A 64,649-nucleotide genomic window follows, 5' to 3' on the forward strand; every position below is an offset into this window, starting at 1 on the left:
TGATGTTTGGACTTCTAGTCCAACATTTGGTGCATTGGCCGGGAAATGAGTTGCTTCTGGACCCATTCCAGGCCCAGTTGGAGGTAAGAATCGAGTGCTCTTATTGTCTTTGTCTGTCTGTCTGCTTTGTTTGTTTCTGTGATTATTGTAGTCTGTGTTTGTTGGTATTCTGAGAAATTGTCCCTACATAGGGCCAGTATCTGAAGGGGCTAAGAGTGACCAGGTCACTCCTCCAGTTCCGAGGAGGCACGGCTTTTTGCCGCTCACCTCCATCTGAATCTGGAGTGCGTGGCAGCTTCTGATTTTGAGTTTTGTTTTGGCTTTTCGTGTCTTGTTTTGGTATATCTGTTTGTAATCAATTCTAAATCTGGTACCAATGGGGCAGTAAGTAACCATCTCTCTGACCCTATCTCTAACTTTAGAGAGAAGCTGCAGACTGAGCTGTGGAAATCCGAAAGAAACGCTGCCAAGTGGGTCTGCTTCCTGGAATGGCCCACTTTTGAAGTGGGCTTGCCACAGGGCAAGACGTTTTAATCCTGCCAGCCTGAACCCTTATGGCTAACCGGACCAAGTTCCCTATAGTGTCACCTGGGAGAGCTTGTCAGAGAACCCCCCTACTCTGGGTCAAACCATTTTGTTACAGAGCACGGTGCAGGCACCAAGGCTGTCTTCCCTTTGACTTTGATAACAGCAGTCTGCCCCTCCCCCGTCCTCTTTTCCCCTGTAGGAGGAACACATGCCAGCGGGAACCTGGCAGTAAGCCTGGGAACCAGCAGTAGGCTGTTTCTCTGGGGTCAGATACCCTATTAGAAAGCACAAGTCCCGTAAAGAGCCTGGACCTCTTCATTTTGGCAGCCAGGACTGGTTATGACAGCAGATAGAGAGATTGCAAGTAACCCTGTGGTTTTTGGTATTCAGGAGCAACAGGTAGAGTAAGCTAGCATCAGAAGGGCCTCCCAGCCCTGATAACATCTCCCTTCTAGGGATGCTCTGTTCCAGTCATCAGGTGCTGTGTCCAGGGTAAAGCTTCTGGCTTAAAAAATTGGGGAAAGTTAAGCTGAGTCACTTTGAAAGAATGTGCTTATAGAAAAACTACAGATTGTTGGTTTCTATATTTCTTACTATGTAGTATGTACCAGAAAAAAAATGAATTCCCAGCTCTGTTAGATGGATACAGGACTACACTGTCTTCAAGAACTATTGCTGTAAAAGCACTGGCCAGAGCCAGGGCCATGTAAACAGCCCAGCTGAGCTTCTAAGCCGCCCATGTTTAGATATGAATGTAACACTTGACCTGCTACACAATGCTTGTGATGAGGTGGGGGCCAGAGTTGCCCCACATGGTGAAGATCAACTGAAGCCTCTCACCCCCACTACAGCGACAACGGTGGTGTTGCTAAGTGATGAGGTTGAGTTAAAAATGGCCCTTTTTGACTCTTTATAATGTTTATGGCTATTTAAAAAACATGATAATTCTCATTTTATTGTTGATATAAAAGAGTACATTTGGGGTTGTTTTCAGAGTCTGTCTATGACAATTCAAGGTAGCTGTATCAGTTTGCATTTTTTACCAACAATGGAGGATTTTATCCCACATTCTCTTAAGCATAAATTGTCAAACAATATTTTTAATCTTGGTCATTTTTACAGGGATAAGATAAAATCTCAGAGTTATTTGATTTGTATTTTCCTGATAATTAAGGATGTTATATTTAAGCAAATTTTAAATATCTTTCCGTCATTTTAAGTTCATCTGTTGAGAGTTTACAGTTCAGGTATGTAACATAATTTTATTGGATTATCTGTTCTTATGAGGACTAAGTTTCTAAGTTCCTTATATGTTTTTATGTTCTGTTGATTATATCCTTTGCTATACAAAAAAGCTTCTCAGTTCTGGAGATCTCAATTTATTGATTGTTTCTCTCAATGTCTATGCCACTGAGGCTGTGTTTAAAAATGTATTTGAAGCTTTTTTTCTTCTATGAGGTTCAATATTGTTGGTTTTATATTAAGGTCTTTAATTTGTTTGGATTTCAGTTGTGTGCATAGAGATAAACATGGATCTATTTTCATTCTTCTATATGATGATGTCTAATAAATTCTTAAAGGGAGAAACTGACAGTCAAAATGCCAGGCTCATGGCAAATCTCAGGGGGGCTGCAAAGCACCCCACTAATTCGGCCAAGGTAAAAGAGGTTCTCCAGGGGCCAGTTAAAATCTGTGTTCCTTAAATGTTTAATGGAGGTTTATAGGCATTTTACCCAACCTCTGAAGGTCAGCAGGCAGCGGTAGCCATGGCCTTCATAGGACTGTGAACATCAGATATAAGGAAAAAGTTACAGCAGGTAGATCGGTTGCAAGATGATAGCTTGTAGAATTTGGGGAAACAAAGAAACTGTTAAACGAGAGACAGAGAAAGTGAAGCGAAAGAGAGAGAGGTGGGAGGTGAAAGAAAGAGAAAGGTAGGAGGCAGAGAAAAAAAAAACCAGAGGGATCATAGACAAGAAAGAAATTTAACTAGGAAAAAGAAGACAGGACTCAGACAGATAAGGAGCCTGGGCAACAGAAGATCAAAAACAAATGAAGACAGACAGAGGCAGCCCTTGGACAAAGGCCAATGTGCTTATGGCAAGAAAAAGGACATTAGATACCTCTATAGATTTTCTAAGGGACACAGGAACTGAGCGCTCTGTGCTAAAACAACCACTGAAAAAAATTAAAGAATACAAACTGGACGCCTTACAAGCTATGAATTTGGGAAAAGGACAAATAAAATGACTCGTTCCTCCCTGGTCACCCCTGAATGTATGATCAAAAGCCTTTTGTTGACCAAATGAGGGACTTTCGCTTTCCCTGCTGTGCTCAGTTTTACAGGAGATGCAGGCTGCTTGTCTGCCTCTGCCTCCACCAGGCCCTCCTTGCCAGGATGACCACCTCCCCCTACCATCACCATCGGAGAAATCCTCACCTCCTACCAACTGCCTTGGTGCTTGCCCTAAAGCCTGCATGAGCCCTGGCTGCTCACCCTGCAATCTTGCTCCCCTCACGCATGTCAGACTGCACAATGCTACCACAGGTGCCCTCCTGCACCAGGCTGCTGCTCCTGTGCCCTGCTCACGTCGATGGACTTATGGATCCTCAGAAAGGGACAGGCGGCAGGCAGAACGGGCAGGCCGAGCTGTGCCAGGCAGAGCCGGAAATGATGGCAAAGCTTGCCTGCGGCACAAGGCTGGGGGTCCGAGCAGAGCAGGTATACAAGGCTGAAGGTAAGCGGAAGGCGAGGGCAGCAGTGGTGGACAGGAAGCAAATGATCTGGGCCAGTAGCCTCCCTGAAGGGATGTCGGCCCGCCCAGTAAGCTGAACTTGTGGCTTTGATATAAGTTCTACAGATGGCAGAGGGAACGTCTACACTGACAGCAGGTATGGTTTTGCCACCACCAGATACACGGAACAATATACTGACAAAGAGGACTGTTGACATCTGTGGAAATTCTGAGCCTCCTCGAGGCCACACAGTTGCCATCATACATTGACCATGACTGAGACAGCCAATGTAATGGCTAAGAAGATCATAAAAGAAATCTTTCCAAGGTTTGGGATGCCCAAGGTAATCGTGTCCAATAATAGACCTGCCTTTGTTGCCCAGGTAAGTCAGGGCGTGGCCAAGAAATTGGGGAACTTACCAACCCCAAAGCTCAGGTCAGATAGATAGGATAAATAAAATTCTAAAAGAAAATTTTTACAAATTGACAAAATTGGTCCTAGAGACCAGCAAAAATGAATGGACAGACCTGCCTCCCTCTGTCCTGTTCTGGGTTCAAAACACCTCAGGGCGATTTAAACTCACTCCTTATGAGATCCTATATGAGGGCTGCCACCGCTCACTACGACAGATGAGATACATAATCCTGATGCTCTTCTTCCCAGACTGTTATCTCCCCACCTAAAGGCCCTCCTGATTCTCCAAACCCAGGTGTGGAAGCTTCCGGCTGCTGCCTGCCAGCCCGAACACCCAGAGATTTCACATCCGTTGGTGATTCCCTATACATCCAGAGACATCAGTCCCAGAGCCTTAAACCTCCCAGCAAGGGCCCTATACCATGCTCCTTATGACACCCACCGCTCTCAAAGTAGACAACATTACAACCTGGATCCAAGCATCTCAAGTGAAGCCGGCATCTCCAGAGGACGACTCAGGACCCTCCAGATAACAGCTTCAGCACACCCAAAGCTAAAAAAGGACTCTTAAAAAAAAAAAAAAAAAAAAACAAAAGAACTCTCCAGGACTCTTACCCTGCATGTAGACATTGTGACTGATATATTTGTCTGGGGGGGGGGGGGCATGTGAGCAAACTTGACAAGGTTGGAGGGGCTGAACTAGCCCCCTCCTGTAGGGGCCCTAAGCACCACACCAAGCTTTAAGGCCCCACCATTTTCCCAGCTCCCTCCCCAAAAACCCCAGCTAGACAATATTAACACCTATGTAACCAGATTTTTCCCAGTACCAGGACTGCAGAAAATACCAACTCCTGACATTCATTCGTGAATGACTCAGTATTACCCAAGTTTTAGTACTGACCCACCAATATCAGGCTCTCAAGAGAGACCTCAGAAAATCCCAAATTTGGGATTTGGCAAAACAAGAGGAGGGAACGAAAGAATCTAACTGCATTTGTAAGCCCCCTCAACCCTAAGACATTTTCCTAAAACCTTACATTCACTTTCTCTTGGAAACAGGACAGTCGCCCACACACACACATGCTGGACTGCTCATCCTCCCGTGTGCTTGTGAATAATCTTCAACCATAACTCCATTCTGGGAATTGAGGCAAAGACAACCCACAGATGATCTCTCAGTTCCTGATGTATTGATTTAGTCACTGAAACAAGGTCAGGATGGCCCACAGATGGTTCCCTTATCTCACCTGACCAGGCAGCAATTCTCCTGCCCTGGAATAGACCAATCACTGCTAGTAACCCTTTGAATAAGCCAATCCAATAAGTTGGAAAACAACCTTCAGGTCCCCCCCCCTTGTATCTGTGGCTTTTTGCTTTCTTAAAAGATGGACTGTAACAGCTATTGGATGTCCTTCATATCCCGAACCTGAAGGCCCCTGTCATGACAGAATAAAAATCCTCTTGCTTTTGCATTAATTGTGGTTATATGAGTGGTATCTGGAGCAACTCCTTCTGATGTTTGGACTTCTAGTTCAACAATTGTATTTGTGTAGTTCATTTAAAAATGTAATGTATAATTAAGAAATATAGGTTAATAAGTAGTCATCTATAATAGTCAAGACTGTAGTCATGTTAGTAAGGTTTTCTAGATAGATAGAGATATATTTTAGTTAGTTGGGTATTCTTTAAATCTTTTAGAGACCTTCAATATATGGCATTTAAATGTTTTAAAAATTTAGGACTTTTCATGAGAGTGAGACACATCTGCTCCTGGCAGCACCAATCTACTTCAAGAGGAAGATGGGCATCGAAGAGGCTCCTTATGGAGTTTGTTAGATGAACTGGACATGCAGAATCTACAGAGAAATGACTGCCTAAAGGTGAGATGATACTTTACGGTTCCTGTGTCATAAAAGAGTCTGCAAGACATTCTTCAGGATATAGAAGAAAGTGACTGGCAAACTGCCAATAAAGGCAGACCTGTCTTTGAAATTTCCTGCTTCATGGAAAAGTCTGCTGGATAATTTGGGACAGCAGGCTAAAGATGGATGCCCCAACGGTACAGAGGAACTTTGGGTGACTGTCCGGGCAGTGAAATGTCTCTGTCAATTCTAGAGTTTTGGAAGTTGCTTACAATGCACTTCCTTTTACTTAGGTAATATCATATCCTTCTGGAGTGTTTGATAGAGTTGAAGAATTTATAGTTATAGTTTTCCTTAGTTAATATAAAAGATAAAGAATATATAAATATTGTAACTGAAATTCTTTCTTGATACTTGTTATATGTAATTTTACTATGTTAAATTCAAAACCTTCCTTTTTATTTAAACGGAAAAGAGTAGGTGATTTGTGAGTCTCCCCTGTGTGCTATGATTACCATTAATGAATAAAGAAAACTGCCTTGGCCTGTTGATAGGACAGAACTTAGGTAGGCAGTGAGAACTGGACTGAATGCTGGGAGAAAGAAAGGCGGAGTTAGAGGAGTTGCCATGGTGCCGCTGGAGATAGACACACTAAAACTTTCCTGATAGGCCACGACTTTGTGGTGATGCACAGATTAATGGAAATGGGTTAAATTAAGATGTAAGAGTTAGTCAATAAGAAGCTAGAACTAATGGGCCAAGCGGTGATTTAATTAATACAGTTCTTTGTGGTTATTTGGGGCTAAAGTCCCAAAGAAATCACACAGAGGTCTACATTAACTATAAACAGATTGGCCCATTAGTTCAGGCTTCCTATTAATCTTATAACATCTATTAGCCCATTATTCTTATCTGTGCTAGCCACATGGCTCAGTACTTTTTCAGTGAGACAGTCACATCCTGCTTCTTCTGTGGTGGGGTCAGGACTGCCAACCAATCTGTCTTCTTCTCAGAATTCTCTTGTTCTCATTGACCCACCTCTAGTTCTTGTCTGGTTGTCCTGCCTCTATTTCCTGTCTGGTTGTCCCGCCTATACTTCCTGCCTGGCTACTGAACATTCAGCATTTATTTAAAATATAATTGACAGAATATAGACAATTGTCCCATGCCATGGCATCACGCTTGGCAGCTGCATGGGGGCTTCACAAAAGCAAGCAGCTGCAGCTAAGAGCAGTTAGCTATAGGGGTTCACACATGAACACCCTACATTAACTACGACATACTGATCTTGGGTTTACAGAATAGGCTTGAGTAATTTTTCACGAGATTCTCCAATCAAGGAGATTAAATTCCAGTTAAACTTGAAATAGCCTCAGTGAGAAAACAAGATGGAGAAATTGGAGGAGGTAGACAGAGTGGCACGCGCCAACAATCCCAGCATTCCAGAGACTAAAATAAGAGAATCATGAGTTCAAAGGCTCAAGAATTGCTTATTATTTGGGATAGTGATATGATTTTAATAAACATGTTTATCACTGCTAAAATTACTTATGTAAATAAGCTATATAATAATTTATGAAATTTTGAAACAACAAACTCTAAGGTGTTCTGTGTATAAACAGGAACCTAACATAATTTGTTTCTCAAAAAAAATTTCCTCATTCATCCAAAAGAAAGGAAAGAATTAAACTGAATTTCCTTTCAATAGTTAATAGCTAAGACAATACTCTGTTGGGAGCTGTGTGGTCTGGGTTTGGATCAGCATATGAACGAGTGCTTGTTCAATGGGTTTCTTCAAGGCAAGACCCTGGGACACCGCACAGTACGGCTGGGTCCCTGTGGACTGCACATCCTTTTCTCTCTAATATTAGTGACTCTCTTGGCGGTTTATACTTTCACTATATCAGTCATGCATAGGACAGATGTGATCGATCCTGGAAACCCCATTTCTTTGCTCCAACATTTTCTCCTAAAATTCTGTGGGAACTGATGGTTCTCAGGTTCCTCATAGAGAGGCTTAGGCATGCAGGACCATTTATTAGGCCAAGGGAACAGTTAGAAAAAGACAATCTACTGGATGCAAGCACCTTATGGGAAAGCACCGTATTTCGGTAAATATACTTTGTTAAGCTTTGAATTATATTGTAGTTCTTGAAAATGTGTGCCTGTGTCCTTTGATGTGTACCTATTGCCTTTTAGCCTTGTAAGGACAAGATGTGTCTGCTCAATATTTGGCCAAACTAACAAAATCCTGATCATTGTTTCCTGGCTGAAAGTATTTTGATGGAAAATATGGAAAATTTATTTGGATTTTTTTCTGGAGGTGAATCATGGAGGGTGGGAAAACATGTTTGTTTTTGAAAAATAAATAAAGATAGCGTGAGCTTTCAGGGCCGGCCACTTGTGTGAAACTTGGTAGTTGGACATTTCATTTCTTTGTGCTGACGCCCCTTCCCTGTCTCAGGACCTGACCAGGCTGAGGCTGGACCACAGCAGTACTAAGATCCTACAAGAAGAAACACACATCTGTTATCAGGTATTGATAAGGAACTGCTGAGGTCACTACAGATGCCAAATCTGCAGTGGCTAACATGTCTCATACAGAATAGTATCTACTTGTAGATTACTTAGAATGTGCACTACAGCATTGATGTTGTCTTAGGGATTGAGGAGTACTGTGCAGAGACGACATGAAAGGTTCACATGGATGAATCTTCAGTCAGTGGGATCCACAAGATAGAGCCAACACAGACTAAGACCATTGTTTATGCTTTCAAAACCATGTATTTTTTGTGGTGTGGTGTGTGTGTGTGTGTGTGTGTGTGTGTGTGTGTGTACAGGTCCTCAGGTCCTCAAGGAGATCAGAAGAAAGCTCTGGGTCTCTTGGAGCTGGAGTTACACTCAGCTGTGAGCTGCATGGTTCGGGCCCTGGGAACCAAACTTAGTACCTATAAGAGCAGTATGTGCTGAGTCATCTTCCAGCCCCTGTTGATGTTTGTTTAAACATTAGGTAATCATTTATTTTTTAATCAGCCATTTAGCAAATTATTACTGAGCTCCAGGACTGCAACGGTGACTCAGCCTTTCTCTCAGAGCTGCAGCTCCTGTCACCTGAGACTGAGCCACGGAGAGATCAGCTTTTGCCACACCTTAAGCTTTCTGCCCAATAACTCCCCTCCCAGACTAACAAGGCCTGTAGTTAAAAAAATGGGGGGGGGGGAAGAACCTCTACATTTATATAAAAGATAAACACACACACACACAGAGTGGAGGCTATTCCCAGGAGACACCTGCCTTAGAGATGTTAAATAAAACTTAAATAAAAATCACAGTTTTGCTGGGATCATCCTCTCTTCACCACCCAAATGTTTGTGGAAGAAAGTCTGGAGTTGCTGCCACGCATGGACCTGGGCCATGGCATGAGGCTTAGGCTGCCCTCCAAAGGTGATATTAGTACCCACCAGGACGTGCATGCCAGCCTTGCACAGGGGGAAGTAAGGGGGCTCAATATAGTGCCCCGCTTCTGGGTAGCAGATGATCTGAGGCTTCTCCTTGCCATGGGCCTGTAAGCGTTTGGAGATCTCATTGGCATAGAACTCGCTCTTCCAGTTGTGGTCATCCTGACCCACAAGGAACAGGAAGGTGGTGTCAGACCTTTCCACAGGGATGATGCTCTTCGTCTCTACCAAAGGGCTTTGAAGCCCATCCACAACATCCAAGAGACCATCTTTGGTTACTTTGAATCGATCTCTCAAAAAAGATAGAGGAGGGATAGTCTCATTCTTATAGTTTATGGTGTTCCCAACAGCGGCCACAGAGCCATTGATGAAGACAGCAGCCTTGATGCCCTTCAGGAAGGAGGCCATAGCAAGGCCAAGTTCACTCCCTTTGGAAATCCCAAGCATCCCAATTCCTGGACCTTTTACCTGAGAAAGACACAGACAGAAAAGAAGGAGACTGAACTTACACAACAGTAGAACAGCGGTTGGCACCCACTCCTGGACATCATGTGGCCCTGAGCCCAACTGTGACTTTACCATCCTTTGTGACTTTGGTAGGATCGTTGGGCATCTGGGAAGCTCAGAGTCTACATGCTTCTCCAGTGAGAAATCAGATGTCAAGCGTTGCTTGGGATTATTAAATAGCTGTTTTGTTGTTTGCCTGATATTTTTGTGTGTATAAAATCATATTCAGGTGTATATAAACAAAACAGATTCAACATAAGGTGCTTTGGAAGCTTCTGGATCCCTATTAATTTCTCTCTGTATTTATGTTCTGGCTCTTAAGCAGTGATGGGTACTGAAGTGTCTACAACGTCACAATTGCTAGACCGATCTAGACAATCAACAGCAGATAATGTTTGAGTCTTCAGAATGAGGCTTGTCCCCTTTATTTCGTTACAACCGTTCCCTGTCTGTTCTGCGACTTCACAGCCACGGACCTTTGCAGTTGCTTTCCCGTTTCCCTAGCTCTCCATTCCTGTCTCCACGCTGTCCATGTTCATGTGTAGACATGGCCTTGTCTCCTCTGCCTGTCCACACTGTGTCTACACTCCCTAGTCATTGCCGACTGGATGGATATAAACTTATCAGCATATTCCAAGAGCTTCTCAAGTCCGAGTCATTTAATGCTCATAACAACCCTGAAGGCTGGACACAAAATCACAGACATAAGAAACCATGACATGGCTAAGGTGATAAACACTCGTGATTTGTCTTGACTACCTCAGTTTCAGTGGGAAATGGATATTTCTGGCGGTAACCCTCTCCCCTTGGCAATCTGAGATGATGGGTCACCCTATGAGAGATGGTACAAACGTCTTTGTATCAATTTTTTCATGTCCCCTGAGATCATCCAGGTTAAATATACTTTGCTCTGTGGATTTGGACAAGACTAAATATTGCTTGTTATAAAGGTTCAAGCTATTGGGTTACAAATCCATCTTTGACTCAAGGAGGCATTTAGGACCCCAAATTTAAAATAGAAATACCCTAATAGCAAACCTGAGGGTGACTGAGCAGGTAGTTCACGGCTTCCTCAAAGTACTCCAGGTGAAAGATATCCGTGCCCTTGGGGAGGTCATCGTAGTTATAATAAGCCAGGGCCATGACAGCAAAACCCTTCCCAGCCAAAAGACTTGCTCGATACTCCAGAAGGCCACCTCCAACTCCAAAAAGGTCTATGATCCCAGGAAAGGGTCCATTTCCTTAAAAACAAAAACAATAACAACCCTTCTTTGCAGATTTAGTTTCCAAATGTCTTGATATCTTTTTTATTTTAGTTTATTTTGTTTTTTCAAGACAGGGTTTCTCTGTAGCTTGGGGCCTCGCTCGAAGACCAGGCTTGCCTCTAACTCACAGAGATCCACCTGCTTCTACCTCCAGAGTACAGAGATTAAAGGCATGCTCCACCACTGCCTGGCCTGAGCTGTTTTCTTAGACGCCACAAACACACTCAATGATTTGAGCCACACAGTACCCTGGAGGTGGAACTGCCACAATCAAAGGGCATTCTGGCAGTTTTCCAAAGTGGAGTTGAACTCAGTGGCTTGCGGTGGTTCACAGATACAGATATGGGTTCACCAAACAAGGTCAGAATCCAGTTTGACAGGGATGGTGGGCAATCTCAGGGGACTGTCAGGCAATGGGGTGAATGAGGACAGCCTAACCGATGACAAGCTGTCAGAAGTATACACAAGGGAGAAGAGGGATTTTTCACAATGGTGGTGAACCTTGGAAGGAAGCATTCCATGGTCCTCAGGAAAATCTGAACTTTAAAACCAGAGTTCTGATTGGGAGGGAATCACAATTAGCCATGAGGCCGGTGATAATAACCTCCCACCAAAGAGTCCTTTCATTATGGAAAACTTTGAGTTCTTGAATTTTTGCTTATTATTACTTAAATATGTAAAGAAGTAAACACATTAAAGCATGTTAAAGATTTTACCTAAGGAACCACTTTCTCTATTTTCAACATCACTTCCAAGCCACTTGAACTTGCAAAACTAAGTTTTAATTGTTGTATACGAAGTGCCATGTCCTTATCCTCAGACCTGCCATTTCTGTCCACATTTCAAAGGGATGAGAAACGATTGACCAAATCCCCTAGAGCAGCTCTCTGTGAGTTGCTGAACTGAAGTCCCTCTCAAAACTGTGGCCTTTTCACTCTAGGAAAGAGTTACCTCAGCATCACCCAAGAAACAAAGCTCCATGGCCCTGTACCTTCATGCTTTCTGATTCCAGACTCGGAGTAGAACTCAAGTTTTGCAAGTTAGAAAGTTCGCCAGTGCTTGCGCTGGCCAACCTTGTCTGAAAGACGGTTCCAGAGCAGCCAGTGCCAAACATGAACCGGTGCTCAACCACCCGCGGGTATTATTATCACAGAGATTTCCAGTTCATGGGTCTCTGCTTGCCTAAAATAACTTGAGATGCTGCTCCTGAGGTGACCTTCAGTTCAGAACTCACCCCAGCCACAGAGCCAAGTCAAAAAGGCTTTTCTGGGGGCCACTGATCTCTAAGGGCCCCGTGGAGAGTGTGAAAAGAAGGGACCCAGACAATGCACCTCTGAAGCATTCCTGGCTCCTGGAGGGAGGGTTGCTCACCTGGAGGCAGGAAGAGCGTGGCGCGCACACGGCCCTCGCGCACGGGCACGCGCCGCACCCCGGGAGCCATGAAGTGACGCTCGTGCACCGCCCGCGCCAGCAGCCGCCCGCCGTCGGGCTCGTGGCCGTCCAGCACCTCCAGCTCCACCACGAAGGGCGTCTGCACGTCGCGCTTGATCAGGCGCCAGAAAGGCCGATCGGGCTCCATGGCCCAGAGCAGCCCCATGGGCTCGAGCCCCGCGAAGCTGCCGCCCAGCGCGGGCTCACGCGCCAAGTCCAGCTCGCCGTGGGGGTCCGCGCGGTAGCGCGCGTGGGAGCGGAAGAGCGCGCCTTTCTCGTCGTGCAGGGCGGCGCGCAGGGTGACGGGCTGCTCAGGGGCCAGTCCGCGCACGGCTATGTTCACTGGCTGGTCGCAGAGGCAACCGCCCGCAGGCTCCAGGATAATTATAGGAGACATCGGTTCTGGGCGGTAAATTCGTGTGTTTTTTCAGATTCTGTCTTCTCCCTGGTGCTTCAAGCCTTTCAGGACCTGCTGTTACAGCTTTAAACCCTTGGGGTTCTTTAATGGCATCCTCTGTGCCATGCCCCCTACCGGTGTTAGATACTAAGGTGCGGGAAATGAGTAATGATTAATCTTGTTTTACACCCTGATATGAGCTGAAATAATGTATAAAAGATAGACTGAAACATATATCGTTCCAAAAATCTGAATTGTGTCAAAGCATTCCAGGAAACTGTAATTCTAGTAATCCATGAGAAACAGGACCTCAACCCTTCCTCTTCTTTATGCCCTCACCAAGCCTTTTCCAGACTCAGCCTTTCTCTACATTTTGCGGAACCTGGTCTGTAGAAATCAGACCTTCTGGGGTTGACTGATTCTGCTCCTTAATTACCTTCCAGGTAGTGGGGTGGGGCGGTGATGATGATGGTGGTAGGGTTTTTTATTAATTTAAATTTTCATACCAGTTCCAGTTCCCCCTCCCTTGCCTTCTCCCCCATCTCCAGCTTCTCCCCTTTTCACCCCCCATCCACTCCTCAGAGTGGGTAGAGCCTTCCTTGGGAAATCAGCAAAGATAAGGTGGGACCAAACCCCTCCTCCCTGCATCAAGTCTGAGCAAAGTATCCCACCATAGGGAATGGTCTCCAAAAAGCCAGCTCATGTACCTGGAAGAGGTCCTGGTGCCACTGCCAGGGCCTCGCCCCCAAAAGATCAAGTCACGGGTGGTGGTTGTTTCCAGAGTGTTCCACCTGGCTCAAGTTGACCTTGATCTTGCTGCGTTATTGAGAACTCCTGATCCTCCTGCCTCCACCTTCCAAATGCTGGCAACACAGGTCTGGGCCACAGCTCTGCACTCTTCCAGTTCCCTATCAAGATATGTAATTAATTGTCCTTAATGGATACGTTTTCTCAGGATGTTTCAACGGGCGTCCTAACACCAAGCAGGGAATTGGTGTTTTCCAACTCAGCTGAATGTCAGTTTGAGGCTGTATCAGAGTTCAGCAAGAAGACAGTTGAAGCAAAGAGGAATATTTAAGAGGGTTTTGTAAATGAACTTATTACAAAAGCATGAGCAATTGCTATGCAGAAACAGAGACCAAAGTTAAAAGGTTCGAGTCTAAGTTGTGAAGTTGGGAAGAGAGAGATAAAAGGGCTTGTAGCTGGCTATGAGACCGCTAAGCTGGGCCAGCGTTGGCAGGCATACTGGCTCCCCCTACACTCCTTCCCTGGGGTCACACAGCAAGGCATTGTCACCCCCTGGTATGTGCTGCTTCTAGTGCAGTTAGCTGTAGCCTGACTAAATTCTACGGGTGGCTTCTTTAAAAAAAAAAAAAAAAATGACATATTGCAGTCTGTCCCGACTCTGAGCTAAATAGGAGGTGACCAAGGGGAACACTGCTTGTGTGGTGGTAGCCATGGTAACTGTTGAGTCTCGGTAAACAGTAAAGGAAAAGGCCCACGGTAAATCTATGAGCTGACCACATAACCTAGAAACAAAGAGAGCATGGGTTAAGTGGCTAGCCTACCCCACACCAAGGTCTAAGACCTGCAAGACCTTGCAAGGAACAATACTGACCAGCAGACAGACAAGGTCAAGAGCTAATAATGTAGAAGCCAGAGATGGACAGAGAAGGGCTTCAACCACCCCCGACTAGGCAAGAAGTGCATGAACAGCTTATGATTATTGTACAACTTGGCCCCGGGTCTGAGAGTTTGCTCTAAATGGTAGCTGCTGTCACATGGAGGAACTTGACTTGCAAAGAGCTTTCCTGGTTAGTATATCTCCAACACGGAGGCAGAAATATATAGAGCTGGGCAGAACGCAGAAAGCCACCTTCTCCCGTCCTTGCCTGTGACTTTCCATGCCGTGAAGACACATATGGCTGCTTGCACCTGAGAGAAAAGCAGCTGAGGAGGTGACCCAGGTCTTGCCCTTCATAGCACCTTCTCAGGGGAGCGCTGGTTCTAGGAGCTGCAGGAAAGGTAAGTGTTGTGCAGGTATCACCTATACCTTTCCACAGAGAGACGTGAGAGGAATTGGCCTCCCACAAATTCTAGTCCACCAATTCCAGGTACCCAGTGAAATAGCTGGACTACACAGATGACAGACAGGCTGTCTCCCGAATTAACCCCGAGCAGGAATTTCTGGGTCCCTAACTAGGGCCAGGGCTTCATGAATAGACAGAATAGGTTTTCTCATGTAGAACAGCATTTCTCTGGCTATTTCTGGTCAGGACACTCCCAGAGGGCTTCTCTCTGTCTCTGCAAGTCACCATGACTAAGCGACACTGGGTTCTGAACTCTCAGTGTGGGAAAGGCTGAGCTGCCGAATCTGGCATCTGGGTCCGAACTCATGCCGCCAAGAGAGAGAAACTTCATTGTCTGAACTGGGGTTGAGACATTTATTTCCCGCTTTCCTGCTAGGTACACATGAGGAAAAGCACTGGAGAACTGAAATTTCTTGAAGCACTAGGGGAGAGGTCAGCTCCTAGCTGCCAAGTGGGGCAAAGTGCTGGCCACATATAAAAGAGGTGTGGTTAGAAATGTCAATCAAAGGCAGCAGATCGAAAGGGACCAGGCAGCGTTGTTCAGAATAGTTCCTACGGAAGACTGCACTAAATGTAAAATTCAGTCATGTGTGTGAAAATTCCAATCATGGAATTGAAACTTAGGAGGCATTCTGCCTTCCCACAGACCCAGAGCCAAACTACCTAGGAATGAGACCTCTGAAGCCAGGAGCTAAAATCACCTTTCTCCCTTTCACCCTGTACTAATGAGCTGAGTAGCTCAGGTGGGTTTGTCATAGGCATGCGAAGCTGACTATACTTAAAGCTAAGCTGTATTTCAGTAGATAGAGGATGAGCTAGACCACCCCAAGCTGTCTACCTTGAAGCCTCCTCTTCAAAACATAGAGACAGAATAAAAGTCGGCCAGCTCTAAAAGTAAACTACCACAGAGGATCTGAACTTTTAATTTCGAAAACGTTTTACAGTTTCACAATTTCAAACCCAGCAGAGATGTTTATACAGAACACCACTGCAGGACGTGTGGCAGACCAGAGCTGCCCGTGGCACGGCAGCAGAGTGAGAGGAGGGGCAAATCTCCCTCAAGGGCATGCTCCCTGTGGTGTCACTTCTTCCTCTGTCAGGCTCCTGCCCTCTGAAGGTTGCATCACCTCCCAGTAGTGCCACAGACTTGAAACTAAGTCTTTAGCACATGGCCTTTGGAGGACATTTGAGAACTGAACACAATAGGAAGGTTAATTGATTGAAATGGAAGGCACAGTTTTCAAAATGACCACTGCCACTGTGTGTGTGCAAAGTCTTGTCATCCTGGTGACAGCCTGGTGTCCACCTCTCTTGACTCCTCAAAACGCTAATCTTTAAGTCGCCTACTTGAGTACTTGCAAAGACCTTTCCCCTAATTGCAGCTGATAACTCAAGTTGAGAAATTAAATGTTTCCTGGACCCTTGATCCCTTTTATAACTTTATGGGTTGGCCAATAAGCATGGCCACAGAGCCGGGGCATGGAGCTGTTGTTTAAACAGAACACAGGTGTGGCGGTGCGTGCCTTTAGGCCCAGCCCTGAGTCTGCAGAGGCCAACCCGGTCTACACAGTAAGTTTCAGGACAGCCAGGACTAATAAAGAGACTTGTCTGAGAGAGACAGAGACAGTCGGAGGTCAGTTAGTGAAGAGCGAAACGCAGGAAAACGCTTCAGAACAAAAACAGACTTCATGACTGCCTATCAAAACCGTTGCAATTCTTTTCTCTTTATAAAAGTGTATCAAATTTATTTCAACATTTAGTTTCATTTTTAGTAAGACTATTTGACAATTACTGTAACTTAAAAATCATTGTCAGAGGTACAGGAAACATTAATAAACAGTTTAATAGTGCAGTAATTAAAGTTACTGGGCCATGCATTTAGGAAAGTTTAATAGTCTCTGGAGTCTGCTTTACCACTGAACCACTGCAATTGTTTTTTACTAGGAGAAGAAAAGTTTATTGAGAAAACCTGGCTCCAGTGGTGTTGTGTGGGCACACCTTTAATCCCAGCACTCAGGATCTATATACTAAGTCCCAGGCTGGCCAGGGCTGCATCGTCTCAAGATTAGGAATGAGAGGAGGAGGAAGAAAGGAGGAGGAAAGGAAGAGGCGAAGGGGAGAAGGAGGCCAGGAGACCCAAGAGAAGACTACCTGGCTCCAGTCTAACTCTTTCTGCTTCCTGATCTACCACGAAGTGAGAAGTCCTTAATGCTGTTGTTTTTTGTTTGTTTTCAAGATAGGGTTTCTCTGTGTCTCCCTGGCTCTCCTGGAATGCATTTTGTAGACCAGGCTGTCTTCAGACTCACAGAGATCCACCTGCCTCTGCCTCCTGAGCGCTGGGACTAAAGGCGTGCGCCACCACCTCCTGCGGAGTGAGAAGTCACAGCTGCTGCTGCCATGAACACCGTGAATTCCCGAATAGACCCTTTCCAAATTGTTCTACAGGTGTGTCGTCACCCCAAGGCAAAAGCAACTCACGTGCGCATAAAATGCACATAACCCTGTCTGCCCAATGGAGAGGTCCAGGGAGATGGCCTGCCACCTGAGTTCAACCCCCAAAGCCCACATGGTTGAAGGACAGAGCTGACTCCACAAGTTATTTTCTGACACACACACACACACACACACACACTCTCACTCACACTCAATGTAATGGAAAAATGCACTTGTAAATAAACGTGTGCTAACAGTTATAAGACTGTCTTCATTTTGGCTGCTCAACAAAGGTCTACTTAATTTGTGTAAACTAGAATTGATTCGGGTTACTTTCCAAAATTCATTTACATGAGTGCCCCTTTATTCATAAGCCAGTTAGAACAGAATTCCTTTGGGGATTTTACCATGTGGACACATGCACACAAACACATATTCCAAAAGATACATAGCTTTTATTTTAAAATTCTAGTCACTAGAGGAAGGGCCAATGAGTTGGCTCAGTGAGTAAAAGCACTAAGTATACAATCCTAACAACAGAATCCATGATAGGAGAGAACGGAATCCCAAATGCTGTCCTCTGACCACACACAGACATGCACACACATATTAAATTTATGAGTTCATTAAAGAGAATCTAATGCACTGTGTTTCTTACAAAACAAGACAAATGAGCATCTAAAATAATCTCCTGAAGGCTGTGGACCAATTTTTAAGTTAAATAATCTCCATAGTAATTTAGTTCTAATAAAGTTTCTTTTCCTGTAGTTATTACCTTTTTCCAGTCTCAAGTTTAGGGCATAACTCTTAGATGTTTACCTGTTAGCCTGAATGGGACAAAATCACAAGGCTTCAAGTGACCTTGAATAGAAAAACAAAAATTTCTGCTTGTTTCTTTGCTAGTTTAGTCAACATGAATGAGAAGCATTTTCAGAAATGTTATTTGGAAAATTGTTTAAAGACTCTCTCTACTCTATTGGGATGGCAAAATAATCAGATTTTGTGTTTTTGTTTTTTATGTGTGTGTGGTGTCTTTTGCTCTTCAGGTCTTTGAGGGGCCCACCACCCAGCTCCCAAATAAATCACAGCGGAGACTTAATCTTAGTTATGAATGCTCCGCCTTAGCTTGGCTTGTTTCTTGCCAGCTTTTCTTATCTTCAATTAACACATCCACCTTTTCCCTCTGGGCTTTGTCCTTTTCTTCTGTGTATCTTACTTTCCTTCTTACTCTATGGCTGGTCCCTGATGTCCTTCTCTCCTTGCTCTCGTGCTCTTTTTTTTTCTCCCAGATTTCTCTTCCTGTTTATTCTCTCTGCCTGCCAGCCCCACCTATCCTTGCCCCTGCCTCGCTATGGGCCGTTCTGCTCTTTCTTAGACCATCAGGTGTTTTAGACAGGCACAGTAACACAGCTTCACAGAGTTAAACAAATGCAGCATAAACAAAAGTCACACACCTGAAAATAACATTCCCCAACATGTGTGTGAGAGTGTGGCATATGCACACATGTAAATTCAGGTACATAAGCCTATGCATGCACACGGACAAGACTAGGCTAGCTGGTGGCCTCCTCCATCACTCTTCACATATTCCTTTGAAGCGCCGTCTCTCTTTGAATCTGACACTTGCCTTTTCTTGGCTAGGCCAGAAGCTAGCAAGCCGGTGATCCTCCTGTCGCTTCCCCTCCTAGACCTGGGTTACAAGAGCGGGCAGGGTGCGTGGACTGTTATGTGAGTCCTCAGATCTGAACTCTGGCCATTGCGATTGTTTAGAAAGCACCGTATACCTGCTGAGCCATCTCTCCAGCCTCACTAGGCAAAGTTTATTCTGTAGAGAGAGTAATCGCCCACTGGAATTATCAATCCAATATAGAAAGCATAAGCTGAAAAGATTTCTTTTTCATTCGTTGCTATGCTCATGGCTAAAATTTCTTTAACAAAGGGTGGGTTGATAAAATAAAAGCATGCAGAGCTATTTACTCTATGATGGCAAGGGGCAAAACTCACTGATCGAGCACTAACCCATTGCGACCGTGGCCCGGAGTTTGAGCTGCAGTTCCTTCCCCCAGTAAGGTGTATTAGTACCTGTGTGTGCACATACCTCTTCCTCTCTCCCTCCCTCTGTGTGTGTGGGGGGGGGGGCACGGCACATGTGCACACATGAGGAAGTCAGAAGTTAATATCAGAGTTAGTTTCTCCTCCCACTGTAGGTCTCCAGGATCCTCAGGTCTTTGGGTTTGCACCCAAACATTTTTTGCCTACTGAGCCATCTTGCCAGTCTAGAAAAGGTTTTCTGACATGAGAGTTTTCAGAAATGAAGACACACAAAAACTTACATATTTTCATGCCCAGAGTGCACAGAAATGCAGGATTACCTTTGAACAAAGCAGACAGGATCTAATGAGCAACCAAACAGGAGCCTTTGAATAATTTGCCTTATCTCTGAACCTTCAAATATAAGGACATTCCTAAGGAATGGTAAATAACACATTAAAAAAACAAAACAAAAAAACCAACACCAAGAAACCACAATATCTAATCTTTAATACTTTATATTAAAAAATACAGTCTGTTTCTTTTAAATTTAACCTATAACAAGTTCTTAGGACAAGGGCAGACAGCGGTCAGATTCGTTGCCAAAATATCACAAGAATGTTCTCTTCTGCAGCCTCTTGAGTTGTCGCTACACACACACCGTTCTTAGTGCACAGGCTTCCAGGCTCCTGCTAGGATGACCCATCCAGCTCTTCTGGAAGTGTTCAACCTCTTTCCTAGTCTAAATTTCCAAAGTCCTTCTGTTAGTTATTCATGCCAACTCAGGCAGCTGGCGTGGCCTTCTCTGCAGTGCTCAGAGACCCCGTGTAAGCCCTGCTCTGGAGACCTCTGGCCAGCGGGCTCCATCCATGGACCACACTGCAGGCTGGGCCTGATCACTTGAGGCATGAGTGGCCAGCTCCCACCCAGGAGCTCCAATGGCTGGGTCCTGAGGAGCTCCATCAGCCAGGTCTCCCCTTGCCCACTTCTCTAATGGCTGTAACAGCTGTTCTCAGCCCGGCAAGGCAGGAGAGTGACCAGGCCCCTCTGCACAGGAAAAAAAAATGCCCAAATCAGGTCATATAATTCCTCTAATCCCAGACCACCTAGAAAGTTCTGCTCCCCACCCCACCCCACCCCACCCCAAGAAACCCTATATAAACTCCTTTTCAGTTCTCTGCTGCTTCTCACCAAGCAGAGGCAGCCACTCTGCTGGGGTTTCCCCTCCCAGTAAATCTCTTGTGCGAGGTTTGTTTGCGGTGTGACTTTGCGGTAATCCTTGGCTTTTGACCGCCAGGAAACCTTTCCCTTGGGAGCTGTGACACTTCCACTGGGGAAGCCTTTCCCCTCGGGGCTGTAATACTTACACCTTCCACACTCCCAAACCAAAACAAACCTGCAAACGTCTGTCACAGAAAAGCCCTTATGTCCCTGTGAGACAGAGGTTGTCTGTGTCTCTCCAGATGTCACATATCAAATGTCTCTCCAAAGGTCTATGCATCTCCAGATGTCCAGACTTCAAAACAGAACAACTTACCGCTCAGTCTGAGTTGCAGATGTGCATTGTCTTACTTTGCTTTGATTCCAATTTGCAAATTTTTGGTGGTCATAGTCTGGCCTCCTGGGGACCTATCAAGTCAACTTTGGTCTTGTTCCCTCAGAGCTATCCTCCAAATTGTGTCACTAAATTGTGACACACTAAATTTGTGTGTCACACTAAAATGTGTGACCACTAAATTGTGTCAGTCATGGCCATGGGCTCCCCAGACTTCCAAGCCCCCTAGGGCCTCTCCCATTTTACAGACTCCCCAGGCAGAATCTGTCCCAGATTCCAGCCCTGAGTCTGAGGTCTCCCAGGGATCTCAGTAGGACCTCCAGATGATGTGGGAGAAACTGGACTTAGACGCAATTCAAATTTAGATTAGATGAATTTATTCTTCTGCTAGCAGAAAGGCAACAGCCTTAGAGCCAATGCAGCATGCCACATGGAAGGGGGCTTAAGGTGGGGTTTCTAAGGCAGACACCAGAAAGGTGCACATTCCAGCTGTCCATGGAACCCACAGCTGGGCAGGAACAGTGTTTTACTCCCCTCCGTTGTTTGCTTTCCCATTATAAAGTCATAAAAAGACAATTTCACCCCTTTCTCAGGTGATAAGCTGGAAGCAACGGCAGCTGTTAATACCTTGCAGCCCATTATCCTATTCTTAACTCATCTGCAGGCCCCTTGGATTGCTAGGCATTCCAGAGCAAAGCTCAATATCCCATAAAGAATGGGAACCTGTGTAAAATAATACTCTAGTCTGAGCACTCTACTGGCTGGGATAGAGCAGTTCATTTCTGGGCAGGCAAAAACACAGTGCCATCAGGTTAGGGCCGACTGTCACACCCCATTGATGTAGGTGTGTCTTCTATCTATCTGATGATTTCATTGGTTAATTAATAAAGAAACTGCTTCGCCTGATAGGTCAGAACATAGGTGGGTGGAGTAGACAGAACAGGATGCTGGGAGTGAGGCAGATGCCTCTCCTCTCTGAGACAGATGCCATGGAGCCAGCAGCCAGGTCAGATGTGCTGAATCTTTTCCGGTAAGCCACCACCTCATGGTGCTACACAGATTATTAGAAATGGGTTAATCAAGATGTGAAAGTTAGCCAGTATGAGGCTAGAGATAATGGGCCAGGCAGTGTTTAAATGAATACTATTTGTGTGTTGTTATTTCCGGGGTTAAGCTAGCCATGCAGGAGCTGGGCGGGATGAAAAGCAGGCCTGCCTGCCTCATTTCTACAGCCCATGATATTAGAGTTTAACATATTTGTGATACTAAACCAGGCCCATTATGTTTGAAGTAGAGTACGCCAGTCATGCAAACAATAAGTTGTACAAAAGAGAATATAAGGTAGCCTGTTATGAAATATTATTTTAACTCAACAAAGATGTGTTAGTTTGTTTATGCTGCAGAATATGCTGTGGAGCCGGGCAGTGGTGGCGCACGCCTTTAATCCCAGCACTCGGGAGGCAGAGGCAGGCGGATCTCTGTGAGTTCGAGACCAGCCTGGTCTACAAGAGCTAGTTCCAGGACAGGCTCTAAAGCTGCAGAGAAACCCTGTCTCGAAAAAAAAAAAAGAATATGCTGTGGAATAACCCTTCTATACATATATTCTGTATGAATATATGTTGCTATGATTAGTTTAATAAACAAACTGGCCAATAGCAGAAGAAGATAAAGTTAGGAGGGAAAGCCGAATTTATAGGGGCCGTATTCCTACATTGTATGGCAGTCAGAATTCTGAGCAACCTGGCAAGGCACAATTTGCACCTGCCACACAGAAGGTGTCACCTAGACCTTTGATAGTGAGACAACCTGATGCCAGCCAAAGCAAGTGGTCAGGATATGCTAATGTCACTCTGCTCCTTTTTTGTAATTTGGGAGGTCATCTGGGGAAGAAGTGTTAATTCGGTCTACGTGACAAAGCAGGCATACAGAGCAGGCATAGATAGGAAGACGGGACAAAATGGGCATAGAAAGGTGTGGATGTGTCCACAGTCATTCTCCCGGCTACCTAGGAGACAGAATGCTAATGATTTCCCCCTCAGTTTATGTTTTGGTATAAAAGCTGTTTGGAGAATAAACATGGGTGGATTTTTCAGGATGTGAAGGCAGGATTTCATGAGGGATCCCTGAAAACTCCCTCCCGATAAAGTCATGTGAGCTGTGTCTCAATTATTCCCACACCTCTACACTGGTTCAAGAAATAATTTATGTCAGGGCTGGACCTCGACACGAATTGAGAATGATGGAATGAGGAAGGATGGAGTCAGAGGAGTCTCCAAGCAGACGCAGAGGGAGTAGGAGATGAACATGCCATGTTAATAAAGGTACTGCCACGTGGCAGAGCATAAATAAAAAATATGGGTTAACTTAAATGTAAGAGCTAGTTAGTAATGAGCCTGAGCTATTGATCGAGCATTCGTAATTCATATTGAGTTTCCATGTTGGTTATTTGGGAGCAGGTGCTCGGAACAGGAAAACTCTGCCTACAGACATATGTGCACATGCTCACACGTATACATGCCTCACTTGTTTAACCTCCACAAGCAGAGGCTTGTTAGTAAGCAAGTAACTAAAGAGGGAACACGGAGCCTCAGGACGCCAAGATTTTATTAATATAAACTGGAAGCAGTTTATATTAACAGTTATAAGTCTGGAAGACAGTTATAAGTCTAGAAGCAGCTCAGCATCTGTCCCTCAAGAGCAGCATGGCACCCTGCAGTGTAGAATGGTGGCAGCAAGTACCACAGATCAAGACTGGGCCAAGGACTCCTCTCCAACTCCTTTCTCCAAACTCCTCTATGGGGCATTTGCAGCTATGATGTCATCAGGTTCTAAATCAGATGTGGGGAAATGACACTGCCCATCCAAGGGGATTATTCCCGCCTTCCCTCAACCTCAGGACTGTGCAGCACTGTACACACATACTGGAAGAGACAGTATCTGTGAGTTTGATGCCAAAGACACTGAGCCCCGTTAGGAACACAGTAACCCTCTCCAGGATAAATACAAAGAAAATGGTCCCTACTACATCACAATTACCGTAGGCCTGTACTTCTTCATTGACTGGTGGCCAGACTTCTAGGCCATAGTTTGCTCCTGACACACAAGAGGTGGTCACCTCCCTAATAAAGGGCCAGGATATGCTAATGTTGTTCTGCTCCTCTTTGTAATTTGGAGAACACCTGGGATAGAGAAACTAATTCAGGCCTACTTGACAGAGCTGGCATACAGAGCAGGAAGATAGAAAGCCCTGACAGAGCAGGTATAGGCAGATGTGTGGACATGACCACAGCCATTTACCTGGTTACCTAGGAAACAGAATGCTAATGAATGTCCCCCTCAGTTTATGTTTTTGCATAAAAGGCTGTTAGGAGAATAAACACAAAGAAAATTTCAGGATGTGAACTCAGGACTTCATGAGGGATCACTGAGAATTTCCCTCCCGATAAATCCATGTGAGTTGTGTCTTTAATCCCACGCCTTCCCTCTGGTCTGGAGAAATAATTTAGGGTCTGGGGTCTGGCCTGGCACTGGATCTTGACATAATGGCGGCCAGACACAGACTGATCGGTGAACCCCCAAAAAAATGTCAGAGAAGTGACCAGATGTACGGAGGAAAATGTGAGGAACCTGTGAGAAAAAAATTGTACCACAGGTGGATACATGAGTAATGAGCACTCAGAAATAGAGAAGAGAATTTAAAGAAGGATAGGGTAGTGGGAAAATTAAATTGGGAGTAAAAAAAAATTGTAAATAATAAGGGATAAGGAAACAGCATTCAAATATATGTTGATAGCTGAAGGAAATTAAAGTGGAACAGAAACAAAGGCAGAGATATTTAGAATCTGTAAGCGTGATAGACGGGGAGATACAGCTTTTATCGCTTGCTAAACAGGTAGGAAAAGTGAAGGAAGTACAGCATTTGGCCCAAGAATCACCTAGGTTACAGCTGAGATTGAGGCACAGGCGCAGGAGTCAGCTGGTCTTTTTCCTAGCTGATCGTTGCTGTTATTCGCACAACTGTATTTTGCTAATGTTATAGCTAAAGATCCCTTAAAGGATGTTATACTGAATTTTACAGATGGCTTTCCCAATGGAAGGACTGCATGTATGGTTAATAATGAAAAGGGATTGTGGAGCGTGCCATGGCTCCTTGAAACAACTTAAGAGGATGAAAGTTGCAGACAGGTCTGCTGCACACAGATCTGGCACAGTGGCACCAAGCCTTGCAATGAATTATGAAAAGACACAGCCTATAATAATTTGGGGTCGAGGATGTGTTTGCTTTTTCACAGAAAGAAAATAAAGCTGGATGAGATGACTGCATAGACAGTAGTGGCAGACCTGATGGCATCGTAGCTGCAAACGCCCCATTGAGGAGTTTGGAGGAAGTCAAACAGGGCAGGAACCTGGAGGCAGAAGCTGTTGCAGGGGCCATGGAGGGGTGCTGCTTACTGGCTGGCTGAACCTGCTTTCTTATAGAACCCAGGACCACTAGCCCAGGGGTTGCACCACTCACAAAGGGCTGGGCCCTCCCCTCTGGGTACTAAGAAAATGCCCTACAGCTGGATCTAATGGGGCATTCTCAATTGTGGTTCCCTCCTTCTAGATGATTCTAGCTTGTGTCAGGCTGACATAAAACTAGCCAGGGCAGTCACTGCCTTTAAAACTGAACTACGAGCCAAGGCATTAACTGAAGAGGGGAATGGATGCTATGCGCCGCGATGCATGCCTCTAGTTCCAGTTCTCAGGAGGCAAAAGCTGGACAATCTCTATGAGTTTGAGGCCAGCTTCCTCTACATAGCAAGTTCCAGGCCAGCCAGAGCCACATAAAAAGGTCCTGTCTCAAAAAAACAACAAAACAAAACAAAAAAATAACAAAAAACAAAAAACAATACAATACAATGATACAAAACAATCACCACAACCACCACCAAAATCCTAAACTTAGGAGAAAGCATTCATTTTAATAAGGGGTTGCTTTTTTTAAAAAAAACTTTATTCATTGTATCACATGCATCTGAATCTTTCACAAGCACATGTTATGTTAGTAAAATACTGCATTGACTAAAAACTTATTCAGTAAAGTGACCTATAAACCACGAATGCCCCAAACATGAATTTAATGTTATCCGGCAGAAAACTGATCCACATGAAGTTACTGAACATCAAAGTGTGACCTTGAACCTACCATGTTTACTAACAGACGAATGCACTACAATCTAGAGGAAGCTCTGCTCTGGGTACTGTCCAGGTGTCTGCCAAAGAAGGCCAGAATCTGCTTCCACGTATCTATTTGGGCTTTGGAGTGAGCTCTGACCTCCCCTCCCCAGTGAACAGCTCTGTTCACTATTTTGTGCAGAGAAGCTGGGCACATGGGGAAGTAAGGAGGCTCAATGTAATGGCCAGCCCCAGGGTAGGAGATTACCTGCGGCCTCTCCTTTCTGCGAGCCTGCAGCCGTTCAGAGGCTATCTGAGCGTACAGCTCGCTCCTCCAGCAATGATCATCCTGCCCAGCGATGAAGAGGATTGGCCCCTTGGCCTGCTCTATCGGGATCATACCGGGGTTCTCACAGCCTCCCACAGGATCGTTCCGTATATCCACAATGTCCAGAATTCCAGAGAAAGCCACCTTCGCTCTCCTCAGGTCATGGCCCAGTGGTGGTATTGTGGTCTGCTGGTAGTGTATGTGTCTGTTTCCGCTGAATGCAGAGCCATTGATGGAAACTGTGGCTGAGACATTCTTCAAGAACGAAGCCATGGTGAGGCAAATATCAGCTCCCAGAGAAAGACCCAGAAGCCCAATGTCTGGGCCCTTTACCTAGAAAAAAAAAAAAAAAGATTTAAGAGTCAGAAATGTGTCTAGTTAAGTGTGATGAAAATGTCAAGGATCGCAGCACTGTAAGTGGAGGCAGGAGCATCGGGAGTCCGAAGTCAGTCAGCTACATAGAGGGTTCAAGACCTGAGGGGATGACTTGGAGGGTAGAGATTCTTCCAATTGATCCTCGTTCTACCTGAGTGCTGTGGAACGTGCACACCCCACAAAAGTTACTGAAAAAGAACTTACCAAACACCCTAAAAGGCAACTAGAAAGGCTGGAGAGATGGCTCAGCGGTCAAGAGTACTGGTTGTTCTTCCAGAAGATTTTGGTCTGATTCCCAGCACCCACACAGCAGCTAACAACCATCTGTGACTCCAGTTCCAGGGGATCCATTGCCCCCTCCCGGCCTCTGTGATCACCACACGTATGTGGTGACACACACAAATGCAGGCAATACACCCACATGCAAAAAATAAAAACAAAGTTTTTACTGCACCTGGAAAAGCTGCTAGCTCCCTCCACTCTCTACATCAGTTCACAGGGAACCTCTTTTTCTTTTTAAAATTCTATTCCTTTCTAAGAAAGAATTTTGTTGTATGTCCAGGCTGTTAAATTCTCAATCCTCCTGCCTCAGTCTCCTGAGTGCTAGGAATACAGTAGGTGCTACCATGAGGGCACAAGTGCCTTTCTAAATATTGAATATCTGCTGAACCCAAGGCAAACAAACCTACACAGTCACATTGAAGAATTGGCTATAAATGCTGAGACATGGGAGCCTGTCAGGTTCAAGACCTCATTCACAGTGAGCCTGAACCAAGCCTTTATTTGGCTCTGTATTGAGTCGTGGACGAAGCAATGACACTCTGGCCCAAGATCTGAATCTTCTGTCCAACTAATACTGGAAAACAATTAATTTCATGGACTTCAAAGTCCACCTAGAAGTTCTTAACCTCTGAAAAAGGTGGGCAAGTTGGGACTAAATTTGAGAGGGAAATGAAAGGTTATAACAATGAGAAGCCTAATCTTCATGACAAGAGGGATTTTACTATGGGACTGAAATTTCCCATGATTCTTATGAAGAATTCCACACCAGGAAGCTATGTGACGGAGAAAGGGGAAATGCTAGATGCTCAAAGTCAAGGAAGTCTCCCAAAGAAACTTCGACCATGAACAAAGATCAGAGAGTCTTCGGCACCCCTGAAGCAGGCGACCACTTCTGCAGATATGCCCAGGGAGCCTGGCTAAACAGAGGGCAAGAGGAGAACCTTGGGGTGTTGGAGCATGTAGCACACTGCTTCCTCGAAGTAGTCCACTTCCACGATGTTGAAATCCTTAGGGAGATCTTCAAAGTCATAAAAAGCCAGAGCCAGTGTAGCAAATCCATGGCTAGCCATAAGGCTGGCTCGGTATTCCAACAGGCCCCCGCCAACACCGTAGACATCGATGATCCCTGGAAAGGGTCCTTCTCCTACAGAGGGGGAAATGGCAGGGCAAAATCATCGCACTGTGCAGAGAATTTGTTTCTCTTTTAAAGAATCTAAGTTGTTTTTAGTTGGTTTCTGTGGATCCATTAAAACAGATTCCTGTGTCACTACTACAACACACACAAGAGCTTTATTAGAGGTAGAAAAATCTAAGTAGTTTCATGGATGACTTCATCCTCTTATGGATTCCAAACTGTGGCCCAAGAACCACAAGATAGTTAGTTATGAGTGTGGCCCAACACAAAATCATAAATTTCCACGGAACACTGAAAGGTGTGGTTTGTGTGTGTGTGTTTTGTTTGTAAATCAGTTGCACAGTTCTGGAGGATTAATGCTATAAATAACACCTTTCCAGAGGCTCATTCTGTGATAAGCTATCTGCACACTTCTACAAATCAGTTGTTGTTGGAGTGGAAAGTGGTAAGCCTTTGGGTAAAGAATATGTATTGGAAGGAAGACTGGCAAGGTTTAGACCGTCCACTCCTAGAGCTCTGTTGGAGGGCTGCAGAGAACCGGAAGTGGGGGGCCAGAGAGATGGCACAGTGGTTGTGAGAGCTCCCTGTGCCTGCAGAGGACTGGAGTTCATTTCCCAGGGCCCAGAACTGGGGATCTGACGCCCTCTTCTGACCACCCATGAGCATAGCACACATAAAGCATACACAGGAGTGTAATGTCCTGTGCCATTAGAGAGAGAGAGAGAGAGAGAGAGAGAGAGAGAGAGAGAGAGAGAGAGAGAGAGAGAGAGAGAGAGAGAGAGAGACAGGAGAGAGAGAGAGACAGGAGAGAGAGAGAGAGAGAGAGACAGAGAGAGAGAGAGAGAGAGAGAGAGAGAGAGAGAGAGAGAGGCTACTGACAAAAAAAAGAGCTGATTCTTGGAAGGAAGGCACTGAAGTTTGAAGTGTGATCTGCTGTGGAACTAGACAAGAAGAAGTGACTGATTGGATCAAGGACAAGAGAGAAAGGCAATGTAGCAGTCTCCTTCCTTGTCTATTATTTTTTCTACTAACCATGCTGCCTGGGGAGATCTGTGGGATAGTGAACTGTATCAAATCCGGCCGCCGCTGGAGACACAGGCTTGGCGCTCGCGCCCCTCTACACCCGACTCACCTACCTGGAGGCAGGAAGAGCGTGGCGCGCACACGGCCCTCGCGCACGGGCACGCGCCGCACCCCGGGAGCCATGAAGTGACGCTCGTGCACCGCCCGCGCCAGCAGCCGCCCGCCGTCGGGCTCGTGGCCGTCCAGCACCTCCAGCTCCACCACGAAGGGCGTCTGCACGTCGCGCTTGATCAGGCGCCAGAAAGGCCGATCGGGCTCCATTGCCCAGAGCAGCCCCATGGGCTCGAGCCCCGCGAAGCTGCCGCCCAGCGCGGGCGCGCGCGCCAAGTCCAGCTCGCCGTGGGGGTCGGCGCGGTAACGGGCGTGTGAGCGGAAGAGCGCGCCTCTCTCGTCGCGCAGGGCGGCGCGCAGTGTGACGGGCTGCTCGGGGGCCAGGCCGCGCACGGAGATGCTCAGCGGCTCGTCCCAGCAGCTGCGCCCCGCGGGCTCCAGGCTCAGCGTCGCCGCCATGGGGAGCTTGGAGCTGAGCCTGGGGAAGCAACACGGGAGTCCGGAGCCGGCCTGGCCTCCTGAGGAGCCGACCTGGTCGGTCTCTAGGACCCAGACAAGGGAGGGACAGGAACAAAGGTCTGTCAGCAGTTTGGGTCACAGGGAGGCCAGAGGATTCTGCTTTTCGCCACTCCCACGTGGTGTTGTGAAAATGACTGGGGGTGACACTAAGTGAATGAATCAAGGCAAAGTCCGGTCCTTCCGTGGATTCAGCAGCTTTCTAAAATATAAAACAAAACCAACAGCAAGAACTTTGTAATAAATTATAACTTTATACCATTTCAGTCTTAAGATACTGAGCTTGCAAAAATCCTCCGTGGATACTCCAGCCCCAGGAAACAAAGTATGCAAACTGAGAAAGGCGGCTGTATCAGTTAGGGTTCTCTAAATGAGTAGAACGGAAGGGATGGACACACACAAGAGCGCGGACACACGGGGGATTTATTAGAGTGACTTACGGGCTGTGTTCTAAGTAGTCCAGCACTGGCTGTCTCCCATGGGAAGGATCTGATAGTTGTTCAGTCCGTAAGACTGGATGTCTCAGCCGTCCCCGTCTGGTGCTGGAGTCCCAGGGAAGCTCTAGAGAGCGGCCATTTCAGTCCAGGTAGAATCCTGAAGAAGTTGGTTCTAACTCCAGGGAAGGAACGGCACAGGGACAGGATAGACCAGCTTGTCACTAAGAGTGAGGACAAGCAGCCAAAAAGCAAAAGCTCCCTGCTCCCATGTCCTTTTATGTGGGCTGCCACCAGAAGGTGTGGCCCAGATTTAGGGTGAGTCTTCTAACCCCAAAAGATCTGGATTTAGGATGCGTCTCCCACCTCAAATATTACAATCAAGAAAAATCCCTCACAGGTGTGCCCCGTTGCTTGGGGTTTTGTTGATTCCAGATACAGTCACGTTGACAGCCAAGATTAGTCCAACAGCTGCTTTCTCTCTCCTTGCCCTAATGCCCAGATACAAGAACACACAAATGGCTCTCGTTCAGGAGGGAGAAGCCACTGAGGAGATTGCCTGGGCCCACCTTTGCTAAGGGATACTATTAAGAGTGACTTGGGAGATCTAGGGACCAAGCAGGTGTCAAGGGAGCCATAGGAAGTTCTCTGAAATCAAGTTGGCTTCTTCCAAAGTCCAGTGATCTGATAAAATGGCGCAGCTTAATATTCAGATGGTTGGGGCTGAGAGATGGCTCAGTGGTTAAGAGCTCTCTGCCTGTTCTTCCAAAGGTCCTGAGTTCAATTCCCAGCAACCACATGGTGGCTCACAGCCATTTATAATGAGATCTGGTGGCCTCTTCTGGCCTGCTGCAGGCAGAACACTCTACATAATAAATAAATAAATAAATAAATAAATAAATAAATAAATAAATAAATAAATAAATAAAATTTAAAAATATTCAGATGGTTGATGAGTCTACAGAGCTAGTTCCAGGCCAGGTTCTAAAAAAGCTGCAGAGAAACCCTGTCTCGAAAAACCAAAAAATAAAATAAAATAAAATAAAATAAAAAAAGAGAGTAAATGTTACATGGACCATTGATTACTTATGCAATTTTACTGGATAGCCATAAACATTGCTACACAGCGTGACCACGGATCTGTATTATAATCAGAACAAAGCAGTGACATAAGATGTTCTATTCGCTGGATTATATATCTTGTCTATGTGTCTCCGTGTCTACAAAATCCTATAATCTAGGGTCATAAAAATACCCATATTCCTCAAGCACAGGAACAGAACGTCTAATCTGTAATATCACGTCCAAGGGCTTGGAGTGTGAATCAACAGTAGAACCCAAGCTAGCAAGTACAAAGCTCTGGGTTCTGTCCCCAGGACTACAAATTAGTAATGAACATAATGAATGTCTTTGAAACTATTGATGGAGCAGCCTGATTCCATAGTAGGGTAAAAAGCCATTTTGTTAAAAGGTTAAAATACGCTGTTTCTATTTGCTACAAAATTCAAGTTTGAGGCACTGGGACTCTACCCTGAGGAGATAAGGAATCCTGACCAGGAACTTGACACTTTCTGCCAAGATGATCTGTCGAATAACCGAATTGGCTATGTGCTTCTGTAAAATTTGCTTGCAAAATCTTTATGTTACAAAATCCCCAGTTTATTCTTGTTCCCTAGAAAAGGAGGCCTGTACTCTCAAATCCCACTTCGGAGAGTCAGTCCTATGCATGGTAAATAAAACTTGCTTAATTGGTTTTGATTTGGGTGGTAGTTCCTGTTCTCTCTCAGTAGGATCAGCACTATACCACACCCAAGTTCTGAAAGACCCTCTGCTCTCGGCTTCAGAATGGCCCCTGTGTCCTGCTTTTCTTCTGAACTGCTTCATTAAAATAGGATAATTGCATATTCCCTGTGATTTCTGAGTATTTAATATTTTCCTTAAAAGTTGAAACACTTCAAAGGTAAAATTCAAAGAGCCCATCCGCACCCTCACATAGTTCTAGGAATACACAGGGCTTTGTGAGTTCCTCGACAGCTGGCCTGTCCCTTGCCATGATCCACGTCTTGATCTTCAACATGTCTGTTCCCGCTACCCATGATGCCCTAATGCAACTTCTCCCCTTTCTCTTGCAGTAGTGAAAAGGAATGCTGCTATCGTCTGGGAGAAACGTCACCCAGTAGCAAGTGTCCGCGTGAATAAAAGTCTGAGAGATTCAAATGTTTGCTTTGGCTACCAAGCAGGATTGAAATGTGGATTCATGTATGAATACATTACACGACAAGATCAGGTTCTTAGGGGAAATGGAGAGATAAATTATATGAGATAATTTGAAACAATTATTCTTACCCACACAGACTAATAGCAAAGGAAGGGTCAGGGATCAAGGAGATTCGAATGGAAAGTTGCTGGACAGGTATTCTTAGCAAGTTATTATTGTTGGTGATAGTAGCGTTTATTCTGGAATTATTGTGTCTGTGTTTACAGAGGCCTCAAAGTTCTATCCAACTCTTAGGCTAGTATCAGACTGTTATGTGTGAGAGTCCTTTCTTTGTGACCCCCAGTTCTGTGTAAACATACATTTTGTTTTGCTAGAATTAACAAAAGCAACTCTACCTGGGTCCGGAGCATTTCCACATTCCCCTGTTGACCGAGCTCTTTTTATGAAAACCCCAGTGATCAGCCGTGTGGTTGTTTGTCAGGGTTTGACTGCCTCTCGTGGGCAGGATGGACCTCTCTGGCTCACTCTGTTCTCAGGTCAGGTGAAGTGACCGGTGACTGACGGTAAATGTAAAAACCTATACAGCTTCATTAGGAGCAAAACGCTTTAGGAATGGTTCTACAGCCAAATTGATCTGGGTCAATTTGCAAGCAGTGGTCAATTGAAAATAGCTTCTTTTCTTTTTTCTCTTTTTGAGACAGGGTTTCTTTGTGTAGCTCTGACGGTCCTGTAACTTGCACTATAGACCAGGCTGGCCTCAAACTCAGAGATCCGCCTGCCTCTGCCTCCTGAGTGCTTGAATTAAAGGCGTGCGCCACCACTGCCCAGTTGATCTGGGTCTCTTTGTAAATTCAACTTTGTCTGTTCTTTAGGTAATACCATCTCCATGGTTTGAATAAGGCCTTCCCCCTAGGCTTCTATGTATTTGCACTCTTGTTCCCTGGTTGGTGGCACTGTTTGGGGGAAGTCTAGTGTGTGTAACCTTGCTGGAAGAATTATATCACTGGGAGGTCCTTGAGGTTTCAAACCTTGTACCATTCCTAGGGTCTTTCTGCTTCATGCTCGTAGTTCAAAATGTGAGGTCTCAGCATTCAGTTGCTGCCACTGTGCCTGTCTCTTGCTGCCATGATGGACCCTTCCTCTTCTAGCACTATAAGCCCACGAACCCCTTCCTTCTGTAAGACGCCTTGGTCATGACGTTTTTGTCCAACAACAGAAAGTAACTGCTACACTCTCTAGCGCTGGACCAGTGTTATTTCCTGTGTTCACAGGCTTTTAGTAGACATGAACAAAGCCAAGAAGAGCACACCAAATCTGCCTTTTTACTTGAGAACTTAGTGTGAAGGCTAAAGACCAAGTAAAACTACCAGGAATAGGGTGAGTTCGGTTGTGAACACTCAGATTCAGTTTGGGCTGTCATCAACAGCACAACGTCCCCTTATCTCCCAAGAACTGATATGGAGGCTGTTTAGCTCCTGCTGTCCCATCATGCCTGTGAATGTGCTATGGAGGGATGGCCACAGCATGGTTTGAACCCAAGTGAATCTGGGGTGTTGTCAGTGCTGCCCACTAGATGGCAGAGTAAAGGATTCCGTGGGTCCGTGGAGTTACCTGCAGTGACCAACGTGTGAACAAAAGATAACAATATACACAGAAAAGTGTAAGACCGAGCGTCTCTGTAATGAGGGTCATGTGATACCACTCCTCATCCTGTTGGTGACTTAATTGTCTCTGTTTATGGCATCAGAGAGCGCCTCTTCTTCTTCTTCTTCTTCTTCTTCTTCTTCTTCTTCTTCTTCTTCTTCTTCTTTTCTTTTTTTTCTTCCTCCTCCTCCTCCTCCTTCTCCTTCTTCTTTCATTTTTCCTCCTCTCTGTATAGCCCTGGCTATCCTGGAACTCCCTATGTAATCCAGGCTGACCTCAAACTCAAAGAGACCGTCCTGCCTCTGCCTACGGAGTGGTGAGATTAAAGGCGTGTACCAACAGCGCAGGCCTCCAGAATGTTTCTTAACCTACAGATGTGAGAGTTTTCCTTTAAGGGCTGCTCCCTGGTTCTAACTCTGGTTTATGATGCTTCTCTTAGCTCTTGTCAGAGAAAAAAAGATTGGAGGAACCCAGGATAATTTGGGAGGGATTAGTGTACAGGTGTGTAATTAAAACCCTCAGAGAGAGTGGATAGAAACGGCGTTGGAACGTTGTGCCAAACCTGATGACCTGAGTCCCATCCCTGAAGCCCGTGTGGTAGAGAGACCCAACTCTCACAAGTGTCTGACCTTCACAGGTGTGCACTGTAGTACACATTCTATTTGGTTTTAATAATAAAAATCCGGAATCAGATATTTGGGGTAAAAGCTGAAAGATCAGAGAAGCAGAGCAGCCACCACTAGTTCTCACCTCTATGAAATCCTCAGACCAAATGGAGAATCCTGTCTCTACAAGTCCTCAGACTGAACACCCTCTCTCTGAAACCTCAGACTGAATGCCCTGAGCTCCTGTCTCCTCCCCCTTATATTCCTCTCTCTGCCCAGCCATATCGCTCCTGTCTCCACCTCCCTAGCGCTGGGATTAAAGATGTGAGCCACTACTGCTTGGTTCTGTTTCTCTTTTAGACCGGATCAATTTTGTCTAGCCCAGGGTGGCCTTGAACTCAGAGATCCCTCTGCCTCTGTCTCCCGAGTGCTAGGATTAAAGGTGTGTGCCACTATCACCTGGCCTCTGTGGCTAACTAGTGTGGTTAGCTCCACACTTTGATCTTCAGGCAAGCTTTATTTGTTAAATCTCAAACAAAATATCGCCACAATGCACCATGGCATGGAACAGTTCCTTTAGAATGGAACTGTGTCATTTTATATTGCAAATAACTTGGTTTTTGTTTTGTTGGATTTTTTTTTTGTTTATAGGGCTCAGTTATGAGTTACCTTGAGTTTCAGTAGAGAGTTTGAAACTTTAAACAATGATACTTCTGTTAAGATTGTGAGGACTTTTGAAGTTGGAGCAATTGGACTTGTGTCCTGAGACAGCCCTGAGTGTACAGGGGGCCAAACGTTATGATTTAATGTGAGTGATCCTCTATAGGCTCCTGTGTTTGAAAACTTGGTACCCAGCTGTTGGAAGAGGAGGCTGTAGAATCTCTGGGAAGAGGAGCCTGCCTAAAAGAAGTAGACCACTGTGGTGGAGTGGGTAGGGTCATCGCCCACCTCCTTCCAGCCTAAGTTGTTCATGTCCTGATGCATGAGATGCAAGCAAGCTGCACTGTGGGTTCTGCTGCTGTGTTTTCTGCACACTTGTAGAAAATGCATTGGGAGTCTGTACCCTCCTCCACTGCGGCTCCAAATAAATCCCTTTGAAAGTTGCTTCTGCAACTTTGGTCACAGCAATGAAGAGGAGAACTGATATAACTATCCATCCACTGTCACACTCCCGAGCCCACTGAGACTTGTGGAGGCCACAATCGCTAATATAAAATATAGTGACAAGTGTTTGCTAGAGATACCTATAGCCACAAGCAAGAGTAGAGGTGTTTGGACCCCTAGAACCCATGTAATGCCGGCCGGACTGCAATTCCAGCCTAGGAAGGCAGAGACAAGGGATCCCAGGAGCAAGTTGCCTAGGGAGAGCCCTACTGGTGAACACTGGGTTTAACTGAGAGGCCAGGCCTCAAAGAATAAGGTAGAAGACCAATAAAAGATTCCTAGCACTGTCCTTAGACTTTCATAGACACACACACACACACACGTACACACACACACACATAACACCCACACAGAACACACACTTGGAAAGAAACAAAGAAAAGAGTCTGTGTTGTGTGCTCTAAAACCAAGGGAGTGGTGGGGCAGAGGTGGGTGTTAGGAATTTATTCGTTCTTTGAAACCAAGAGTGTGCACAAGACAATCTGATAGGAGGGACCTGATAAGAGAAGCACTGGTCTTTGTTAAACTTCCAGCGGCTAGAGCCATCACAGTGAAACCCACCCCAACCAGCACTGCACTCCAGAAGATCACCTCCAACTCCAAAAGGGTCCACAATCCCAAAACAGGGCCCAGGTTCTAGGGAAGAAACAAACCAAACCCAAAACTAAACATTACTTTAAAAATGAGTAAAAATAAATAAATAAATAAACAGTCTGAAACTCTATGCAGTCACAACCAAAGGTTTTGTTTTTTTGGTTTTTTTTAATAATCAGACTTAAATGGTCTTCAAATATTCAGAGTGACCTTGGGTAAATCTGTATTTCTCTTGTTATTCAGAACCTCAAATCTCAATGGATATTTGCAAAAAAATATTTGGTATTTTTGACATTGAAAATATTCTGCAAACGAACGATAACAACAAAAACACTGCCATCCCCTACCCCACAGACAGGACAATGCCAGCTGCCACTAAGGATACACAGCAATCAGAAACCTCACCCAATGCTGGTGTAACATAAAAACCATGAAATCAGGGGCTGGAGAGATGGCTCAGCGGGTAAGAGCATTGCCTGCTCACAACCATCTGTAATGAGGTCTGATCCCCTCTTCTGGCCTGCAGGCATACACACAGACAGAATATTGTATACATAGTAAAGAAATATTTTTAAAAAAGCATGAATTCTGAAGAGACCAGTAGACAGTAGGCTCACGAAGGCAAACCTTCTATTCTCGTGGGATATTTGTACACTGTGAAAATGTATTCCTGTGGTTGGTATAATAAAAAGTTGGAACAGCCAACAACTAGACAGGAGAGATAGGCAGGACTTTCAGAGACAGGGAGGACTCTGGGAAGAAGAAGGTTGGAGTTACCAGACAGAGAAGAAACAGGAGGTGCAAGATGGAAGACAGGTAATGCCACATGATAGAACGTATATTTATGTTAATTTAAGTTATAAGAGCTAGTTAGGAACAAGCCTAAGCAGTAGTAGGCCAAGCTTTCATAATTAATAAGAAGTCTCCATGCTGTTATTTGTGAGCTGATGGCCCAAAGAAATATCCGACTACACATTCTTACCATACTATCCAACTTTCTCATTCTGGTAAGGTGTTTTAACCAATAGAAATGGAAAACTGTGTTCCACAGAACTGTGCATGGTAGCACATGCCTTTAATCCCAGCACTCAGGAGGCAGAGGCAGGTGGATCTCTGTGAGTTCGAGGCCAGCCTGGTCTACAGAGCGTGTTCCAGGACAGCCAGGACTACACAGTGAAACTCTGACTTGAAAAACAAAAAAACATGGGCTGGAGAGATGGCTCAGCCATTAAGAGCATTGCCTGCTCTTCCAAAGGTCCTGAGTTCAATTCCCTGCAACCACATGGTGGCTCACAACCATCTGTAATGAGGTCTGATGCCCTCTTCTGGCCTGCAGGCATACACACAGACAGAATATTGTATACATAATGAATAAATAAATAAATAAATATGTTTTAAAAGAAAAAAACACAACAACAACAAGAATATCCCAAGGAGCACAAGGTGGACAGCACTCTGCTGGACAACGATGCCAAAACAACTGGACACTGGATGCCTGTGCCCTGTTCTCCCTCGGCCCTGTCTGGAGTGTGTGTGGCTGTCTCTTGGCCTACTTTACTGTGTTGGCATTTACAGACAGACTTCAAACACTTTCTTTCTTTCACCTACATTGTGAATTTTATCTCATGATATTATTGGATGTGCTGTCTCGGGATTTGGATGTTTCCTCCAACGTTGCTTTGGAGACTCCTTCTTCCTAGAGCTTCCTTAGACTGTTGGAAATAAACCTCCCTTTGTTCCACTCGATTGCTGGTGGATGCTTGGGCTGCTTCTGGTCAACAACCACTATCACGTCTTCATCTCCCTTAGATTAGATTAGAAATCTGATCATTTCCTGGACATGCGTATACTCCGCTGTCCTCTGGCAGTGCCTTTCTCCCAGGCCTGACAACAAACGGGACGGTTAGGTGTCTGCGTCTTTGTCATTCTTGATGCTCTGATGTACTTCGAAGTTTTATCACATAATTCCGTGATCACTAAAGAGGCTAATGAGTAATGTTTGGAGTTGGGAGCAGGCAGGTACCACAGCACCGTGTGGAGGCCAGAGGGCTCAAGGGATCGGGCATCTCGACTTTGACAGCAGGCATCTTTACCAGCTGATCCGTCCAGCTGGTACTGTGGGTATGGAAAGTAGAACCTGTGTGGAGGGCATCAGGGCCTCTAAGATGTTTTCAAGATTTGTCTAAGGATAAAATTATTTCCAAGTACAAACTTTAGAACAGTGAGTAACGCACACTACACTCCGGGAGCGACGTCACCGCAGGGGATTTTCGGCACTGTCTGTCCGTGTTGCAGGGTTGTCACGGCCTGTCCACTTCAGATCCTTCCTCCTCCTCCTCAATCCTGACTTGCCCAGAAGATGGAGACTTCTAGAAAATTTGCATAGTCATGACCTTGTGTCTAAATTACCCTGAAATTCATGACGATATTTTTGTTCCAGGTCTGTAGAGCTGGGCATCCAGTGTCTTCCCAGGAATCTGATATTGGATATAAAATTGCAGTTCTGTGTCTCTCCCTTTACACAGCCTCATCCTTTGTCCTTAGAGGAGGACACTGACATTCAGAGAGGTTAGCATAAGTGGAAGGTACAAGGACATCATCCTGCTAATGCTGCTGTTGGCTCACTTCCCAGAGCTTTGTGCAGAAGTTACCCAGTTGAGAGCCTGCCATGAACTTTACCCTACTTCTAACTCACCCGGACCCATTGGAGAGAGTAACTCCGTTAGGTGCTGAGCTGGTGACTTTTTTCACTGATGGAATGTTAGGAAATCAAGAGGACATCTGGCCAGGTGCTGGGGTCAAGCACCTGTTTACATGAACAGAGGGGAATGTTGGCTTACACTAGTTCTGGGCTCGCTACCAACATCCCCTCTCCCAGCAAACATTCTACTCCAAGCATTCAAAAACTCCTATAAACATCAGTTTGCTTTTGTGTGGACATGACTTTGGGTAAACACCCAGGATTGTGCTTGCTGATCAGGCGGTGGCAGTGACAAGCCCACTTCTGAAAAGGTTGTACCCATCTGCATTCCTACCAGCAAGGACAGTTTATATTGTTCATGGCTGTTGGCATTTGTTGTCTGTGTGTTATATTTCTGCTATTCTCATAGCTGCATAGCCCGTTTTAATTTGTAAATCTTTGATCATATGATGCTCAACATTTTTCATATGCTTGTCTGACATCTCTATGACTTTATTTGTGAGGGATCTACCTACGCCTTGTACCCAATTTCTAATCCAACTTTCTCTTTGTTGAGTTTTAAGAGTTAATTATCTGTATAGATTATGTCTTTAATCACACACTTATTTACTGTTGTTTTCAGCCTGTGGCTGCTCTCCCTCTCTCCCTCTCTTCTTTCCTTTCATCCCCCTTCTCTCCCTTCTCTTTTAAATTTTTGCTACTGACCAGGTGTGTTATCAAAGGTGCCTTTAATCCCAACACTTGGAGGTAGAGGCAAGCAGATCTCTGTGAGTTCAAGGCCAGCCTGGTCTACATAGTAAGTTCCAGAATAGGCAAGATGTCTGCCTCTTAAGAATTTTGTTACTTTTCATAAACATTAACCAGTGAAATTAAACAAATAATTGTAAAACATATTAGGCTTTGAAGAACAATAATATAATTGACATGTGGTGTTAGGGTATGGTACCCATCTCTGAACGATGTGCTCCATTCTCATCACACTCAGAAGTAAGCACCATCTTCAAATGTGTACTCATTTGGGGCTTTCAATTTGGGGGTGGCTGGGAGGATGGAATGGCTGGAGGGATGGGGTACCTAGAGAGATGGGGTGGCTGGGGGGAAGGGGTGGCTGCAGGGAAGGGGTGGCTTTGGGGAAGGGGTGGCTGGGGGAGGGGTGGCTGGAGGGATGGTTCAGTGGTTAAGAGCACATGCTGCTCTTGCAGAGGACTGGAGTTTAGTTTTCAGAGCCACCCGTTAGATGGCTAACAACCACCTGTAAGCCCATCTCCATGGGACAGATCTGATGCCCTCTCCTTGCCTCCACAAGCACACACACAAACACACACACACACACACACACCTCATGCAAAAAATTTTAAAATAAATTCCTAACCCCTATTTTCTTTATAGTTTTATTGTGCCTGACCCCTAACTTTTTTGTTGTTGTTTTGTTTTGTTTTGTTTGTTTGTTTGTTGTTTTGCCAATGGTTAAATCTTACAGAGGGAAGACTCCCCCTTAACCAGTTTGCATTTACAGGAATTTGAATTTTATGAATATGTCTAATTTAAAAAAATAATAGCATCATGGGGCTGGAGAGATGACACCACAGCTAAGAGCACTTGTTCTTGCAGAAGACCTGGATTTGGTTCCCAAAATCCACATGGTGGCTCACAGCCATCTATAACTCCAGCCCCAGGGGATCCAATGTCCTCTTCCGACCCACCAAGGGCACCAGGTAGACAAATGGTGCACACACATACGTACAAAACACTTGTGCACACAAAAGTAAATAAATCTTAAAAAGTAAAAGGTACCATTTCTATATGATATAATCTATACAACGTAATTTGTTTCTCTGTACAATTCAGTATTTGGGAGATAGCCCTGAAGCTCCTCACGACCAATATTAGCTAGGTTTTTTTTTTTAGCATTTTTTATTATTCAGGAGGAAACCTTGCCTACTACTAGTCATTTCCCATTCACCCAAAATTCTCTCTGTATCCAGATGCAGAAAACGATTTATTTGCTTTCCCTCTATACTCGTTTTTATCTGTATATTTATTATAAAGACAATAGTATAATATGTAATCTTTTGTATCTGGTTTCTGTGACTTACATAGGTGCTGGGGATCTATATCCTTCCCAGCCCCTACTCCTTTTGTGGTATTGAGGGGAAGACAGGGTCTCACTGTTTGTGTAGCTATGACTGACCTGGAATGTACTATGTATTTCGGTGACCTGTTTTTTAGCTATTATGAATATTTGTTTGTAAACTTTTGTATGTCCATATATTCTCGATTCTCTTGCGTTTATATTAGGACTGGAATAGCTGGGTCGTGTAACAAAGCTATACTTAACCTTGGAGAATGACACTAGATCCCATCGACAGCGGGTGCGGGTTCTTTGTCTTATTGTTTCCCTGTAAGAATTCTATTATTCTTTTAATCCTTTTATTTTACGGGGGCTAGGGTAATGACTCAGTGGCTAAAAGCATGGCTCCTCTTCCAGATGATCTGGGTTCAATTTCCAGCACCGACAAACATCTGTAACTCCAGTTCCATTGGACCCAATGCCCTCTTCTGGCCTCTGTGGGCACTGCACACTTGGGCATAGATGTATATGTAGGTTAAACACCCATACACATAAAATAATAAAATAAAACAAAACTTTCAGAAAGATATGTGTGTAAGAGGGGGGAGAAGGAGAGAGGGAGAGAGAGAGAGAGAGAGAGAGAGAGAGAGAGAGAGAGAGAGAGAGAGAGAGGGAGACAGACAGAGCATGCTGCATCAAGGGTAGAGAGGTAGAGGACTGTTTTGTGGAATCAGTTCCCTCCTTCCAGTTTTCATGATTTCCTGGCACTGAACTCAGGTCACCAGGCTTGCATGGCAGCACATTACCTGTGATCCATCTTCCCAGACAAGCGATAAAATTTCTCCAATACAATACTGTGATATACATATCGGGGTTTTAGTCCACTTGACAGAATGATTGACATGAAGACTTAGGTATTAGGTAGACAATTTCTCAAAAGAGAGCCGTATCAGCCTGGTATTTAAAGGAAAACAACTTTGTTACCAGTGATGAATCTGATATTTCAGGGGAAAATTAGAATTTAGGAGATCTCTCATGGCTTCATAGCTTCTGATATGTATGCTAGATCCTTCCTTCCTGCCTCCCTCCCTCCCTTCCTTCCTCCTTCCTTCCTTTTTTTTCTTTCTTTCATCTTTTTTCCTTCAAGACAGGGTTTCTCTGTGTGGCCCTGGCTATCCTGGAACTCATTCTGTAGACCAGACTGGCCTTGGACTCATCGAGATCCACCTGCCTCTGCCTCCCAAGTCCTCGGACTAAAGGCATGAGCCACCATGGCCTGAATGTTTTTGATTTTTTATTTTTTTTGTTTTGCTATAGCTTTGAGATTTTTTGTTTTGTTTTTCTTTAATGATATGAGTATTTTTCCCTTAATGATATCATGCATGAATATGAATGAACGTGAACGTGATGCCTGTCGTGAGATGTACCAGGGCTGTAATTCTGAGTTCCAGGTCCTGCAGACAAGAAGCTGGCTGTGGTGGCAGTCTACTTCCTCTGCATCTCTGCATGACTCCCACCCCACCCTGAGAACTTCACTTTATTCCTCTCAGCTCATCAAATCCTTTAAGACCCTTCACCTAGGACCTTTTGTTTTCCCGCAAGAGAATCAATCAAGATACCTGACCCAGAAGAGGAAGCCTGTACATTTTATATACTTGTCTTTTATGGGTTCCAGTTAAATTTTTCTAGCTCAATTCATGCTGTCGATCAATATAAAATAAATGTGAAAATGACTGCCTCGTTCTCTTATCAGTCACCTTGCAGCCTGTTGACAGCCCTGCTGTGCCCTCAGGGGCTCGTGTACCATCTTCACGTGGATGTCTAGCAGGCGTGCTTCTCTACGGCTTTGATAAGGTAGATACTTTCCCAGCTATTCCAACAAACAAACTCTAGCTTTCTTGAGTGCCTCATGAAAACCTCATGTACGATTGAATCTTGATTGCTGAGTAAGAACTAAACAGATGTGGGAGGCTCACTAAGGAACTTCTCAATATTATTATTCCCAGTGCTCAGAAGGCTGAGGCAGGAGGATGGAAGGAGAGAAGGGAGGGAGGGGAAGACTGTAGCAGAACCCGATGGACATCGGACACTAGACTACCTACCCTAATAAACCAAATCTGATCTCTAGTTCGCTCTAGTCCCCAATCTCAAAACCTGGCTAGGATTCTAATATATCCAATTTTTTTTCTCTCAGACTTTTCTGTTACAAAAATACTGAAAACAAAAATTGCTCTTTCCCCCAAATCTTTGCAGCCTGAAGCCAAAAAGCTTGATACAGATTTTAGAGAAATCTGTATGGAAAATATTTGTACCCGTTATGTGTGGAGTACTCAGTACAGCAGAGCCAACTGCCAGCCACCATCAGGAGAATCTCACAGGGTTGCACTGGCTGTCTCTCCCTGCCTGAAGCTCCTGAGAACCCAATGACTGCGTCCTGGTCTCAGAAGCTGAGTGGACTGTTCTTCCTTGGCCAGACAGGTGATGGGATATCGGATATTTTACTGTGACTGTCTCTCCTACTTCTCCCTATGAACTCCATAAGACCTTGCTTCAAAGTTTCCTCCCTATTCCAAAGGAATATCATTCAGAAAAAAACAGCCCAGAGTAAGGGACCTCTTGTCAGGGGTGGCAGTACATCACTGTCATCTCAGGGCTCGTGAAGCTGAGGCATGAGGGTATCAAGTTCCAGTCCAACTGTGGCCATGTAGCATAGCGTGGCCCTACATAAGGGAGGTGCAGGGGTGGGGGTGGCAGGGAGAGAGAGAGGAAAGAAGGAAGCCTCCTTACTCAGACAAGGAAACAGAAAAGGATCTGAACACAAATGCTGCACTGCTTGTTGACTTTTGTTTGTTTGACAGGAACCAGAGTTATCTGGGAAAAAAGGAACCTCGGTGGAGAAAATGCCTGCAACGGATTGCCCGTAGGCAAGTCTGGGGACACTTGTCTTTTATTAATAACTGATGGGGAGGAGCCCAATACTTTGGGTGGTGCCACTACTGGCCAGGTGATCCTGGGCTGTTTAAGAAAGCAGGCTGAGGCCGGGCGGTGGTGGCGCACGCCTTTAATCCCAGCACTCGGGAGGCAGAGGCAGGTGGATCTCTGTGAGTTCAAGACCAGCCTGGTCTACAAGAGCTAGTTCCAGGACAGGCTCCAAAGCCACAGAGAAACCCTGTCTCGAAAAACAAAACAAAAAAAAAAGAAAGAAAGAAAGAAAGAAAGCAGGCTGAAGGAGCGATGAACGGGAATCCCGTCACCGTACCCTCCACGGCTTCTGCTTCCCTTCCTGCCTCCTGCCAGGTTCTTGCCCTGGGTTCCTGGCCTGACTCTTTTGATAATGAACAGTGATGGGAGCTATGAGCCAAGTAAACCCTTTCCTCCCCGAGCTGCTTTCGGTCATGGCGTTTTTGTCACAGCGATAGAAGCCAAGGGACACAGCTTCCTATGATCCTCACTCCCAGCTAATCACCATCAGGTCATACTTCCTTCCCGAGAATGCTTCTAAGTCATGCACTTTCTATCACACTGAGCAGCAAAACACACGGGTTTCCAGACTGTGGTGTGGGAGGTCCTTCTGCGATGTGGGAGGGTCTTCTGTTTGCGTTGATTTCATTGGTTAATAAAGAAACTGCCTGGCCCATTTGATTGGCCAGCCCTTAGGTGGGCGGAGTAGACAGAACAGAATGTTGGGAAGGGAAGTTAATAAATCGCCATGCCTCTGCTCTCTGGGACAGACACGATGAAGCTCCAGCCCAAGATGGACGTATGCTAGAATCTTCCCGGTAAGGCACCACTTCGTGGTGCTACACAGATTATTAGATATGGGTTAATCAAGATATGAGTAAGAGGCTGGAACTAATGGGCCAGGCAGTGTTTAAATGAATGCAGTTTGTGTGTTGTTATTTCGGGGCATAAGCTAGCCAGGCAGCTGGGAGCCGAGCGGGAAGCAGCCTGCCCGCAGCTCCCAACACTGCACTTCTGTCTATGTATTGCTTTTATTAATGAATAAAAATCTACTTGGGACCTATAGCAGGGCAGAACTTAGGTAGGCGGGGAAGATGGAACTGAATGCTGGGAGGAAGAAGGTGGACTCAGAGAGAAGCCATGGATCCACCGCCTGAGACAGAAGCTGGGAACTTTAGCTGGTAAGCCACAGTCACATGGCGATATACAGAATAATAGAGATGGGTTGAGTTTAGGATATGAGTTTAGCCAGAAATACACTTAAGCTATTGGCCAAACAATATTGCAAACAGTATGTTTTTTTGAGTGGTTATTTCATGGCTGGGCAGCCAGGACCAACAAGCGACTCTTCTCCCAAAAATACTACGTTGAGACAATGTGTCTGAAGACTTCACGTTTATTAATTAAGTTTATACACTTTTCTCCTGACAACCTGTCTTGTGTTATAAGGGCAGGGCTCAACCATGAACCTAGCACTGGGTAAAGAAATCATTCTTCCCTTCCTAACAAGACCAATAGCTGACTAGTGGGTTGTTGTGGCCTAAATGTGTGGGGACAAGAGCACTTGCTCACACACATTCTCTTCCCTGCCTCAGACAGGTCTGAAGGCTGACACAACATGGGATCCTAGACTCTCCGTTTCCTTCCCCAGCTGATCTATGGCTTCCTGGACTGAATTCCCATCATCCCCAAGTGTTGACATGGCACAGAGCTCATCGTATGAAGGGGATTCTTTTCCCATTGTTTGCCTTGTAAAATCGATGTTTGTTGCAGGCTATTCAATCACACAGAGAACCCCAAGATAGATTGCATTATTTAATAGAAAAATCTGCTTCTAGGACTGGAGAGATGGCTCAGAGGTTAAGAGCATTGCCTGCTCTTCCAAAGGTCCTGAGTTCAATTCCCAGCAACCACATGGTGGCTCACAACCATCCATAAAGGGGTCTGGTGCCCTCTTCTGGCCTGCAGACATACACACAGACAGAGTATTGTATACATAATAAATAAATAAATAAATAAATATTTTTAAAAAATCTGTTTCTAGTTGTGGTGTGGCTCAACCCTAGCACATACCTTTAACCAAGAGCTGTCTGCTTGAATACTGTAAACAGGATTAAATAAAATCAACAATAGGTCAAGAGGCAGAGCAAGCAGCAAGTTGACAGGAAAAAAATATACAGAGCAGGAGGAAGTCAGGAGAAGAGAGAGAAAGAGAGAGAGAGAGACAGAGAGACAGACAGAGACAGAGACAGAGACAGAGAGAGAGAGGAAGGACATCCAGTTATCCAGTTTGAGGAGTTTTGTTTGAGATGGCATAAGAGAAAGGCCTTTTTCCAGAGGAGGAAGGTCATTTGGGTGCTTTCTATGCCTCTCTGAGCTAGCAGGTTTTTACCCCAACATCTGATTCCCAGTGTTTATTGATAAAATTAAATGATTGAGAGTTTCGTTAAAAACAACAGGTGTTCTTGTTGGATATATGTGCAACAAAAGCCTTCTTTCCACTGTGTTAAGCATCTGAAAAGGCCCCTCAAAGTCACTTCTTGGAAGGAAGATGATAACAGCAACACCACCCCAAGAATTAAAGGACATAATTTTTAATAACACAACAGTGTGGCTACTCATGGTGTTCTTTTTATTCTGAGCATGATTTCTTGAATACGTACAGTTTCCATAAAACATTTGCCTATTTTCCTAGAGTACTTGGGATTGATCGCAGAGACTTCACAAGACAGTTGGGTGCTCTACCACTGAACCGCATTTCTAGCCTTGCATAAGCACTATGTTCAGCACTGTTTAGATAAAGTAATTTTTTTTGGTTTTTCATGACAGGGTTTCTCTGTAGCTTTTGGAGCCTGTCCTGGAACTAGCTCTTGTAGACCAGGCTGGCCTCAAACTCACAGAGATCTGCCTGCCTCTGCCTCCCAAGTGCTGTAGCACCACCGCCTGGCATAGATAAAGTAATCTTAACTGATGTTCTTACAATGTGTTTGAACTACCCCCCAACCATCAGACAATGGATAATATTTGAGGAGTCAGCCCCTAATTCTTATATTTTTGTTTGTGAGCCTAGCCTTTAATGGCTGAGCCATCTCTCCAGCCCGTACTCCCCTAATTCTTACATACTACCCAGGTGTTTGTGGAAGAAAGTCTGGAGTTGCTGCCACGCATCAACCTGGGCCATGGCATGAGGCTTAGGTTGCCCTCCAAAGATGATATTAGTACCCACCAGGACATGCATGCCAGCCTTGCACAGGGGGAAGTAAGGGGGCTCAATATAGTGCCCCGCTTCTGGGTAGCAGATGATCTGAGGCTTCTCCTTGCCATGGGCCTGTAAGCGTTTGGAGATCTCATTGGCATAGAACTCGCTCTTCCAGTTGTGGTCATCCTGACCCACAAGGAACAGGAAGGTGGTGTCAGACCTTTCCACAGGGATGATGCTCTTCATCTCTACCAAAGGGCTTTGAAGCCCTTCCACAACATCCACGAGGCCATCTTTGGTCACTTTGAATTGATCTCTCAGAACAGACAAAGGAGGGATAGTCTCATCCTTGTAGTATATGGTGTTCCCAACAGCGGCCATAGAGCCATTGATGAAGACAGCAGCCTTGATGCCCTTCAGGAAGGAGGCCATAGCAAGGCCAAGTTCACCCCCTTTGGAAATCCCAAGAATCCCAATTCCTGGACCTTTTACCTGAGAAAAATATTTTTAAAAAAGAGAGAGAGAGAATTAGTCCAGGAATGGTATTGGACACTGAGTAGGCCCAGCTGGAAAAGTACATGGACCAAAGCCAACATCTGGAATCTATTATTTAAACCATCCTAGCAGGAATGAAGGTTCTCTAAGACACTGTACCCCTCCCTGTGGTCATTAGACTATTGAGACAATGGACCCCAAGAAACTAAGGAAAACAACCATTCCTGCTGGCTGACCTTTCATCTGTCACGAGCACCGATGTGCCCATCAGCTGTGCTATGCATCACTGGTGTCTGGCTTCCCGCTTCTCCAGAGGACCACCTCACACCCTCTCCTACCTCCTCAGAGCCCCACATGCGTCCCCCCACCTTCAGCTTTTCATACAGCAGGAGGAATGTCTCATTTCCTCACTCCCCCCTCTACCTAGTCCCATGGCAGCTCAAGCTCTCAGACGTCCCACAAGGAGCCACCTCTCGTTGTGTTTGGGATGTTGTCCACTACCTTACTCCAGGGTTGGCCTCCCACACTCACTTCCGGGCTCCTCTCCTCCTGACTTCTCTCTGCTGGTCCTCCAGGTCCTCTCTGCTCTGGGCCTCTCCTATGTCCTCACAGCCCTGCACCCTAGGCCATGCTAGTTATGACTTTGTTCTCTTCCCTTGTTCCCTGCTGAACCTGTGGGAAGATGTCTGTTGTACTTTCCTTTCTTCCAGTCCCTACTCTGTGCCTTCTGGGTACCATCCCAGTGGCCTCTGGGCTATAAGCAAATGGCTATTTGGCTGACCTCTCATAGAAAACAATCAATCAATCAATCCTTCAATCAATCTATCACTTTCTCTTTCTTTCTCCTCTTCCTACTCCTCCCCTCTGGCAACGGTATCCTTGACCACTTTAAAATGTAACCCCCCACTAAAATACTAACAATTACATGATCAAATATGTTTTAATTACCCTACTATGAAATTTTTAATTGTCAACCTGACACAGTCTAGACATACCTGGGGAGACAGTTAAATCAAGGAACCTAGGCTGGGTTGACCTATAGACATGCCTTTAAGGGGATTCTTTCTCTTTTTTATTTATATTTTCTGTATGTATGCTCTGCATGTAAACCTGCATGTTAGAAGAAGGCATCAGATTCCACTATAAATGGTTGTGAGCTACCATGTGGTTGCTGGGAATTGAACTCAGGACTTCAGGAAGAGCAGTCAGTGCTCTTAACCCCTGAGCCATCTCTCCAGCCCTTTAAGGGAATTTCTTAATTTCACTAACTGAGGTGGGCATACCTACCTTGAATGTAGGTGGCGCTATTTCTAGAGCCGGACCCTAGGCTGTATAAAACTGGAAAAAAAAAAAAACCTGAGTATCAGCATGCATGGATTCTTGGCTCTCCGATCCTGAAGATGAATGTGATATGACCAGCATCTGCCCCTGTGACTTCCCTACCTCAATGGACTGTGAGTTAAAAGAAGCCCTTTCCCCATGAGTTGCTTTTGTTGTGGTATTTGTATTTTTAATCACTGCCAAAACAGACGAAACTAGGATATCTACTTATCAAAGAAGAAACAGAAGTGCCAAAATTGTGGAGTGCAAAATTGGCAAAATCTGCTCTCAAACTTCTCTCTAGATGCAGCCTACCCTGGCTCCACTTCTCTAAGAGCGCCAACGCTTCCAGTCACTTTAAGTTCTGATTATAAAATTATAAAACAAGCCAGGATTAGCACCCAGCCTGTGCTGTGCTGAAGCTAGAAAGCTCAGCACACCCTGGTCTCCAGCTGCTGACTGTCAAGTTCACCCAGTGCTTCTGTCTCTGCTCGCACAAGGGCACGGGGACATAGGGACATGGGGACAGAGGCAGGAGAACGCTGCTGAGCTCATCATTTGAGTGAGCACTGGCTGGGGAGGGCCCTACCTTTCCTTTCCCTTTACTTGTAGCAAACCTAGAAATCTCAAGTGGGCTTGGGCTCTCTGTGAACTAGAGAGAGGCTGCCATCAGTTCACTCGCTCTGTGAAATCAAGCACATGATGAGGTATAACAGGACCCGGTAAAATTTGAGGGAGATCTAACCTCAGGGTGACTAAGCAGGTAGTGCACAGCTTCTTCAAAGTACTCCATGCGCATGGTTTTCAAGCCCTTGGGGAGGTCATCGTAGTTATAGTAAGCCAGAGCCAAGACAGCAAAACCCCTCCCAGCCAGCAAACTTGCTCGATACTCCAGAAGGCCACTTCCAACTCCTAAAAGGTCCACGATCCCAGGATAGGGCCCAGGTTCTGGGGAAGAAACAGAACTAAGCATTAGTAAGAAGTGTTTAATGATCCACAGTTATTGAACTCTTCTTCGCAGTCTTGGCCACCTTGAACCAAAGGGATAATGGTCTAAGAGCTCACCTACTCTTGTGCCAGCACCAGCCATCTTCAACACTCCATGAGATGACCACACAAAGACCATGGCTGGGTGTTATTGTTGTGTAATATGAGTTGAAGATGTGTTACATTTGTCTGTACTGTGGAACATTTATTTAGTGATACAAAAATGTGCTGCATTCTTTTATGTTACATTTGTTTATCTTTGCATAGCTGTCTTACTCTGTCTAAAACACCTGATTGGTCTAATAAAGAGTTGGACAACCAATAACTTGGCATGAGAAAAAATAGGTGGGCCTGGCATGAAGATAGAATAAATGGAAGGAAAAAAAAGAGAAGAAAAAGGAGTGAGAAAAGGAGGAAAGGAGGACTTCAGGGGCAGCCACCCAGCTACATGGCAAGTCACCGAGTAAGAAGGAAAGAAAAGTGTATAGAAAGGTAAAAGCAGCCGGGCGGTGGTGGCGCACGCCTTTAATCCCAGCACTTGGGAGGCAGAGGCAGGTGGATCTCTGTGAGTTCGAGGCCAGCCTGGTCTAAAAGAGCTAGTTCCAGGACAAGAACCAAAAGCTACGGAGAAACCCTGTCTCGAAAATTCAAAAAAAAAAAAAAAAAAAAGAAAGAAAAGAAAAGAAAGGTAAAAGCCCAGAGACAAAAGGTACATGGGAGAATTTAAGTTACAAAAATCAGGCTAGAAACAAGTCAAGCTAAGGCTAGGTATTTATTACTTATTCATAATAAGAATAAGACTCCATGCATTTACTTGGGAAGTGGTAGGCTCCCGCAAAATAAAAAAATAAAAACAAAACAAAACACATTATGGTGCCAGACAGTGTAGTGATGTGAAGCTCCTTCCACTCCTTCAGCCAATAGCATTTAAGCTACCAGCCCACTTGGGCATGGTCTCTTATACTATAAATGCAGCTGTAAAGCCTGCGCTTGCTCTCTTGCTTCCGGTTGCTAGACTTTATTCTTGTTCCCTGCTTGTGCAGAGGATTGCATTCTAGGACAGTGATCTGTAAGTCTCCCCTAAATAAATAACCCTTTATTATACATGATTCTGAACTAGTGTGGGATTATTTTGTATCTTCTACCATTATCTGGCACCCGAACATGAGGACCAGTCCACATTTTTTGGGATTGGCCCGCCAGCTGTGTGGCACATTGGGCAATGACTCTCCCACCTGCAGCTTTAGCTGACCCTCAGATACAGCAGGTTGCTGCTCACTGCTCCCAGCTTGTGACCCACACACTGCTGCCTGCAATCCCTGAGGTACATACAGTCTGGAACCTGCATTGATGGAAAACTTTGGGTTTTCTCTTTATACTGGGCCCCAACCCTTTGAATTGTTTGACCACCTTAATAACTGTTCTTAATTTGTTAAACAAAGCATATTTTTTAGTACCTAAGTAAGCAATATGTGCTGTTAGCTGCTGCCAGCTTCTCTCTGTCACGTGGCTGCAGCTATGATACCTGCTGTCCGATAACAATTATTATATCTATTCCAATTCACTGTAATTACTTTACGACAGGTAAGATCTGAAAAACTACAGAAAAATGAGTGATAACATCCAGGAGTCCAATAATTATTTTGCTTATATTAAGGAAGGTATTGGGCAAGACTTACACTATTTTCCTTCCTATTATTTTATTCTAATAATTAGCTTTGTTTTCAATATTATCTCATTTTAAGAAATGGTTCAATACTATGGAGAGGGATAGCATCAATTTGACAAGATTATCTGAATTTGTGCTGTTCAATCTAACTATCAAAATCTGTTAAAAAATTATGATATGTCCAAGAATGAGACATTACAGGAGATTCAGACTTTTTAAAAGGCAGTAGTAAAAATATTTGAAAAGATTGAGGAATTTATTGAAATTGATGAGCAGGGACAGAAGGTACAAGGACAGGATTTAGCCTCATCAGTACGTGCCAGAGCCCTAGATGACTTACACAGAATTTCAACTGCATATCCAGTAATTTCCTTGGAAAGACAATCTGGCCCAAAGTACTCTAAGGTAGTCAAAGAATATGCAGGGGAACCAATACATATGAGCGATATAAAAGAAATAAAACAAGCAATAGTTTCTTATGTGCTACATTCACTATTTGTCAGGGAAATGGTGAAAATGTGGGCCTCAAGTACTAAGGCTACCCCACACGATTGGCTTCAATTAATCTCCACAGTCTTAGAAAATGAACCTCAGCTGCTTTGGAAGTGTTATTGGAGAGAAGAGGCAAAAATTTTAGAGCAACAGGGGAAATCAAAAGAATTTGAAATTTCCCAAGATCAAATCCTTGGCAATGGTCATTACTCTGAGCCTCAGGAACAGGCTCACTACAACAAACATACCTTGTCCCTATGTAGCATAGCAGGTTTAAATGTTGGGACAGGATTCAGGAACCAGGAAAGAGATCTGAGTCGTATATTAGGGTTAAACAGGACCAGAGAGAACCCTTTACTAACTAAGACTGTACAAGTAGGAGTGACAGACCCTGAAGCTAGACATGTACTTATTGAATCTTTGACTTTTGAAAATGCCAGCTTAGAATGTAAGAAGATCCTCTGGCCTTTAAAGGTTAGGTCAGCACCCATAGACGAATGGATCTTTCGTATAATGAATGTTGAAACATTTGACTATACTACTGAAGCTTGGGTAGGAGAAGCAATTTCCAATGGTATGAGGAAACACCGAAATGCCAAATGTTTTAATTGTGGAAGAATAGAACATCTAAGAAGGGACTGTAGACAAGGAATTCCTAGGAATAATGTATCCTCTAGGAATGGCAAGAATAGGAGGACTCAACATTATGGTATATGTAGGAGGTATGGCAAAGGCAGACACTGGACTAATCAATGTAGGTCGACAAGAGACAGACGAAGCAACCAGATACCACAGGGAAATTCCTTGGGGGCCTTTCAAAGGCCCCAATGTCAAACAAGGCCCAGTCATTCACAATCACTGAGGAGAACATGTCTCACCAGGAAAATTAACCAGTGCCTACTGAAACAACAACAACAACAACAAAAAAAAACCCATACTGTTCTGGATGATGGACTAGACCTGGAGGATGAGTCAAAAACTCCAGTAGGAAATAGGAAACATACATTTTGGCAGACTTCTATAAATGATCAAAGATCAAAGGTAAGAATGCTTATAAATGACATTGTAATTGAGGGATTACTAGACACAGATGCAGATGTGACTATCATTACTCCAGAATCTTGGCATCCAGATTGGCCTCTTCAAAAGGCAGATATTCAATTCCTAGGAATTGGAACCCTATCTCAAGTAAAACAAAGCATGAGGTGGGTTGAATGCATAGGGACGGAAGGACAGAAAGGAAGACTGAGGCCATATGTAGCAAATATTGCAGTGAATTTATGGGACCGTGACCTATTTCAGCAATGGAATACCCAGGTTAACATTCCTGCAATCCCCAAAACTCATGCTTCTGGGAAAGATATTATAAAGTATTATATAAAAAAGGTCACCAGCCATTCAAGCTATACAAGAACACAAAGCAACTAGCAAACCTTCAGAAGTACTAACAGCCATGCCTTTAAAATGTTTAACTGAGAAATCCATATGGGTTAAACAATGGCCTTTAATGAAAGACAAACTGCAGGAATTTTAATGCAGAGGGAAGATATTATCTTAGAATGGATCTTTTTACTATATAAACCAAGTAAAAAATTTAAAAACTTATATGGGAAAAGTCTCTGAATTAATTGTAAAAGGAAATGTGAGACTTCATCAACTAGCAGGTATAGACTCAGCAAAGATTATAGTTCCTTTTACTGGTGATGAAATTAAAAAATTATGGGAAGACAATGAACCTTGGTAAAGAACTTGTGCTAATTTTTTGAGAGACATTAATAGCAATTATCCCAAAAGTGATAGAATTAACCTTATAAAGAGAACTACTTGAATTCTTCCCCCAATTGTACATGATGTACCAATAACTGGAGCCTGTACATTTTATACAGATGCAAATAAATAGGAAAGGCAGGTTACAAATCAGAAGAATTAAGTAAAGTAGAACAAAGCCCTTATAATTTTGTTCAAAAGGCGAATTATGTTATTCTCATGGTACTAAGAGATTTTAAAGAACTTCTCAGTATAGTTACTGATTTACAATATGCAGAAAGAATTGTATTGCATATTGAAACTACTGAATTTACACCAGATGATACATAATTGACTTCATTATTGATATAGGTTCAATATGTAATCAGGAATAAGCTTTGTCCTATATACATAACACACATGCTATCCCTTATAGGTCTGCCAGGTCCTCTAGCACAAGGTAATGCAAAAATTGATTGATTATTGATTGGAAGTGTGCTCTAGGCCTCAGAATTTCATAAGAAACATCATGTCAGTAGCAAAGGTTTAAAGAGTTTTCTATTACATGGCAACAAGCTAAGGAGATTATAAAGAGATGTCCAACTTGCTCTTTCTATAGCCAAACACCATTAACCAGCAGGGAGTAACCCAAAGGGTACTCAAGGGAATGAGATCTGGCAGATGGATGTGTTCCACTTTACAGAATTTGGGAAATTAAAATATGTACACCACATCATTGATACTTATTCAGATTTTCAATAGCCAACTTCTTTGACCACAGAAATGGTTGAATCAGTAATCGTGTATTTATTAGAAGTTATGGCCATCATGAGTATCCCTGCACAAATAAAGACAGACAATGGTCCAGCATATGTGTCTAAGAAAATGAAACAGTTTTTTGCTTATTATAATATAAAGCATATTACAGGTATACCAAACAATCCTGCAGGTCACACAGTTATAAAAAGATCAAATCGAACTATAAAGACTATGCTAAACAAACAGAAAGGAATGGAAAATATCCCCAGAAATAGATTGCATAATGCTTTATTAACCTTGAATTGTCTTAATGCTAATGAGAAAGGAACAACAGCAGCAGAGACATTGGATAATAGAAATCAGCCTGTATATTTCAAAGATGTGCTGACCTCACAACGGAAACCAGGAAATGTGCTATGTTAGGGAAGGGGTTTTGCTCTTGTTTCCACAGGAGAAGAAAAGCTATGGATACCATCAAAATTGATAAAGATTCAGTTTGAAAAAGAGAAACCTCTTGATAAAGAGAAATAATGGCTCATCCACAGAGGTGACAATCATATAGGTGGTAAGAAAACCTCATAAGGGTTGGTGCAGGTGTATGTTCTTGTCTTTGCAGGAAAATATTCATCTTCAAAGAGTGGAGAGACCTTGGACATCTAGATGCCTAAAGATAAAAAAATAGCTATCCAGAAAGAATCAACAAGCAAAGAGAAATCTGCCTTATGATACTGTTTTATCTGCATGGTAATATTTGATTATTTGAACATGTATACATCTCTACTTAAAAATAAGAGCTGGGCCGGGCGGTGGTAGCGCACGCCTTTAATCCCAGCACTTGGGAGGCAGAGACAGGTGGATCTCTGTGAGTTCGAGACCAGCCTGGTCTACAAGAGCTAGCTCCAGGACAGGCTCTAAAAGCTGCAGAGAAACCCTGTCTCGAAAAACCAAAAAAAAAAAAAAAAAAAGAGCTGGCTTTGGAGTTGGACAATTGAAGCAGTTCTAGAAAGTGACGTCCCCTCTCCCACCAAAGTTTGTCCTCACTGTTAGAGACACCACATAGTAGTTGATTATTACTTGCATAGGGTTGGGGGTTGGAGTAAAAATTATGTATGCCTAGAGATCTCAAAAAATAAATAAAATAAAAAAGGAAGAGTGAATTGGATAATAGGTAATTTAGTGTGAAATTATTCACACTAATAATAATAGTGAGTAACAGAGTGAATACTTGTGAGCTATTATTTATGGACAATTTACACTGGTATAGTTTCTTGCACATTGATACAAGTTCAAATTATATTTGCTATTTCTCTTTACAGACTTGTACACTTATGCACATCTATTTTGTCATATTGCATGCATGCACATTTCTACCTCTGTTTAAGACATTGATACAATTTTAGGATATATTTATCATATTGCATTATATATTTTTACCTCTGATTAAGATATTTATACATTGTTTACATTTTTATGTCATTGTCCTCCTTTACTGCACAGTTGTTTAAAGATTGTTTAAGCTGGGCGGTGGTGGCGCACGCCTTTAATCCCAGCACTCGGGAGGCAGAGGCAGGTGGATCTCTGTGAGTTCGAGACCAGCCTGGTCTACAAGAGCTAGCTCCAGGACAGGCTCTAAAAGCTGCAGAGAAACCCTGTCTCAAAAAAACCAAAAAAAAGATTGTTTAAATATTCTGATATGAAGTCTTAATCTTTAATAAATATGTAGGTATTAAGTATTATAGGTCAATATTCATTCATGTTTGTTATACTTTTAGTCAGACTAATTAGGTTCCTTAGATACATGGAGATTATATTCTCCATAGATAGGTAACCTTCAACCACTTCAAAGATCTGTAGCACATGGCATTTAAATAACTTAGGGTTCTGTTGACGTGAGACACAATTGCTCCTGGGAGCACCAATCTATTCCCGAGAGAGTGTTGAGCACCAAAGACATTCCACTCAGAGTTTGTCTTCTTCTTGGCACAACTAACCTTTGGGCAAGAAACTGCCCATGGCTCGACCACTGACAAAGTGCATGATGTCCAGACTGGATAAGGGGCATACAAGAAAAAAGACTGCCAAATCTTGCCAAGACAGGGTAAGACGGTTTTGAAAAATTTCCTGCCTCTGAAAATGGTCTGTCAGTTACTCTAGGCCATAGACAAAGTTGGTTGCTTCAATATTGCAAATGAGACTTTGGGTGATTGCTAAGGCAGCCAGTTGTCTCTGTCATCTACTGCACATTTTGGAAGCTGCTTGATTGCACTTCCTGACTACTCAAGTAATATTATTTCCCTTCTCAGTCCTTCAATGGGGTTGAAAATTAGATAGTCGTAGTTACCATCCTCTTATGATCTAGCCAAGTCATTTCCAATACAAGACTTAGACTCCTTAGGATAGAATATTTATTAAAACATTTAGCATACTTCCTTGCTTAATATTGTTTATGCTGGTTGTAATTCTAATCCTATATTTGATATCTGTTCCTAGTGTATATAGTTTTGTTTTGGAACTCTCTTATTCAAACAAAAGGGGGAGGTGCTGTGGGAGCTCCTTCTGCTCCTTCAGCCAATAGCCTTTAAGATACCAGCCCACTTGGGTGTGGTCTCTTATACTATAAATGCAGCTGTAACGCCTGTGCTCACTCTCTTGCTTACAGCTCTCACTTCCGGCTGCTAGACTCTGTTCCTGTTCCCTGCTCGTGCAGAGGACTGTGATCTACGACAGTGATCTGTAAGTCTCCCCTAAATAAATAACCCTTTTTTGTACGTAATTCTGAACTAGTGTGGGATTATTTTCTATCTTCCACCATCAGTGTAGCTATTGCCATGTCTCTTAGAAACAATTTGTACCACATTTTCTGTTATAACCATTTCCACCTTGGTGTGTGTATAGAAGGGGGCATTTCCCCAGCTAGTCTGGTTGTTGTACCTGAAGGCAAATCTGTGCTTGGTCTAAAACACCAATCTCAGTTATTGTGATGGGTGCTAAGAGGCTAGACTGTAATTGATCGAATGATCCTTCTCTAACAAATGCAAGCAGGCTATTCAGCAAGTCCTCAGAGAGACAGTCTTTTTTATCCTGCCTCCCCTGGTGTAGCAACATTGGACAAAGGCTCCTCTGGAGTGGTCTTTTCTTGCCTACTTTCAATGTAGGCTAAGCTGGGAACATAAAGACCACAGGGAGCATGAGGCAGAGCCAGTGCATTAGCAGTGGTCAGGACAGCTCAGCATTTAGCAGAGCAAGTTGTGAAACCACCAATGCAGGTGGCTGCTCTCACCCCTTGGCAGTTCTGTGTTGGTGTGTGCCCAGCACCTGGCACCCAGCTCCTGAATGGATACTGCAACTTCTAAGCAGCTGGCAAGTGTGTCAGCCTGGAGCTCCATCCTCTGGCAAGAGGCAGGCTTCCTGAGTTGTCATGGCAGCCGTCGCTGTGCTGGGGAGGATTCAGGCAGCTGGCCGAAGAAGCAGCCAAATGATTTAAGAGTAGCCAGGGAAAGGATCAGAAATATGGAAATAGAGAGATAACAAGAGAGAGTAGTGAGCCGAGAATAATGAAGAACAAAAGCTGGGGGGGGGGGGGGCGCGTTGCTGGTCACCAGAATATTCCAGGATTCCAGAAAGCTGTCAAGCTATAGAGGTGCAGGATCTTGCACCTAAGGATGTAACATTGGCCTTGGCCAGAAGCAAGAGAACCTGATACCCAAGGCCTGCAGGACTGTGACACTAGAGGATGCCACTAATGGCTGCACCTTCTTCCCACTGCTGTGGCTCCTTGCTACTGAACACTAGGGGCAATGACCAGCAACTAGAGAGCTTGCCTCCCTATGACTTCATTTGGGTTGAGCACAAGAATCTGAGGGACAATTATTTTGACTTCTACAAATGTGCCTCCATTTATTCATCAACTTCATTATTGGTGGGTGGGGGCATTTGGACTATTTCCAAGCAACAAGCTTTCCAGTACACGTGTGCATACAATGGTAGAATTACATATTGATCTACCTAGTTAAAAAGCAATTGCTTCCCAGAATAGCTAGATGAACAACCCCTCTCTCTCTAGCTATGTACTGAGTGACCCTTCCTCCAAGCATTTAACAAGAATTGGAAATGTTAGACTTTGAAAGGTTTGTTACTCTTGAAGCTATGCTATATAGTCTGTAGTTTTATTTTGCATTTTGTCAGTTACTAAAGAGGCTAAGTAAGCACCATGTTATGTATGACTATGCAATGATCTCAGATTGTCAGTCGACAGAAAAGGCCTCCCTCTAACTGCTAGTTGACTGAAATCTTAATGTAGTATGGGAATGGAAAGAAAAACAGCAGAAGCAAGAAATATCCCTTGGCCAGTCAGTGGTGGTCCACACCTTTAATCCCAGCATTCAGGAGGCAGAGGCAGGTGGGTCTCTGAGTTTAAGGCCAGCCTGGTCTACAGAGTGAGTTCCAGGACAGAGAAACCCTGTGTTGGACAGAAGAAGAGGAGGAGGAGGAGGAGGAGGAGGAGGAGGAGGAGGAGGAGGAGGAGGAGGAGGAGGAGGAAAGGAAGGAAGGAAGGAAGGAAGGAAGGAAGGAAGGAAGGAGAAAAGAAAAGAAACAAAACGAAAAGAGAAGAAAAGGAAAGGAAAGAAAAGAGAAGAAAAGAAAAGAAACATTCCTTGTTTTGAAAAGGGTTTGACCAGACTAGCCTGAGCTCCAAAGCTCAAGACAGCCTTTTGCTTTGCTGTCCCAACCTGCCATGCTATGATGCACAGCTCAAAACAGATTTAACATTTAAAATGATATTTAAAGATGGCTATGGTTTTTTGAGACAGGGCTTATCTGTGTAGCCTGACTGTCCTGGAACACACTCTGTAGACCAGGTTGGCCTCAAACTTAAAAACGGGTCTGCCTCTGCCTCTCAAGTGCTGGAATTAAAGGAGTGTGCCACCTCAGCCCCGTTTATTACCACTAGTTTTAATTTTATATTACAAGTGTCTTGTTCTTTTCCTTAAAAAGGCTTGTAACTTAGCCGCAGAATAAAGGACCAGCTTCAGAGAAACAGCATCATCAAAACAGGCCCCTTCCAGCTGGGTCCAGTCTCCTTTCTACTGAGTCTTAAGTCATTGGGTACCTTTTTCTTCACTTAAAATCACAGAGGAACTCTGAGCAAGGGAAGGTGGAGGGCAGCTCACCTGGAGGCAGGAAGAGCGTGGCGCGCACACGGCCCTCGCGCACGGGCACGCGCCGCACCCCGGGCGCCATGAAGTGACGCTCGTGCACCGCCCGCGCCAGCAGCCGCCCGCCGTCGGGCTCGTGGCCGTCCAGCACCTCCAGCTCCACCACGAAGGGCGTCTGCACGTCGCGCTTGATCAAGCGCCAGAGCGGCCGATCGGGCTCCATGGCCCAGAGCAGCCCCATGGGCTCGAGCCCCGCGAAGCTGCCGCCCAGCGCGGGCGCGCGCGCCAAGTCCAGCTCGCCGTGGGGGTCGGCGCGGTAGCGCGCGTGGGAGCGGAAGAGCGCGCCTTTCTCGTCGCGCAGGGCGGCGCGCAGTGTGACGGGCTGCTCGGGGGCCAGGCCGCGCACTGAGATGCTCAGCGGCTCGTCCCAGCAGCTGCGACCCGCGGGCTCCAGGCTCAGCGTCGCCATCATCTGGAACTGGACGAGTTGGGGCGGGTGGACTGGACTCCAGGAGTAGTAGTCGTGAGCAGGACGACTCGGTCCACTCCCATTGGTTGGCCTCGGACACATCCTCCAATCTCTGAAACTTCTTTGTGCAAATTCAAGATTCCCGATAGAAAAGGAGAATGTTTGGTAAGAACCAAGACTCGCCTGGAAATCCAAAGTGTGTCCTAAGTCAAAGCACATTGACAGCCAAGCTGAAAAGATTAGAAGCTGCAGCTCCACAATGAAATTCAGGTGGTTCCCAAGAAACATGCATGGCCCAGTTCCCTCTTAACCCCTAGTCTCTGACCAAGAATTTCCCTCGAAATTTCCTGGCCAGCTCAGCGTTTATGGACTTCGACTGCTGTTAAATTTTGAGGGACTTTAGAAAGGCACCCAGTTTTCTAGATGTATTTCCCTTATCTGAAAGGCATGCTAGGACTAGTAAATAAGAAGGGGATGCACACCTTGTAGCCTGGGTTTCACTTGGGGAAGGGGCGTTGTGTCCCTTGTCATCGTGTCTCCCCCCCACACACACCTCCTCTTCACTCCCCCCCATCACACACATACATATCTAGCTGTTATCCATGTCAAGTTGGATTTCCACCTCTAGGGTTCTTTCAGTCTGAGTTCTGTCCCGAAGTGGTCCACGCAAACTTGGCAACAGGAGGAAGTTTCACAAAGGGATTACGGCCTTTTACAAAGGCGTGGGAAAGTTTGGGAGCAAAAGGATACGATGGTGTTTGGTGCAGAACTGTGGTCCCCCACCTAAAGGGAAGAGGGTTGCCTGACAGGAACTGCGGCGCTCTGAGCCAGAGTCAAGTGACCTTGGATGGCGCGTAGGCGCGGGTAGATGGAATACTTTGATTCCAGTCTTCTTTTGTTGACGTGTCGCCAGTGCCTCTGCTTGGCTAAACACCACCACCAGCGCTCGCGCGCGCGCTCCCGCAGCTCAGCTCTGCATACCAGTAGAGTGAGCAGCGTGGAGAAGCAAGGATATGCAGGTGGGAGGTATCCGACCAACAGAAGCTCAATAAATACTTGCAAACTGAGAAAGAAGTTATCGCTCCGGGTTCAGGTTTTACTGACCTTTCTCCCCATTCCTGCTAATGAAGCAACTGCTGCTTCTTTTGGAATACCTGTTACTAAGTGACAGTGACCTTTCATTCTGGAACAGCGCAGCTTGAAAAAAAAATCAAAAATCAAAAACAAACAAACAAAAAAACCTTGCCTGGCTACCCCAACCCCCAACATAGACCTTAAAATGTGCGGGCAGAATGGAGAAAGCAGCTTCTCTTCCCTTCCCATGATGCCCCCGAGGGTGTGCGGAGGGTGCAGATGATTCTCGAAAACATGAGGGAAAAGAACACAAGGAGGTGGCCTGGGACTGGCTACTGAAAGCAGCTTCACGGGAAGGCTCCCTTCCTCAAAGCTGGAAGATGCAGCTGCTTCGCAGTCCCATTGTCGAGAGTACCATATCTATGAAGAACTTAGCTGCCACTCAAAGTTCTCTGTGCCCGTGACAGATCAGAAAATTCTATGGGATATGAAAATTCTAGGATAGTTCACTGACTGGAGGTAGCTGTCCTTACTACCCAAATGGATGACACACTGTGTCCAGAATTAAACCGAAGCATTGTTTTCTGTCCCTTGTGCAGTTGGATTTCACTGGAAAGAAAACATCCTTTGCTTGACCTAGCACTGAATTTCTCTGTTTCAGATTAAGGACACTCCCTGACAGATTTCCCTCTGAAATCTCCTGAATTTGTCCGCAATTAAGTGACACAGAGTTCAAGGAGTTCAATATGGAAATGCTGAAGTATAGAAATTGTGGCATCTGGGTCAGCGCTATCCTTACCCTGAACTGGGTTTCAGACACTTGCTTATATCTTACTTGGACAGATTATGGTAAATATGAAGAGATGTGAAATATCTCCTTATCTCGCTTTATCTTTCTCTGCCTCTCTTGTTTAACTAGGGCTGCCAGTTACACACACAGACATAACCTTGGACTCCTGATTCCACCTCCCACGCCGTGGGATTACAGAGTCGTACCTGGCAGCAACTGAAAATGTTTTGAGGCTAAACTATAAGGTCAAACACTGACTGGCAAGCGAGGCAAACTGCTGTAGAAAACTGTGTGGAGACCAGAAAGAGCACACTGGTAGGAGCAATAGAAGTCGTGAGATTGAAACTATAGGAGTCTATTTTTTAGACAAGCATCTACCTTAGATACTGCTCCACCGGCCGGCATGTCTGCGTCTATGCCAGCACCATGCTGTCTTGTTACTGCGACTCCACAGTGTGTCCATTTTTTAAAAAATTCATCTTATGTGTATGGGTGGTTTTGTTTGTTTGGCTGATTTTTCCCTGTGTGTGAGACTGCTTTGCCTGCATGTATATCTTTGCACCCCATGCGTGTCTGGTGCCCGAGGACGCCAGAAGAAAGCATTGGATTCTCCACAACTAGAGTGACAGATGGTTATGAGCTGCCTGGTGGGTGCTGGATTCTAAGCCAGGTCCTCTTTTCAAAGTTTCTGGTGTTTGGGGGCTCCTCAATCCCTCCACAACATATTCTATAACTCTATATTGTGTTGCTGCCAAGATTTCCTTTTCTGCATGATTGTTTTGACTACGTGAGACCTTTTGTACTTCTATATGAATTTTAGGATTCTTTCCTAGTCATATGAATAGAGTCATTATCATTTTGATGCAGATGGCACCGAATCTGTAGATTTCTTTCTCCACTAGCTATTGCAGCAATAGCAACATACAGGTTTTTCTGTCTCCGTGTGTCCATAACTTTTATCTTCAGTGTGTTTTGCAATGTTTATTGTAGAAGTCCTTCCTCCTCTTGCTTAGCTTTACTCCTGAATTATTCTCACGAGTTTATGAATGGAATAGTTTCCTAATTTTTCTCCCAGCAAGTTCATTGTTATTGTATGAAAAACTACTGACTGGTGGGCAGGATAGAGCACAGCTGTAATCACAATGCAAAGGAGAGGAGGCAAGAGGAGGAGCATTTGGGGGTGGCCTGGACTACCTGGTTGATGCCTTGTATAGAAAAAGAAACAGTACTAATATTTGTACTTTGTTTTTATATCTTGCTGTTCTGCTGAATTTGTTTATTGGTTTGAGAGTCTTAGTGTAGGTCCTTAGGATTTTCTAAACACAAATTCACATTTTTTACACTAAAGAAAAAATGATGGTGCGATTTTGCCCTTGATTAATTTTGTACTGCCTTGTACCCAATAATTTTCAAATGGCATTTGGCCATTCTTGCATGCCTGCAGTGAATCAAGTCTTCCTCTCCTCCTCCTAGTTCTCCTATCATAGATAGTTGGGGGGGAAGCCCCTCTGAGGGTAGAAGAGGGTCATTGCTAGACAAAAATCAAAAGTTCAGTGCCCCGGTTTGTTGTTTTCTCTCCTTCCTTCCTTCCTTCCTCCATTCATCTCTCTGACTGTCTTTTGTTTTGATATTTTCAGGTTTTGGTAAGAGCAAAATGTTGCTCTGTGTGAAGAATTGGGATCAACGCTCATTCTCCCTTAAGCTGTTGGCACAGTTCATCATGAAGCCACACTGCTGGGAAGCCACACTGCCTAAATCTAGTTGCTCGGTGACTGTTAAGTTTTGTAACCTCTTGGTTTAATTTTGTTAGGTCATTTGTGTCCAGAAATTTGCCTGCTTCTTCTAGATCTTTTTTTTTTTTAAACTTATTTGCGTGTAGTTTTAAAAACCATTCCCAATGATCCTTTTCATCTCTGTGGCACCAGTTACAATGCGATGTTTTGTATATCAGCGTCCTCTCTCCCACTCTACCCCCTACTTGGTTGCTTCAGCTCTAGGCTTACCAATCTTTTTGTTTCATCAATTCTTTTTTAATTGATTTTTTTTTTAGTCTTCTTTATTTCTGCACTGATCTTATTATTTCTTCCCTTTTACTGACTTAGGAGTTTAGTTTGTCCTTGGTTACATTTGTTTGTGAGTGTGTGTTTCCTTGGTATTTGGTGGGGGGGGGGGAGGGGCAGAGTCTCCAGTAACCCAGGCTTTCCTCAAGCTTACCACGTAACCAAGGATGACCTTGAACTTCTCTCCCCTCCCCCCACTGAGACAGGGTTTCTCTGTGTAACAGCCCTGGCTGTCCTGGAACTTGATTTGTAGACCAGGCTGTACTAAAGGGTGAGTTTAAGCACAGGTGAGACTTGGTGGCACATAGCTCAGGGGTGGCAGGTCCTTGGCTCAAGGCAGAAGTATCCTGTACACCTGCTAAATCCGTATGGCCAATAAGATAATTTTAACAGAAGAGCTTTAACTC

The 64,649-nt window shown here is 44.6% G+C and overlaps 3 protein-coding genes across 5 annotated transcripts; all 3 read right to left on the minus strand.

The window, feature by feature from the left end:
- Positions 1-8,534: 8,534 nt before the first annotated feature.
- Positions 8,535-13,095, minus strand: LOC119818584 (acyl-coenzyme A thioesterase 1-like). Its single transcript, XM_038336117.2, has 3 exons — positions 12,142-13,095; positions 10,544-10,746; positions 8,535-9,466 (listed from the first exon to the last, which is right to left on the minus strand). Exons 1-3 carry the CDS (start codon positions 12,596-12,598, stop codon positions 8,867-8,869), a joined length of 1,260 nt encoding a protein of 419 aa, XP_038192045.1. The 5' UTR covers positions 12,599-13,095; the 3' UTR covers positions 8,535-8,866.
- A 6,547-nt stretch (positions 13,096-19,642) lies between these two features.
- LOC119818547 (peroxisomal succinyl-coenzyme A thioesterase) lies at positions 19,643-30,321 on the minus strand. Of its 3 annotated transcripts, XM_038336043.1 has the most exons (6): positions 30,075-30,321; positions 29,121-29,836; positions 27,791-27,993; positions 26,133-26,525; positions 20,549-20,668; positions 19,643-20,199 (listed from the first exon to the last, which is right to left on the minus strand). In XM_038336043.1, exons 2-5 carry the CDS (start codon positions 29,575-29,577, stop codon positions 20,576-20,578), a joined length of 1,146 nt encoding a protein of 381 aa, XP_038191971.1. In that variant the 5' UTR covers positions 29,578-29,836; positions 30,075-30,321; the 3' UTR covers positions 19,643-20,199; positions 20,549-20,575. The 3 variants fall into 3 exon arrangements, with proteins under 3 accessions (XP_038191971.1, XP_038191972.1, XP_038191969.1); XM_038336044.1 differs by lacking the exon at positions 20,549-20,668 and having other exon boundaries at positions 30,075-30,320; XM_038336041.1 differs by lacking the exons at positions 19,643-20,199; positions 20,549-20,668 and having other exon boundaries at positions 25,652-26,525; positions 30,075-30,304.
- Positions 30,322-46,637: 16,316 nt separating this feature from the next.
- On the minus strand, positions 46,638-60,327 carry LOC119818549 (acyl-coenzyme A thioesterase 1). Its single transcript, XM_038336045.2, has 3 exons — positions 59,865-60,327; positions 49,786-49,988; positions 46,638-47,717 (listed from the first exon to the last, which is right to left on the minus strand). Exons 1-3 carry the CDS (start codon positions 60,319-60,321, stop codon positions 47,142-47,144), a joined length of 1,236 nt encoding a protein of 411 aa, XP_038191973.1. The 5' UTR covers positions 60,322-60,327; the 3' UTR covers positions 46,638-47,141.
- Positions 60,328-64,649: the final 4,322 nt, after the last annotated feature.

This window comes from Arvicola amphibius, chromosome 7 (genome assembly GCF_903992535.2).
Source record: "Arvicola amphibius chromosome 7, mArvAmp1.2, whole genome shotgun sequence".
Lineage (NCBI taxonomy): Eukaryota > Metazoa > Chordata > Mammalia > Rodentia > Cricetidae > Arvicola > Arvicola amphibius.

Coding starts and splice junctions, on each gene's coding strand:
- LOC119818584 (XM_038336117.2), bottom strand. CDS start 12,598: ATGTCTCCTATAATTATCCTGGAGCCTGCGGGCGGTTGCCTCTGCGAC. Junction 10,747..12,141: donor CACGCTCTTCCTGCCTCCAG/GTGAGCAACCCT, acceptor TTTGTTTTTAAG/GAAATGGACCCTTTCCTGGG. Junction 9,467..10,543: donor ACCTGCTCAGTCACCCTCAG/GTTTGCTATTAG, acceptor TGTCTTTCTCAG/GTAAAAGGTCCAGGAATTGG.
- LOC119818547 (XM_038336041.1), bottom strand. CDS start 29,577: ATGGCGGCGACGCTGAGCCTGGAGCCCGCGGGGCGCAGCTGCTGGGAC. Junction 27,994..29,120: donor CACGCTCTTCCTGCCTCCAG/GTAGGTGAGTCG, acceptor CCCCCTCTGTAG/GAGAAGGACCCTTTCCAGGG. Junction 26,526..27,790: donor ACATGCTCCAACACCCCAAG/GTTCTCCTCTTG, acceptor TTTTTTTTCTAG/GTAAAGGGCCCAGACATTGG.
- LOC119818549 (XM_038336045.2), bottom strand. CDS start 60,321: ATGATGGCGACGCTGAGCCTGGAGCCCGCGGGTCGCAGCTGCTGGGAC. Junction 49,989..59,864: donor CACGCTCTTCCTGCCTCCAG/GTGAGCTGCCCT, acceptor TTTCTTCCCCAG/AACCTGGGCCCTATCCTGGG. Junction 47,718..49,785: donor ACCTGCTTAGTCACCCTGAG/GTTAGATCTCCC, acceptor TATTTTTCTCAG/GTAAAAGGTCCAGGAATTGG.